Genomic DNA, 60,948 nt, shown 5'->3' with positions numbered 1-60,948 from the left:
AAATAGACTTGGGCAAGTTAACCAGTATCATCGGTTGTTAAGGCAACCAGCGTCTAATGCAATGGTTAGTATATGTCCCTATTTATTAAATTGCTGCAGAAACTATCTGTTTCTATCTACCAATAATCAAAGACATAACTTGTCCCTTGTGTGTCATATAGATTATGTTCTTATCAATAGATAGATAAGAACAAATTACTCATCAGTCCCTATTTACTAGTTTATTGGGGCAAATAGATACAGGTGCAGATGTAAAAAGTTATGTCCATTTATTTGAAAAATAATAATTTATTCCACTCATGCCACAAAAACACTACAAAATAAGTTTATCAAATAAATAAAATTAGATTTGATTTTAAGTTACAATTAATTTTAAACTTCTATTGTATGTAATATTATATAATTGTATTAAAACAGCTTCAAGATTATATTCCTCAACAAATTTAAATACAAGGATGCATAAAATACAAATAAAACTATTTTTCTTTATAAACGTACATTTATAATATCAAAACAATACAAAATTTATTCCAAAAAATATAACTAAATCAGTATAATTTAGTATGAAAATATTTAATATAACTTAAAAAAATATCAAAATGGAGACCGTTCGACTATATAATTTTAATTTTAATAATACAAATGATATAAATCGAAAATGTTTAATAAGTCTGAAGGCATTTTAGGACAAAAGTCTCGAGCAAAATTTCTTAGAAAAATATGTTTTAAAAATAACAAACATGTATACATAATAAAATAACTGATTAACAATGATAGACAATGTGAAGTTTAAAAATCAGTCTTGTGCAACCTATTTATTATATAAAATGTAAAACAAAAATCAAGATCAACATTAATAGTGCTAATAGTGTTAACATTTTTTTATATAAAACGACATAAAATACACCTGAACACGATTATATGATTAATATGTATGTATATATAAAAAATATTTTATTACTCAACAATAGACATTTATAATATATAAACTTGTAAATTAAGGGAAGCAAATATCGATGGACAACATTGAATATATAAAATCTAACATCTAAATGTAAAAATTGTGAATATCGTTTTTAAGCTTTAAACATCAATAAGTGTAGTTGTAAATATTATTCATAAGCCGATCTTAACAAATAAGCACAACACATTTTTTTAAATATTTTATAATTGAGTTGTTTTTAAAAAATAATAATCATAAGCTAATTTTTTCACAAACCATTTCAGATCACCTAAAAAACTTAATGTAAACTATTTAATGATAATTAACGCTAAATCTATTTACGTATAAAAATATTTTGGTGTTTTAGTAATTTGGTGTAAAAAATATAAAAGATATTCAAAATATATACCAATACAAAAACACATCTAATTATGCAGATGATTTAGGAAGAGATATTGAAAAAATAAATACACAAATTCAAAGGAAGACGATTTTCCTTCGGAAGTAGCAAAAACTAGATTATTGCAATAGTGGTTCAACTTCATATAAATATTAAATGCGCCACTAATGCTCTGCAATGAATATTGGACCCAAATATAGAGCAGGAACAAAATATTCAGACATTTATCTTATCATAATCATATTAGAATAGCATCTAAGTTTACAAAAAATATATCAAATGCATTAATTAAAAAAGAGTATTCAATGATGGGTTTAGGTTAAAAACATTGGACCTTTCCATATCGTTTCCTGAACCCGTAGTATTTTTTGCATCTCATCACTCGTTTAAAGCTTGCATCTCAACTCCCGGTGCAGACTCGGCCTTAGCTGCCTTATCCTTGCGAGGTGGCGGATCTCCGAAGGAAGCCAACCCCGATTCGTTCCAGCGACCCTCTGCTCCATTTAATTTGCGATCTTCGCACACACATATAAACAGTGTATCCACGACCATTTCATAGAGCGACAGAATGCAATGTGAGATGAAGAAAGCGAAGATGCATATCAGAAGAGTCGGAGCTGCGTAGAAATGCAATTCAGTATTACGCTTCAGCATAATCAGGCCAAGACTTCCAGTTACCGCTGTCACCGTGCATTTTCCGAGGAACAATATAAAGTCACCGACGCTGTTGATCGTTATCACTTGTAAAGCGTTACTCACTAAAGTGGTGAATGCCTAAAAAAAAACGAGTATTTTAATTATTAAAAATATAATTGAGTCAAGCTCCCAAATACAGTGTTACCTCAGTTCTCGTCAATAATCTGTCTGAAAAAAATCGTTGAAATCCGAAACCGACGAAAACATATGCAATTATTTGTAGTATGTATTACCATTACAACGCATGTAATTGTAGTATGTATTAACACTTGCAATCAATAAAAAAAGCACAAAAACACTAACACTGGAAAGCAATGGAATTGTTTGGCTAGACGGGCGGACTAGACACTCACACGAGAAACAACGTAGCACTGCGCATCGCGTGGGTCGCATACGCGGACGAAATCCGAGGCAACCGACGAAAATCGAGACGATTTTTTCGCAGGAAAAAATCGACGATAACCGAAGTCAACAAAAATCGAGGTACCACTGTATCTTGAAGGATTTAAATGCCAATAGATTGTGGATTAAAAATATATATAAATAAAATTGGCAAATAGTATAGGAGACAGAACCACAAACGGAGCGAAGGTTTATGGTTCAGATACAAAGAAATCTTGATTCATATTTTTTAACACACTATGCTAAAAATTTTTTTTTTTAGAAGACAAATTCAATGATCAATATATAAAATCATAGTTCCATAAAACGAATTGTTTGTGCATTACTGATGGACAGATTAGGTGCGAGCAAGCGGTAGCGAGATAGCATTGGTCAGAAAAGTGAACACCCCATGAATAACTCTCTGCAACGATTCCTTTTTCAAAGATTTACTTTACATAAATGCACAAAGAATTCGTTTTATGGAACCAAGTATTTACTTAAATGCATATATATTTTTAAATAATTCCACATTAAATCACAACCATTTTTTTATAACATAATAATAATAAAATTGAACAATAGAAATAATGATTCATAAAACATAATTTCATCTAATGCATATTTTGTTTTAAATTCTGAGAAATAAAACAAAATACGCATTAGAATAATAAAATATTACTAAACACAAAGGAAAAAAAATCCTGCACATGTGCGGGACCCATCTATAACCCTTTCACCGCGGATGGCATCTATAGAAGTAATCAAGAAAACTGCATTAGGCACCTAAAGGTGCCATCAACATTTGAGCCTAATATGGTTATTTAGTATAATTTAAGGCTATAAATCACTAGAATTTATATAACTAGTATGGCACATTAAGTGTCAATAATAATCTATTGTAATAATCAAATAATCTAATCTTTATGATATAAAAAAAACTACAAAATTGTTGTCCAGTATTATCAAAAATATTGAATGCAAAGAAGTCCCTGAAAATAGATAGCACTGCACAACACATTTTGCCACAAAGATACGATAAGCTAATGCATAATTCATAAATAGTGTTAAACCATTATAACAAAACAAAATACGAATTTATCCCCAGGAACTGTATTTCTTACCTTCAAGAAAGCTATATAATCTTAAAAAGTAGGTGCCACATGAAATATTAAAGGAGTTATTTTTTAACGATAATGGGAATTAAACACAAATTTATACTGATCCATTTGACGAAATATTTTTTTTATACATCATACGTACAGTTTTAGCAGCTTTGCAAAAATGAACACTCTCAATTGCAATTATTGTGTAAGCGTTGTGGTTCAGGTAAGCGATGAACTTTTCGAGACAATAGAAGCAACATATTCCGCACTTCAATCCACATTTAGCACAATCTGATCCCTTATCTGAATGAGACTTAAGCCTAAAAAATATAATCCATTTGAAGTTAGAAAGTATTAACAAAAATCGATTAAATCACCATATATTACTTTGTATGAATATAAGTCAAAATCAACCGAATCACTTTAAAAATCGTGATCAAAAGTGATCCTTTGGCAACCGATCCAATGTGGTATTTCAACAATTTCTTTATAGAGTACAAAACTGGAGTTGTCTCAGCGTGTGGACCTCTAAAATAAAAATACAAATATTATATTATGTTAATACATAAAAAAAATTATAACACGTCTTAAAATTAACATACCTAAAATACCAATGCGATACAGCACCAGCGATAGTCATCTGTTGGCAGGCCAATATGAATTCGCTAGTCCAGATTAAACCGATGAAATAGAACCACCACATTCCTTTAACCCACGATGCGTCAATAAAGTCGATTAGTTCTAAAAAAATATGCATAAATTAAACACTACTGTCTTTATCTATATATTTCAATCAAAACTATATATACCAGCGATATTAGTTCCATTCTTAGTAGTAGCATCACTCATATCAGATAAATTAACCTTATGAATAGCTGGATATGTAGCCGTATACAAGCATGCCTAAAAAATGTAATTATGTTACAAAAATTCATTAAAAGCAACGGGTCAATGAGTATATAGTAAACGTACAACAACAGCAATCCAATATATGAAGAATATCAATAAGAAAAAGAATGTTACGATCGGTTGTAAGAACAATCCGGGTATAGATCCAAGGCATGACGCAGTCTCTTTAAACAATGCAGCCAAAAAGGCGACCCTTTTTCTCATAACGAATACCAAAAGAAGTATAATTACCTAGAGAAACATTTATTATTAATAATTATTTCATTGCATTATAATATTGAATATCATTGTACATACTGTGATTACAGTAGCTATGATCGAGTACCACAAAAATGCAGTTTCATTCCTCAGAGATTCCTAAAATAAAAATTAAATAAGCACAAACAATAATAGTACTAAAGTCATAAAGTTCGAAAAAATATTACAATTAATAACATATTTTCTGGTATGTCTCTCAATCCATGCTTGATTTCATAGTAAGTATACCATAATAATACTGTTCCGAGAACACATGAGATCGACACTACGATCATAAATATCCAAGATACAAACGATGCTAACAAATGTAGAATACAGACCATTATCATCGATACAACTGAAATGATATAAAAATATTAATAAAACTGGAAATTGGTTAGTCTTGAAACAGAAATTATATAAATAAGTTACAAAAGAAATGCTATTAAATCACAAAAACTTTTGAAACAAGTCTTTATTATAATAAAAGCAAAAGAAATTAGGTCAGCAGAATCTTCCTGGTATGTTTTGAAAATAAAATGGAAAAATGTCTTGAAATTCATCAACAATATTTTTGTCTATACATTTATTTTACAGCTGCAATGAAACAATGAGTAGTTGAGTGATTTATTAAAGGGTTCTTACATTGCTGGTAGAGCTTTCTATCTAGAGAGGGCTGGGAAGGCGGACATAATTTAGGGACGTGCTGAACAATTTGTATTGCATCTTTTATCAATCTATATCTTGCACAAAACATGTTAAAAATTTCAAAAGAAGCCCAAAGAACTTATTGATTAAATGTATATTACAGGAGCGTATGGAATTTTTTCACATCGTTATCTCAAAATATATGTTATGTTAAGTTTTTGTGTAATTGTTTTGAAACGCGAGATGGTGCAAGCGTGAAGCCCTAACTTTATTTTATAATTGTGTTCCTCAAACAAACCAGTTTTTCAACTTTCATCCCTGAACACTACTCTTAAATTTTAACAAAAAAAAACGTGTTAATATATATACTATACCTAATGCCACAAAAGAGAATATAAGCAACTCTTTCCAAGATGAATACAAATCGCCTACAATGTGTTCCATAGTATCCCATTTGTTCAACAATCCATAAAAATTAGTAAAAACCTGCTCGGCAATCTCTTTAGCAGGTTTTGGGAAGCATCTGTGCAGTATGGGAATGCTTTCGTAAATCGGCAGTTTGGGACAAGGTCCCGAAAGCGTGTTCAAGCTCTCGTCTTGAGATCCAGACTTAACTTTGCTAATATCAAAGTCATAATTGCAAAATTTTGTATCCTTCTCCTTGTAATAAGCGTTTATATCGTCCATGGATTTTAACGTCCTCTTAGGACACTCTTTGACGCAAATCTTCAACGATTTCCTCAAATGTTTGATGTCAAAGAACAGCAAGTAACGCTTGTCGATGTTGTTAACTCCGGAATGAACGTCGCTTGAGAGTTTCTTGTTGTTGACTCCGCAAATATTACCGTAGGAGTCGTATCCATTGATGACCTTCAAAGGATTACCGTAGGTGAATGCAAAAATGGCGATTGCGATCTGAAATTGTAAATTTTTCACTTAAAGTTACGTCATCGATCAGTCTTACGAACAATATAAGATTAGCATCTGTGAAGTAAAATGCAAAGTGTGAATAAATTACATTTCACACATTCTTTTTTGTGTACTGTACAAAGAATAAAATAATACATTGAAAAGAATTATATTAAAATAAAAATTAAATACATATAATAAAAGTTTGAGAAAGGAAAAGGAAAAGCAAAAACATAACATTTATCGACTACATACAACATAACGCGTTATTTATAATCCATTTGAATTAAAAACCATTTAGATATTTAAGTTTGTTTTTTTTAATTTTGAACAAAAACGTGACAGAAATAATGATTTGGTCGAAACACCGGAAATAACGGTGATGTCACAGTGCCTGATTAATTCCGGGATTATGTCATTTGACTTAATTAAAAATGGGCGTGGGCTACAACAAGAGCGCGTACCATCACGATCCAAAAAAGAACGAAAATGATGAGCCACAGGACATCGGTGCATCGCTCCGTGGCCCCCGGTTGGCGATCCCGGGGGCGTTCTTCGACTTCATCTTCACCGCAGCAGCCCATTGTTGCCGGCAGCCGCTTCTCGCACAACACAACAAACTAACTATGGCAACACCGTCGGCCTGTGTGATGCATCTTTATATTTGCACTTGTATATATGTACCTATATAGCTAAGTTTATCATATTTATGAAACTTAATACCGAGACAGCCAAAAAAAGTCATTTCTGAAACCTTTAGGATAGGATGGGGAGAGCAAAAAAATTAAAGGTTGTCACGGAAAATTTTGTTCATTTTGTGACACTGAGATGTGCTAGGTTGGATGACAGTATGCTAGGAGAACTAAAAAAATGTCATCTCGGAAATTTAAGTCCGGTAAAACCGAGACCGATATGTGCGCAACCGAAACCAATGGTGTAAAACCGAGACAATCAATATATTGTAAATAGCAATTCTTTCTATTTCTTATTAATGTACTGATCCTAAAATATTAAGTCATATAAATTAGAAAGTTATTACGATTTCGCAAAGATATTTATTTATTTATTTACTAATTATGAAATGCCCACTTTAGAACCTTTTACAGCAGTCGTTCCTATCGATTACTTTTTCGTACAGTTCTGGCGGTATTTCGACTATAACTTGCCTGATGTTTCTTTTTAGGTGCTCAAACGTTTCGGGTTTATCGGCGTAGTCACGACTCTTAGCGTAATCCCACAAAAAATCCAACGACGTTAATAAATCGCATGGTCTCGACGGCAAGTTGACGTCACCAAAACGTGTAGTAATGAACCTGGGAACTTTCCATGTAAAACATCAAATTTTGAACCCGATGTGTGGCAAGAGTCACCGTCTTGTTAGAATCACATGTCTCCCACATTAATACATTTGATTTTGTGTCAAAAATAATCGATTATCATGCGCCTATAGTGTCAACGTTGACTATTACAGTCCGACATTCATCGTTTTCAAAAAAGTAAGGCCCAATGATGCACACTTTTTGCGCATATAATAGTTTTATGGGGGCCAATATAGATTTGTTATGGCCAAAACTGGTCGGCGCAGAAATAGCGGTGTTGTGACGGCTCCCTCTCTTCCGGCAAGCTTGTAAGGGTTCGGACGCGTGCCGTCGCGCGTCCGCCCCATTCTAACCATGTAAACACCGTAAACCGTTAAATAAATATTACTGCAGCGGCTCAATCTGTGTCTCATTGCCACCCGCCATCATCACCACCCCTAAACTGGTAACCTGCGACGTGATCCTGAGCACGTACATGGAGTCAGATTCAAAATGGCAGACACAGACGCCGCTGCAGTACAAAAGCCGAGCCGCTGCTGAGCTGTTTGCTGCCATCCCGCCGGTGCTTCCCTGGACCCGGACTCGAGCTGGCGGACCACCAAGACGATGGGCCTGCGCCCCCGACCATGTGCCGCCATCGTCAGCCACCGTCGCCACTGACAGACGCCGCCACCGACCACGTGACCCAGGAAGCACCCGGCGCCGCCACGCGCCTTCAGCGGGAAGCCACCGAAGTGCTGCCGTAGACCAGGCTCGAGTGGACCACGCGTGACCCGTCACGCACCCGTAGGGCTACGCCCCCGCGACTCCGAGCTCGAACCACATGTTCGGGGCCCGTCACGCGCGCGCCCTGTGTAGCTGCACCGACGCACCACAGGGCCCCGAAAGGTGCTCCCGGACATGCCCGTTCTTCTCGCGCCCCCTGGAGCCCTACGCGCCGCCCGGGTCTACGCGTGTTCCACTCGGCTTGGAGCGAAGCACGCCGCGCGTCACTGGAGGCCGCGCCGCCACACCATACGTCACGACTTTGCTACTTTTGCGCCGCCAGCATTTAATCAACAGCAGCGCCAAGGCCCCCATACCTCCCCCTGGTTATAGTTCGCAATTGTAAATTGCTAGGGCCGGAGCCGTATGGGGGCCAATATAGATTTGTTATGGCCAAAACTGGTCGGCGCAGAAATAGCGGTGTTGTGACGGCTCCCTCTCTTCCGGCAAGCTTGTAAGGGTTCGGACGCGTGCCGTCGCGCGTCCGCCCCATTCTAACCATGTAAACACCGTAAACCGTTAAATAAATATTACTGCAGCGGCTCAATCTGTGTCTCATTGCCACCCGCCATCATCACCACCCCTAAAGTTTGTTAGGAATCACATGAGGATTTTCCTCGCCCCATATGCGGCTATTTTTTTATTTACATACCCAGAGAGGTAGAAATATACCTCTTAAAAGAAGATTTTTTTAAAAAATCAACGTGGGGCTGGGGCCTTCTACTCTATCACACGCACGTGTCAGTACATTTAATATGAACAACAAATAAATTTAAATCTTAAATAGTAGATTCAGTTTAAAAATTGTTAATTACTATTTGGTTGCGGGATGGTGACGGGTGGAAATTAGACACAGTTTGAGCCGCTGTAGTAATATGAAGTTGTTTAGATAGTAGAATATAATATACGGGGCGCGCGCGAGCAGGGCGAGAATTGCCAGGCGAGAGATTCCGTCACGCCAGTGTTATCGAGTGCCGCCAAGTTTTGGCCATAATAAAAATCTATATGAAAATATAAATAGACCGCTATCTCTAAACTGGACGAGCTGACGTGCAATATCGGAAAGATAGTACCGGCCGTCTAGGAGAGGGCTGGGGAGAGGATTTTAGTCAGTAGGTCGCTGCTAGCAGCGGAATCCGGCACAATCACCAGCAACCTGGAGGCTGGTGAAGTCTTTCGAAGATTCCCTCTCCTCGTAACAAAAAAAGTTCTATGAGCATGCCTGACTACAAAGCAAATATAAATTGAAGATATATAAAACAGATATTCTTTACGACATCGCGTAAATTTACAGTTCTTTTGGATGTAGGTACACTCCTTTTTTTAGAGAACATAATTAGCGATAATTATAAACTAGGGTTCTTTTAATTGCAATTCAAGCAGCGGGAATTCTCACATTACATATTTTGTTGCATTGGGAACTTAAAAGTATCATGAACCTTTGAGTCTTGTAATATGTTTTTTGTATAATTTAATGTTGAAAACACTTTAATTTATTTAATTAATATTTAAATAACTTTTAGCGTAAATAGGTGCTCCCCACATATTAACAAATTTCCAAATGCCACTAAAAATATGAGCTGCGGTAAAAGGGTTAAAGGGTAGTTATCGGACATCACGACCGTGCTCCGCAGTTAGATCAGGCTCGGGAGTTTTAGCCCATGGGCAATTGAGATCCAACCCAGCCTGGCTTTCGCTCCGAAGTACTGCGCACTCCGGTGCTAGGCCATACCACCTTCCTTGGTCGTCGCGATTGACGACCGTGGACGGGTCTACCGTCGCAAAATATTATTAATGGTCTCTGGCATCAGTAATCGATTGGAAATGGACGATGAAAGGGTTAAAAACATATGGTTTCTTGCGAGGTCTTTCCTTTGTACAGAAATGGCTCTACGAATTATTTCTGTTAGAATATTGAAAAATTTACGCCGTAATATGAAGTATAACATATTATCTTTTTTATATTGTATATAAAAATATATATTTTTAGTGAATAGTAGTCAAAATTAGGTACAGATAGAAAATGATTATATTAAATAAATTTTAGTTGAAAGAAATCTGTTCAGTATTACCCCAAAGATAAAAAATGATTTTTTACTAAAATACAAATTAAGTTAAAAGGATTTTCAAGTTTATTGAAATAATTAATTTATATGAATATTTACACAGTATTATAAAGATAATATGAGAACAATTATTAGAAAATATTTTTTTTTATATATTGTAATATAATCGGGCATTGTGGCCGCACCCGAAACGTCAAACTGTCCATTACTAATCTTCGTTCGTGGCTTACTTGATAGAACGTTCTGACGGCGGTGGAAGAACGTTCTATATTTTCGCTCTCCGTCCGTTTGATGTCACAATTTTGATCTCGCATTCTCCGCACAAATCGTAAGATGGCCAGTGGAACGCTGCAGAAAGCGATCGACCTTGTGACCAAAGCCACCGAGGAGGACAGGAAGAAGAACTACGAAGAAGCTCGAAGATTGTACGAGCACGGAGTGGAGTACTTTCTTCACGCGCTCAAGTATGAAGCTCAAGGCGAGAGGGCCAAGGAGAGCATCAGAGCCAAGTGCCTTCAGTACTTGGACAGAGCCGAGAAGCTCAAAGAGTACCTGAAAAAGGATCAGAAGAAACCCATCAAGGAAGGCGGCGGCGATCACAAGAAGAGCGACAGCGACAGCGACTCGGACGACCCCGAGAAGAAAAAGTTGCAAAGCAAGCTCGAAGGAGCTATTGTCGTTTTAAAACCGGACGTCAAATGGAGCGATGTCGCCGGATTGGAAGGCGCTAAAGAGGCTCTCAAAGAAGCTGTGATTCTACCCATCAAATTCCCACATTTATTCACGGGAAAGCGAATCCCGTGGAAAGGAATCCTTCTGTTCGGACCGCCGGGTACTGGTAAATCTTACTTGGCCAAAGCCGTCGCTACGGAAGCTAACAATTCGACGTTCTTCTCCGTCTCTTCGTCCGATCTGGTATCGAAATGGTTGGGCGAATCGGAAAAACTGGTAAAGAACTTATTCGAACTAGCCCGACAACACAAACCGAGCATCATATTCATCGACGAAGTGGATTCGCTGTGCTCGTCTCGATCCGATAACGAATCCGAATCCGCGAGGCGTATCAAAACAGAGTTCTTAGTCCAAATGCAAGGCGTCGGAAACGATAACGACGGCATACTAGTATTAGGCGCTACCAATATTCCTTGGGTATTGGACGCCGCCATCCGGCGAAGATTCGAAAAACGCATCTATATACCTCTACCGGAAGAACACGCCAGGCTGATCATGTTCAAACTGCACCTCGGAAACACTTCTCATCAGCTATCGGAGCAAGATTTAAAGATACTGGCAGCAAAATCGGTAGGCTATTCCGGAGCCGACATAAGCATAGTCGTCCGAGACGCTCTGATGCAACCGGTGCGCAAAGTCCAGACGGCGACTCATTTCAAACGCATCAGAGGACCCAGTCCGACCGATCACAACGTCATCGTCGACGATCTGCTGACGCCTTGCTCTCCCGGCGAATCCGAAGCGATCGAGATGACGTGGAACGACGTCCCAGGCGATAAACTGTACGAACCTCCCGTCACCATGTCCGATATGATAAAATCTCTTGCCACTTCCAAACCGACAGTGAACGACGAAGATATGGTCAAGTTAGACAAGTTCAAGGAAGACTTCGGTCAAGAAGGATAATTCACCGAGAGTCGCAGCGTTTCATAGTCTACAATATTGAAAATGAATTTGATCAACTTAACGTTTTGTACATATAATATCTTACATTGTGCTATTATCGTTTATATTTTCCCCAACATCAACATACATACAATCGTTCACGTTACGTGTGCCTTAGTTTGTGCAGTATATTCTCGTTGTATATAATAGTATACATAGACTATACAAAAATTGTAAACATCTTTGATTTGTAATAAAGTTGATATTGCAGTTTCAAATTCTAGCTTGTTTTTTTATACTATACGTATTTTAATTATATTTATTTTATAATAAAAAAAGCTTTTAGTGATAATTTTCAACTTGAAAATAATATAAATCTTGTAGCATTAAAGCTTTTGACGATTGTTTTTTGACTCACTTATTTGTATATGTTTATATTATACGCTTTTTATCTGAACTCATCCCAATTTATGAACAATCTCTTTCAATAATGTGTGATATCTATTCGAAAATAAGCGATAATGCTACAGTTTGACGTTTATTTTTATAAATTGCGCTGTTTAATTATTAATACGATAAGTTAATATATAATTTGTAATACAAAATGATCGGGTAAAGTGTTGTATTTTATTTTTAAAATATTAAATTTAAGTAATATGTTATGTATTATATTCTGAAATTACACATATATTTTTACAATCAATATACCATAATAATAAAAAAATACATTTATGCTGTACAATTGATGTAGTTGTGTATGTTAATAAAAATATTAAATAATATCACTTAGTTTTATCTTAAATAAACATACAGTAGAACTTCTCAGTTCTCTGTTGCTACATGGCATCAGAGAGTTGGGATTATAGAGATTAAAAAATCACGAAACAAACTTTTCAAAAGACCGTTAGTGAGTTCCAGTAATAGTAATGCAGATCTTACTGATGCGGCTAATATAGAAGACATCACAAATTTCAATTGTAGCGAATGCGACAAATAATATGTCATGGAGTGGTTAAATTGTGATGCAAACGATCCTGGATTCCAAATTTTGAATGAAGAGGAAATAATTAATGAAATATTTGATATACCCTCAGAAGAAGAAGACAACGAGGAGGAGGAAAATAATGAACTTAAGCATTCTGAAGCTTTTCAGTGTTTATTGGGAAGTGCGCCACTTTTATGTAAGGAGCACATCGATGCACCAACAATATTTAAAATCCAGTAACCTTATTCGTGTTGCAACATCACCTAAGCGTGTCTATACATATGCGAGTACAACAGTTAGCCGTTGGAGTTTGACGAGGATGGGTGTATTTTTAGCGCAGCCAACTAAAAAATTACGTAGTATGTAAAAGTGTTCCAATGTGGTTTTACGTTGTTTAATTAAGATTTTAAAATACCAAAGATAGATTATTCCATTCAGTAATCAGGATTAAACGTGATTTTTAATTAAGTTCAGTGGTTTTATTAATAATTGTTAGTTTTATGAAAATGTTCGTTGGGGTACTTTAATACCAGGGCTGTGGAGTCGGAGTCGTGAAAAATGAGCGACCCCGAACATTTTTTATATAAAATGCATTTTTTTAAATTATGAAATTTATGAAATTGAATTGCGTAATGATGAATGTGTATAGCGTATGAATATAAAACGCGTAGAAGAACATCAAAAATACCTGATAAAATTAAACTTTTTTGAGTCGGAGTCAGAGTCGGAGTGGAGTCGTGTTATTGGTAAATATCGGAATCGGAGTCGGAGTCGGAGTCGTGTTTTTTTTAAACGACTCCACAGCCCTGTTTAATACACTAAGACACGGGGCACATTGATATATGTATCACAGTACCCCAATAAAAAGTTTGCATGAAATCTCTAAAATTATTATTCTATTTTCCAAAAAATGGGATAAGACTGATAGAGGAAGTATCGATAAGGAGAACGTAAAGTCTGCTATATCCGAAGTTATATCGAAAAGATTGTCTATACCAGTGCTTCCCACGGCGGGGCATACACCCCACCGGTGGGGCATCACGCCTTAGAGGTGGGGCACCACGCTTCAGAGATGGGACACATTGGCAATTATCAACTATTCCACATATAAATCATTAGAAAGCACCACTACCTCCAAAGATATATTTAATAAGCTAAAAGAATATTTAGATGTTAAAAATATAATATCTTGTGCTGGAGATGGTGCCCCCAATATGATGGGCAAGAAAAATGGCTGCTTAAAATTAATAAAAGACGAGAATTCAAAAATTACTGTTATGCATTGTGTTATTCACAGGAAAAACTTGGTGGCTAAATATATTTCACCTGTTCTAAATGAGGTACTAAATTCCGTAATAAAGTGTATCAATACGATTAAAACTAGTGCCAAATGTGAGCGTCTCTTCAAGTTATTTTGCGAAGAACAAAATGCGGACCACGTTAGACTGTTACTTCACACTGAAGTAAGATGTCTTTCAAAAGGAAATTCCTTAAAAAGATTTATGGAATTATTCGATATCCTTAGTGATTTTTTAAGCAACCGACCTGATATGAAGTTTTTGACGACGGTCGACGGTAAAGCATTTGTAAGCTATTTTTCTGATATATTTGTAAAGCTAAATATTTTGAAAAGCCAACTTCAAGGATCAAAGAAAACACTTGTTGATGCAAAAGCAAAGATATTTGCATTCACTACATTTATTGAATTATCTAAAAAAAAAAGTATTTTTAACAACAATTTTGAAAAATTTTACTGAATCCAAAAATGTGAAGTGACTGATAATGATAAACTTGTTATTTTCGACCATCTGCAATCTTTATTAACTGATTTTAAAGAACGATTTGCTGATTTAAAAGAAATAAATTTTCCAGCTTGGTTGACACAACCAATGCTGGTAGATATTTCAAATGAACAACTGTATCAAGAAGAACTTTCGGAAATGCAAAATGATGATTCGATACCTAATTTATTTAATATAAAAATGTCAATCAATTTATGAGAAAAAAGAAATATATAAAAGTTTTATTAAACCATAAAAAATAGTAGGGAAAATTATTCAATACATTTTTATTTGTAGCTTTCATAGTCTTAGCTATCGGTATTTATAATTTCTCTTATTTTATTTATTTAAAAATAATTGCGCAATGGTCACTGAATGTTGTGTTAAGGTTAACTCGACTAGCTGTCGCTGGTGACAGTTGCCCATTGGGGGCGTAGGATGCCCGCTGCCAGCGTTGGTGTCAACGTGCGAGCGGGGCAGGTGTACCTGGGGGTTCGACAGGCGCCCCAACTGTGCCACCCCGCGCTGCTGCCCTTGCGGAGCATTTCGCTACGTCGCCTGCAACAGCTGCAGGCACAGGCGCTGCCAAATTTTGCACAGTTACCTCGCCGCACCTAGAAACGCACCATCATGGCGTACGCTCTCTTCATCACCGAGGTGGTGTCAGCCTTCGTCTTGGCCGCCTGCCTACTGTATCGCTACGGCGACTGCTACCGGAACCATATTGTCGTCACCTTCGCAGTTCTGACTGCTTGGTATTTCTCGTTCCTCATCATATTCATCTTGCCGCTGGACGTTAGCTCCGTGAGTATTTTCACTCCATCCATTCTAAGAGTATATATTTGAATCGACGATGGATTTTTTAGACGGTGTATAGAACGTGCTTGCAAAATCTGACGGTGGTAGAATTAAACGCACAATTGAGCAACGCGTCTACCACTCCGGCGACCCCTACATGCTTAAAGCCATGGAGCATGGTTCCCGATGAAGTATTTCCAAATTTGTGGAGGGTCGTGTACTGGACTTCACAATGCTTGACTTGGTAAGAACTCGGGGATTTCACGTGATAAAAGAACCGTTAACTGCTACTGATTAATATTAGTCACGTTCATTTTACTGACATCAGCTATTTTATTCATAAAACATGTCAGTTTATAGCTCATTAAAAACATTTGTTTACCATACAATATATAGTATATCTTCGGCAGTTGAGCAAAGTTTCACTACTACTTTTATCATAGATGATTTGTATAGGTCAATATTGTAATTATAACGTGATATTTTAGCTACATTATGTCTGGTTTCAAACTGTACTTGTTACCAATATTGTCACGATCCATGCTATATAACTAATTTTGATTCTTTAGGAACATACAATGTTTAAGTTTTTTCTGGCATAAACCCAAACTCCGAAGAATAGACTTTTCTTGTCATTCTCTTATTTTTTATCGTCCCAATGTAGGTCAGATCTTTTTATTTTAAGTTCCCAAATGTATACCAATCGCCTGTTGTGATATTTCAATTTGTATGAGCAAATGAAATTTGGGTTTTTACTTTTTTTATTTGAATTCTTATTGTTATAAAATTTGTAATTAAATATTATATTTTTAGAAATTTCCTTAAAAAATAAGAAATCAAATATTTCAGTTCTTCTTGATAATATTTCTACTTACCGATATGTGTAAAACAAATTAACTCATGATTTATATTATGTTTAATTTCAGGTTAATCATGCCAATGATGCAGTCGTACAGCAAATCGGGCGACTTTACAATAAAAGGCAAACTAAAATCTGCTTTGATCGACAATGCCATATACTACGGCTCTTATTTATTGATTTGCGGCATCTTACTCATCTACCTCGCCCTTAAACCCGAAGTGCATTTAGACGGACCCAAAATAAAAACCATAGCATCTTCAGCTAGTAACACATGGGGCTTATTCTTATTGATTCTTCTGTTGGGATACGCGCTCGTAGAAGTACCTCGGAGTCTATGGAACAACTCCACTAAGAATTACAAATTGACTTATTCCTATTTCAAGGCAGCTAAATTGAGCTCTGAAAAGATCGAAGCCGAAGAATCTGTCGACGATACGCTGGAGGTGATTTGTGGACTTTAATATAGTTATTTGAAATGTGAATAATATTTTTATTTTTATTAGTCTTTACAAGCTATTCATTTAGCGGTGACGCTTAATCATCCGTTGCGTAAAAATGTCGATACTATTTTACAAAGAGTTCCAACTGAATTGAGAGGAAGAATGGAAAGAAGGCCAGGATCCGCTGCTCCAACGGTGCCTTCGCTTAAAGCTTTAGTTCGATTACATCGAATGGTATTATAATTTAAGTTGTTTATTCATTATAATGATAATTTTGTATAATATGCGGAACGAACTCGATTAGGTTATTAAATCGCTGCACACATTACAACGTACAGAGACTCAATGGAACATGTTGATTGAGCAAATCTTTCATTTGGAAGACGTGGCAGCTAACTTAAGATCGGGGGATCATAGATTTAAAGCTACTTTCCTAAAGCTGAGGAGTCCATTCGGTCGAATATTTTATGGACCTATAATAGGTATGTTTCATCATCATTTTCATATTTTATCCAAGTTTCTGATTGCGTATTACTTTTTAGAATGGTACTGGGAGTGCTTTTTTAAGAGTTACTTCCTCAAGCTTCTCGCCGGTATAACGGCCATATTATCATTTACTGTCGTTTGGTCAGAGGTGACGTTTTTCCTTAAACAACCAGTGCTGTCAATATTTGCCATAATCGTGAACGTTGCCAAAGTCGAATATGATTATTTTACAATAGAGGTATCTATAATATGTGCATTATAAACTGTGCGAATACAATGCTAATTTGTGATTTTTATAGGTCTTTTCTACAATTATTATAGCATATCTATGCTATTGTGCGTATTCGACAGTTTTGAAGATAAGGGTGTTGAATTTGTACTATCTAGCTCCGCATCATCAGACCAACGAGTACAGTTTGATCTTTTCTGGAATGATGGCGTGCAGATTGACGCCGCCCATGTGCTTAAACTTCCTCGGACTGATTCAAATGGATTCGCACATCATCCAAAAGAGAATTTATGAGACTTACTACACGCAGGTGAGCTCAGATCAGAAGCTTTTCAAATATGTTTTAGTATGATTTATTTTTATAAATATTGGGTTAATACAGGGGTTCCCAAACAGTGCTACAGGGGTGCCGTGAAAATTTTCCTTTACAAAATATTATTTACTTTATAAAATATTACTTGGGCCAATGTAAATTTGATCGGCATTTTACGTTCATGTAGGCTGCGCTGGAGTGAACAATTTGGCAACAGCGCTTCCCATATCTCATCTTGCCTAGACCCCAGTATAACCAGTAGTCCAACTTGGCGAATTTTGTGGTCGGGTCTGAGTGACCTCGAACCAAAATAAGCCGTTACGAAAAATTTAGTATGGAAACGCGGCGTCAGCACAGTTGCGAGTCGGATATTCATTCATTCGCTGTCACCGTTTGTCATAAATAAGTGTTATCAGTATGAATTTAAAACAGAATTATTGCACTTGTATTTCGAAAATATCGTAAATATGATGACAGTTATTTGGATTTTGGCTCTACATCAACAAATGACAATGATAAAGAGAGACCATAGTGTGTATTGTGTATGAAAGCTTTGGCACCAGAGTGTATGTTTCCAAGTAAGTTAAAACGACATTTAGAAACCAACCATTAAAACTTGATTGGTAAACCTCGCAACTTTTTTACTAGAAAGTTAAATAAATTAAAACAGCGAAAAGGCACCATTTATAAACATGCGTCAATACCAAATAATGCTTTGCTAGCTAAGTTGCTAAGTGTAAAAAACCCCATACCATCGCAGAGCAACTCATTCTACCGGCTGCTGTAGATTTAGTGAACATTATGATTGGCGAGTCGGCAGGGAAACTGCTTTCAAACGTGCCTTTGTCTAACAATACCATTAGTTGCAGAATTCAGCATATGGCGGAAAATCTCAATACACAATTAATTGAAAAATTAAAAAGAAGTAAATATGGATTGCAGCCAATGAGGCCACAGACAATAATAAGAATGCACACTTGACTTGTTACGTACGGTTCTTAGATGGCAATTCAATCGTGGAGGACCTTCTCTTTTGTAAAAGTATTACTGGAGGTACAAAGGCTCAGGACTTGTTCGAGATCCTGAATATATTTATGTTTGAAAATAATTTAGAATGGACAAAGTGTATTGGTGTTTGTACTGACGGTGGTCGTTCGATGTCCGGCTCTTATGGAGGATTGCAGGCGCTTATTCAAAACAGCTCCAGATTCAGTTTGGACCCATTGCATCATTCACAGAGAAGCACTTGCATCAAAGTACATGAGTCCTCCACTAAATATTGTTTTAGAATGTGTGGTAAATATAGTAAACTATATAAAAACTCAGTCACTAAAAGCAAGATTTTAATAAAAATTGTGTGAGGATATGGGAGCTGAATACGCATCTTTTTGTATTACTGCCACTCACGGTGGCCCTCTTGTGGGAGTGTATTGTCTCGTACGTTCCAACTACAGCAATAAATATCACTTAAAGAAGAAAAACACGAGTATGCCAAACACTTTGTCGAAACGAATTTTTTGATTAAATTCGCATACCTATGTGATATTTTTGAAAAGTTGAATGGGTCGAATCTCTCCCGTAATATGCACATTTTAAAATTAACAGAAAAGATTTAAGCTTTCAGAAAAAAATTACAGCTATGGAAAAGAAAAATTAATGAAGATGGTATCAATGATTGTTTTCCCTAATCTCCAATGAAGTTGATTTGTCTTGCAATATTAAATCTATTTTTGAAGATCAACTATAACAGCTTATCAAATGGTTCGAAAAATACTTTCAAGCAGATAATATTGACAAATTCACATGGATTCAAGACCCATTTAGAGCCAAATCACCATCCGAATTTACTTCTTTAGAAGAATAATCTCTTGAGTTGTCTTGCGATAATACATTGAAGTCAAAATTTGGTAGCATGGAACTTTCTGATTTTTGGATATCAGTAAAAGAAGAATATCCACTGCTTAGTGGTAAAGCTCTATGAATATTAATTCCATTTGCAACGTCCTATTTGTGCGAAGCTGGGTTTTCGGCGGTTACGGTAATAAAAAGTAAATATCCTTCGAAAATTAACGTGGAACAGGAAATGAGGATTGTCATATACAGATTTATTCTGAGATTTGAGAAGTTGTGTAGTGAACAAGCCCATCCACATCATTAATTATTTTAATAATGTCTGTTCAATAAATTGTGTTGTAAACGTGTTTAATTTATTTTTAACTAACCTAACTACATTAAATGTGTACTTCAACTGCATGTCGTGGCCGTATTGAATGCGTTCGGACACGGACACAGCCGCTGCAACCAGTGGCGTAGCTAGGGTATGTGCCGCCCAGGGCGATCCTTAAAATTGCCGCCCCCCATACATTTTTTGCAGGGTCATAAAATCAGCATTTTTAAAATAATAAATTGGTTATTATTAATCTCTTGTTATTCGTGGATTTATATATGTTTTACTGCATTCAGAGTTAAGAACCACACTAGACGATCCCATCGCGAATATGCCACCCCCAAGCAAGTGCCGCCCGGGGCGGCCCGCCCCCTCCGGCCCCCCATAGCTACGCCACTGGCTGCAACCAAGATCCTGGTGGCTGTCCAGTCTCAATATAGACTTTACCGAGATAGCTGAAATTGTGTATTTTACATTATTGCAAAGAAAATAATATTCGCTTTTAAATTTTCGCCATTAAGTGCGTAATAACTTTTTAAAAAGTAAGTTTTTCAATTTCACAAGAAAGTCGGGAGTTTGCTCAGTGATAGACTTATGTTTTGACTTGGGGCGCCGCGGAAAAATTCTGATATTTTAAAAACGTCGGAAACCCCTGGGTTAATACGAAAGTTTTGGTGTATTTTTTTAATGAAATAATTTAGTTTTATTTTATATGTACCCTATGGGCTCTAGAGCCGGACCTTTTTTATTCACTCTCTGAGACTTTTCTATCATTAAATTTTGTTACTTTTTTTTTTACATATTTGGCTTTTGTGGAATTTTTTAAATACTCAATATTTTTTGTTATGTTCGTTAATCTCAAAGGGTTAAAACAATCTTTGGTCATAAAATACATTTTCGGGAACCCTTTATGGCAATATAGTTTTTTATGGTGATTTCCTAAGCATGTTCCTTACCTTACTTTTATGTTTATTATGGATTAATCCTTGCGAAAAACTTATGCATTAACTATTAATTATTTAAAAACTATTTTTTATTATTATTTGATTAGATCATGGGGCACATGGATGTTTTGAGCATCATATCCGACGGATTCAATATCTATTTTCCAATGCTGGTGGTGCTGTTTTGTATCGCCACGTATTTCTCGCTAGGCAGCAGATTATTATCCATGTGCGGCTTTCAACAGTTTGTCGGAGATGCAGAATTGACGACCGAACTCGTTGATGAAGGACGCGATATCGTTAAAAGAGGTAATGTATTCCACACACTTAAAATATATGAATTGAAAACCAACGTTTCACTGCTCATTTAATAGAGAAACGAAAAAGACAAAGAGCCGAAGAGTCGATGATAAGAAGGAGAGACTTCCACGGGAGATTCGACGGATACAATACCAATTCTGCAGATGGAGGTACGTTTCTGAACATCTAAAATAACATTAGGGTCAGGTGGTAGTCTAATAATTATTAATTTTATCATTTTTTTCTCTTCAAAGCTATATTATGAAGATTTATGGTTCTTGATCACTATTCTGTTTTATTTCTTTAACTTCATCTTTTAATTCTGTAGCGGTAGAAATGTTTTATATAAATGTAATCTATATAATTTTATTGATTTCTATCTTGTAAATAACCCTTGCACTGTGTAACCCACAGCCCGAGCCGGGCTGCTTAACACGTCTGAACAAACAGACTATTATGTGACACCTGCTTATTCAGACAACCCGGCGTCGACCAACGTCACTGTCGATCCGACGTCTCGCCTGCCATCCAGCAGGAGCGTTAGCTATCAGAGAGACGAAGACTTGTTCGCGCCGTCTCTGAGTCTCGAGGACGAGATTAACGAGAGATTCGGCGTTAGCACTCGTGTGAACGCGCCGAACATCAGATCTGAGACTGGCAGAACGAGTATACCATCGGGGAATATATTCGACGATGTTTAGCTAATTAAATATGCTCTAAAATGAGCACAATGTCGAATAATATAAATCAGTATGTATTAAAACCTTCATAGTATGACAGAAATTGTTTTCAAGGAAACGTACAGATGTAGTCTTTTATATTTTTTTCGACTTTGGTTTTAATTGGGGTATAAAATTTAAAAAAATATTATAACCATGCAATACAAAGCTTTTGTATATTTCATTTAACTGAATATTTAATAGTCAATAGTGATAGATATATAATTAGATGTATATATGTAATGGATTTTTAGAAGTCAGGACATTTAAATTATCAAATAACTATTTTAGATCAATTATTATTGTAAGAGGCAACAAAACAAGAATATACAACCTTCCTCGCACTAATTTATGACAAAGTTGTTTTTTTAGGAAACATACATATGTTGCATTTTATATATATATAAGAGAGAAAATTGATGTTTTTGTCATATGTGATCAGTCAATTATGACGTTGATCATTATATATGTAGTTAGTACTTTATTTTGAAGATTTATAAATTGTTTTTTATATTATAGATTGTTAAATAATTTATTTCTAATGCACATATTTTAATATAATTTGTAAGTTGGTTTTAACTAACATATATTTTTTAGTCAACAAGAGCTATAGATGATTAGAGATTATGTATTTATATAATGGAAATTTTAGAATTCAATATACTTTCAAAATTAAAATATCAATTATTATGAAATGAGCTAATATATAAATCCATCAAATATAAATATACAAGCTTAATAGACGATTTGTCATATTTTATGTAGATTTGTATCAAAATGTATTTTTATGTAATTTATAATTTATTTTTTTAACAGGGTAATTTAAAATATATTTTATTTGATGTTGTGAATCATGACAGGTTTTTACACAGATTAAAATCAAAAACAATAGCAACATAAACCAATAAAAATAAAATAAATACACGTCGATCTCGATTGATTTTAAAACATTCCAAAATTATTTATTTATAATTAAAATAGGTTTTGTAGTAAGAGTGAATATTAATTTTAGTTGCCATTTTGAGCTGTAATTATGATATATAATTTTTAAATAACACTTATTTAGGATAGACCGAATGTGTGATATTTGTTATTTATTCCTGATGTTTTACGATTAACAAAACCTACTGTAGTTATAGGATAAAGGGGAAATATTTACAAAAACTAGATGTATAAATTAACACGTATATGCAATAAACAAGATTTTAAAATGCTTTCAATCAATCTTATATCTTTATAAAATGAAACATAGCTGTTATTATTTTTTTAACTAAAAATTTGCTGTTATAAAAATGTATTTGTGATCTATGTACATTTGTATGATTTTCATTGAAATAAATCGAATGCACATCATAAAATATTTATTTTAAATACTAAGTACACGGATTATATTGTATCAAATGTGTATTAACTTGTATTCTACCGTAACTATATTGGCAACGTAAGCACCATCAGACGTAATGAGTAGTAAACAACGTAAAAATAACCCTGTTATTATTTTTGCACTTAACGAGATCACTTCTCTTGGAACATCGCCTTGACGTTGACCAATCTAGATCTGATCTCGGGAGCGTGATCGCCGGAGAGTTCCGTCTCGTATTTAGAATAGAGATCCTTCAGTTTTAAAAACTCTTGGTTTTTGGTGTCTGAAACATTTTTTTATATACAATAATAAAATAATAATTACAGCCTCCATATAATATTTGATGACAGTACCTTTTAATTGTTTTCCGAAAGTATACATAATGTTCAGAGCCTCTTTTCGTAACCTAGTGTGTTTCGCTATGCCGAATGAGTAATCCAGCACTAAGACTATGTGAGTTGTGATGTATGTCAAGTCCTCTAAATTAGCATTATTGACTGTTTCGACTTCCATATTTTCAACATTACTGTCTTTTTGCGTAGTATCTTCTATTGTTAGATTGACATTCTTCAATAGAATCAACTTTTCGACGTAAAACTTCAACGCAATCAGAATTGCGACTTGGACCGTTCTGGTGTTACTTCCGATGCATTCGGAGCAATGTGAAGCAAACACCTTTTGGTATTTCTCTATATAAACAAACAATAATAATAAACATACTGATCTACATAAATATATAAAAAAATTATATTACGTTGTGTTTCAATGTTATCTGGCCAAGCCTTTCCCATAGTTTCGTAAGCCACTTCTTTCAATAGTATGTATTGCTCTTTCCTTTTGAGTATATCTTCAGGTGCAGTTTCTTCGTCGTCCGAATCTTTTCCAACACTACCGACATCCTAAGAATTTAATATATTATTATACTCCTCTATACTAAATAAATATATTATTAAAATAATATACAACCTTATTCAATGTAACGTGCAATATATTATAAACTTCTTCGAAATGATCGACTTTCAAAACTTCTAATATATCGCCTAAAGCCGATAGACTGTGTCTCTTATAGATCAAGTCTTTCCTTTTGCATTCTTTCATTACGTTGTCGATCACTTGTTGTAGCATTTCATCGGATAGTTTGTCTTCACCGGCACTGCAACTGTATCAATTATTTAATATAAAGATGATCAATTATTCAATTAAAGAAATGATGTATTCATACCGGCAAAGACTCGCAAGAGCATGGAGCAGCTTCTCTTTTCCTTCCCAAATTCTACCTTTCAGCGCTCCCAATAGCATCGTTACTAACTCCTGCCTTTGATCTCCAAGACCGGATTTCATCTCGAGGGCAACGGTTGCGATTGCATTTGCTGTCTATTATTTAATATCCAATATTAGCTTCAAATTGTTTGTGATATGATTATATTACATACCTGAGTCTTCATGGACCAGCTCGGCGAATTTATAGTCTCTTTCAAGCAGTTGCAAATTGGCAACAGGTGCATCCTTATACCCTGTTCCTTTCCTGGACTTATATCCATCCAGACTTCCTCATATAATTCGACAGTCGTCTTAGTTTCTACACAACAAAATAAAAATATAATTCATACAAAAAATATTTTATTATTAAACATAAATAAATTTTACCGTGTGTTTTTTCAGCGTGCATAGCCAAGAACAACATTGGCATTATAGCGTTTGACTTTTCCTTCAATAGCTCACCGTGCTTATTTGAAATCGCTTGAAGAGTCAGAGCTATTGAATTTCGCACTGATTCTTCGTCTCTTTCATTGTACCATGTGCACAGTTTTTGTAATAATTTATCAATGGAAGATTCCTGAAACAATTTATCGATTGAAGATTAAGTCAACTTTTAGTTAAAAATGTATGTAACTGAAATACCTTGGCGCATCCAACGAGACTTCCTATAGTATCCGAACAATGCTTCCTGACAGCCGCATTTCTATCCAGCAGTCCGTTGACCAGAGAGAACATAATTTTGCTAGCAACTGGCATGATTTCTTTGTTGAGCTGATGAATGACACACGTGAAGAGATGCGTGCAAACAATTTTGGTTCCCAACTGAGGCGACTTCATCAGTTCTAACACACTGGGCAACATTGCCTCAAATGTGGCAATGTCGATGAACGGAACGCACTAAAAACATGAACCGTGCTTGAAAAATCTTATATTGGATTATCTATATTATCTTTGTTTTTGTATTAGTCATAATATAAAATTTTAATATTATTTTGAATACTCACTTTAGTGACAGTTTCTGTGGTGTAATGAGATTTTGCAGATTGAGCTCTGAAGTTATCGACCATCTCTTGGGACTGTTGTTTTTCTCCAAGAACGACACTCAAATGTGATAATTTTGTGGATTCCAAATCACCAGTCGCTTGCAATAAAGCAGGAATCAATTGCGGCAAAAATGGCTTTAGTGATTCTCCAGCAGATGTTACCATCTTTGATACTGTCTGTAAGCTGAAAAATCAATAAATAAATGTGTTTTATACAAGTGTGTTCAACACAGATGTATCCTATGTATGGTTTTCAATTATTCCTAGTTTTCAACTATTTGAATATTGAATAAAAACTGGATGAAGTATTAGAATATTCGAATAAATTTGCAATTTTTATCTCGGTATTTACAGATTTTAATAACAAATTAGTGAAAAAAATCAATTAATTGTCTGTAAAATTTCATTAAATTTTTTTATTGGTTAATAATAAATATTTGAATTAATCATTAATTATTTTCATAATCGTTAAACTGTATGAATTTTATGAAATATGCATAACACAATGATGTACAAATAACTGATCAGTAAGGGAGGAGAAAATGCTTAATTTATTATTACATACTTTTGAAATAAAATCTTTGCGCCTTGAAACAATAAATACAAAAACATATTAGGAACTTCACAAAAATTTGTGTCACACACCTGTTTTTGAGATAAGCGTTAAACGATAATAAATGGTAGGCCTTTTCAACATTCTGTTTCGTTCAACGAATGAATTCTGCGAATTTCGGCCATAGTAGATACAACTGATAAATATTCTATTCACAAAGCGTGAGGGATTTTTTTGAGGCAAGTCAATAGATGAAATAAAAAATGACCCGAATAAGACGTGGAAAACAATAAAAAAATAATTATTCCTATTCAGGGAAATGGCATAATAAATATGGAGATTGATGGAAATATACATAAAGATCCTTATATGATAGCAGAAGAAATGAATATATACTACATTGAGAGTGTAGAAGAGATTGTGAACATTTATTGTAAAATTTTGAGAATTTAAATCAGTACTTTAATAATACATTATTTAAAGTAAATAAAGCACTATGTAGGAGAAATATCTGATATTTGAAGATTGCTATTGATAGTAAAAATGTTGAGGAAATAAGACCAATTAACATGTTGCCTTGTATAGGAAAAGTAATGGGAGAACTAGTAATAAAACAATTTAAAGATTTCATAATTCTCAAAACATTATATGTGAACGATCGGGATTCAGAAAAAATCATTCTACTGAGACTGCATTATAAGTAGTTACAAATAATTGGTTGTTGGCCAAGGATATGATTAAAATCATTGGAGCAGTTTTCTTTGATTTCAAGAGAGCTTTTGAAAAAATAGACAATAATAATGTTGAAGATATTATAGATTAGAGGTATAAGTAAATTAGCTTTAAGATATAAAGAAAATGTGATTTGAAAAAAAAACATACCTTATTCGTCTTACTTCTGCTACCGTATTTGTTATACCGGTGCTTAAAAGAATCGGTAGTATTATGCCGAGCACTTCTTTACCCGATTTACCTTGACTTACGTCAGTGATTCGAATACAGTACTAAAATCATATTATATGTTATAGAATATATGCATTTTCTAAAGTATTAATAAGATTATTCAAATTACTTTAGACAATACTAAAGCCGTATTCTCGGCAGCGTTCCTAGTTCCTTCGTGAACGTCGTCCATAACTCGGAACAATTGAGCCCAAAGTTCTTGTAAACGAGATACGTCATTATTCAAACCCCTCGTCACTCTAAAATATAACAACTAAATTAGCAATCAAAGTATTACATCACTAAAACATTAAGAGAAATATAAAACCTCAAAATATCAGTAACGGCCAAACAGCACGACATTCTGATCCGCCATTGATTTGCAGTCAGATTGGCGATAAGATCGTTTAAAATTTCGGACTGATACTTTTCCACCTGAAGAGATTACAATTTCAATTAGTATTTTTATATTACAATAGTATCATCATAAACTATTGATTTACAGTTTTTTGTGTTTCAGGAACTAGAGCGTGCCATATGCTAGACATTGAATTTTGTATCTTGGGTGTTGGATCAAATCGATATCTGTATAGTCTAGGCACAATCTTCGGCAAATGCTCTGAAAGCTGAGATCCAGCCTGTTTTGCAATCGAGTGGAAACCGAAAGCGGCGCCTTTTTTAGAATTCCATACAGAGTTGTGATTGGCAAGATGCATGAATTTGTAGATGAGATCCGGCTGGTTTAAATCAGATGCGAATGCACACAGTTCTTTATATGTAGTAAGATTAGATCTACAAAAATAGTCATATTTAATATAAAGATATATTTATTAAAAAAAATTATTATTACCCAGTCGGTGTTTTTCCGAGTTGTCCTTCTTCAAATATCTTTGTATCTTGTGTGACTTGCGTAACTTGTCTCTTTCCGCCGGCTAGTTGATCAACAAGTTTATCCACCATCTGCTTCTTATCGGCTTCGGTGGAACATTGGTAAACTAAACTTAGGCCTTTAGAGGCCACGTCTTGAACAATGTCTATAAAAGAAAAACTGTTTTAGAAAATTCATCCACTTTACTAATATATAATATGGGCATTACCGCTGTTTTCCGATAAAAATTCCATGAAAGCATCTTGCATCACAGGAAGTCTAGAAGAAATCGGAGTTCTTTTAGAGCAGTTTTTCAGTAAGGCCAGAAGCCAAGCACATGCGGCCTATAAAGATTAAAATATAACAGATTAAATAAATATATTTTTTGATACAACAAAATATAAAATACCTGTCTAGAATTTGGATGAGGTACTTTCACAAAGCTCAACAGTTCGATTAAGAGCCATTCGAGATTTTCATCGTTCTCTGTCTGCGCTTGATTATCTCGAATGCAATTCTCCGAATCGGGTAATGGTTCGGACCACAAATCTCTATTATCCGGCGAATTTACACCGTCGACGCAAAACACCAGTGCCTCTCCAATCTGGAGATGGATTTCAAAGTCTTTCGTCTCCTTAGCCATTTGCAAGAAGCCTTTGATGATGTTTTTAGCGAAGGGAAACTTTTCTCCAAGCGTGATATATCCCAAGGCGATCGTCGCACGTTCTTTAGTCTTCGATGTGAACTTAGTGTTGTTCATGATGCAGAATATTTTATTAATCAATCCCAGTTTTGTATTGACTTCAACTTTCTTCGACTTGGTATCGGATTCTTTATCAATTTCTGCAAATTTAATCTCAGTTTTTAGATTGTCAACGTCGTCGTCCGAGCGATCGGTCAGGGGTAGCGCATAACACTTTCCGAGAAGTGATATATTCTTACACGCTGTGTTTACGACAATATTTTGATTGCTGGATAAAGAGTTAACTAGAAGAACTACTCCATCTACATAAGGCTTCCATTGCACAATCGAAACTTTGTCTTTTGTCGGATCCTTCTTCAGTTGTGTGATGAACCTCTCCAGCATATTAGAATATGCACCCATGAGTCCGCACTGAGACTCCAGGCTTTTGATGCCCTTACAGGTCTCGATTATCTGGGTGATATCACTCTCCAGAGCGTCTCTGTCTGAAGTGTTAGACTGTATGATGGCATATAAAACGGCAGAGACTTCGCGCACATCTTCTCGCATGTTGTTAGTAAATTGGTTTTTGAAAAATGGAAGAAGATCGACAAACTTAGACGAGATTGATGGAGCGCATCCGACAATATCCAACAAGCATGTAAACGGGATCACCTCTAGAATAATAAAAGTAAGTTATAGATACTTTTTGTAGTAGATATTAATTTTTATTTTATACCTGGGTTAGACGGAAGCACCAACTTTATCATATTTATATAGCATTCAAGAGGTTCAGTATTCAATAAAGTTGTGTTTAAATAATTTGACAAAGTCGGAGAGGACACACTTGGGTGTGGTATTCCATTCTTGATTCCCGAATCTCTGTTCAGGCACATACGTATATATCTCAGGATCTATCAAATGTACAAGTAAATATAACACAACTTACATCGGCAATCTTAAATTGAAACTAACCTCGAAATAAATCACAGGCGGATAAGGCAAGACTTGATTGCCGACAACGAATCTGTGCTTCAAATTGCTACTCTTTTTGCGCTTCAAGATTTTATCCCAGATGAAAGTGACAATCTGAGCAAAAGAAGGACCCGTAATATTCTTGTTGGCGTCAAATCGCTTTTCTGTTTTAGTATCATCTTTGCTATCATTTGTAGCGTCGTCGTTCGTAATAGTTACGTTCTGTACTATATCTTCGATTTCGGCAGTGCGAGATGTTCCGTATAAAGTTTTTAAAGCATCCATCTTAACGTCGTCTTTACTATAAATAAAATAAATGATAAACATAAATTTATAAATCAAAAGTATTCTATACTTATTTATCCACGGAAAATTTAATTTAATAATAAAACAAAATTAACTAAACTCATTTGTTTAAATCTGTGTGAGAATAATATTGTTGTATTTTTTGAAATCCAACAATATTAGGTCGTAGCATAAATCTGCGATTTTTTTTCTTACATTTGAAAAATGAATACCATTTTTTAATTAATTATAATTTCACTATTCCTTCAGTGTTTGTTAACAGTAGTCGTATCAATGATGCTATTTAGTGATGGGATATTTTTTTTTTGATATTTTCAACCCTAAATCAATAATGGCAGTAAAGATTAAATAATCTCAGTTAAGGCAATAGCAGTTAAAAACATGTGTAATGCAATGGGCGAGGATGTCATTAAATTTAGGAAGTGTCAAATGTGGTTCTAAAAATTTCGTTCTAGTAATTTTGACACTGAATATCTCATTTGGGGTTGTTAGTGAGGATTTTAGGGCTGTTATCAAAGCAGGTCCAAGATACAGAAGCTAGCACAAAAGTGTTGTCTACATCTGTTCACGGACATTTAAAAAATTAGGAAAGGTGTTAATCTGCAGAATATGGGTATATCATAAATTGTCTGAGGAAAACCATGCGCAGCGAATCTCAATATAAATCTCAATTACATCCCAAAAAGATAATGATATGTATTTGGTGGGATATGAAGAGCATAATTCATTATGAGTTATTGGATTATAAGCACCGCAGCAGTTGACATCACAACAGCAATACTGCGCAAACACAGTACTGCTGCTGCGGTCGTGCATCATGGAAGTGTTAACAGATGAACAAGTTGAAAATCTGATCAATTTAGTGTTTCAGCATCATACTCTATTTGATTGCAAGAATGCAAATTATAAGGAGCAATTATTAAAAAATAATGTTTGGAAACAAATCGCTGAAAAATTAAATAAAACCAGTAAGATCATTGCAAATTAAAGAAAGCACCAAATTAAATTGTTCTTTATTTAATTGACAATAATTTCAGAATTTCTCGTCGTTATCATTCAAGTCTTTTTATTAAAGATTTATAAGAGCCTTCCTAGATTCTGTTACTGTACATTGGTAGTATTGGTTTTCTGCTTTTTAAGTAGTAATGGTACAATAATAAATCTTCTAATAAAATTTTCATAATTTAAGAAAAACACTATCACCAATGCTGCGATGTAACTGTTGCTGCTGCAGAGATCGGAAACAATCACAACCACATTTGACGGGCAGCAGCAATTGCAGCTACCGCTGATCGGTATTGTACCTTAAGTATTACAAATTTTAATTTTTAACTCATATAACTCGCATCTTTATAAACGCAAAGACTTATGGAACAACCTGATATATTATCATTTATAGATATGCTAACAAAATATATTTTTTAACATATATGTAAACATTTTACTTTTATATTAATATCAATAAAAAAATCTTACTTATCGCCACTAGCCAACAGCAATAAATATCTCGATGGAATGTGTTCGTTTGAGAACAAAACTGATGCATAACGAGTAGCGACGAATCTCACCATTGGATCATCATTGTCCATGTGTCTAAAAAATATTTATAAATATAAAATAAGGTTATGATAGACGTTTCGGATGGAATATGTACTGACTTTTCCAAAAGTGCAATCATGATGTCTTGCTGAACTCGATCTAATTTTGGACAATGATTTTTATTAACATCTTCTTCTTGTTTTTGTTGTTTCTTAACAGGTGATGTATCCATTGCTTCTATTTCGTTTTCTGTAAAGATTCAAGCTAGTAATAACGGCTAGAACAGGAAAATTTACCATAATTATGTGTAGTTATTACGAGAGTAATCTGAAAGTCATAGCCTTAAATAAAACAAGTACTAGCCATTTGCAACTAACTATTGTTATTAATAAATTAAATCGTTTTATTGCTACTGCCAATGTCTGACTAAGAACATTGTGAAAATAATAATAAAAAGTTTTTTTTTATGTTTACAAACGATCATTTCACATCAGTTATGAAGCAGTATTTTAAGACTTTGATGAATCAATGTTCAGTTATCCCACGATTTACACGGTTAATTTTTTTTTTTAAATACTCGAAGCCAAACATATTTGGTTCCACACGTGTAGTGCGAAGATGTACAAACGCATGGGTTATTGACATACTCCTGCTTCTTGCACATGACCTACATCTGGAACATCTCCAACTGCTCATGCAGTATGTCCTGAGTTGCTTTTTGGAGTGCACGCGTTTCGCTCAAGACTTTGCTTGTTTACTTTATAAGTAAGAAACGTTGAAAAACACACCTGAATAATATTCAATCGTTTTATTACAATGTAATTTTATGCCTCGATTTATGCGATACTTCTTGAAACGTATCTATCGCGTAATAAAATTCAAAGTATGTTACATATTCATTGATCTATATCAAATATTGCATAGTTATTCTTTAGGACCCTGCTTATTACATATTTTAAATTCAAACAAAATATTTTTGTCTCTTGTTACTTTGTTATTTCCCATTGTTTCTAAAAAGAGTACTTGTAAAAAATTCAGATCGCTTAAATGTTGAGTGTGGTTACATTTGCAAACTCTTTCTGAAGAATCGCTTTTCGATCTATGAATGGAAAAATATCTAAATCTCGAGCATAACCAGATACAGATAGCTGAGATATAAAAATTGTAGCATCATTGAAAAGAAAATGCATTTGCAACCATACTTGTCACTATTTTTTTAGCCTACTCTCGTATATGAAACAAAGAGTTTCTCTTTACCTTCAGTCGATTTGAAAGCATTAGCCAAAGCCAGTAGAGCCTCTCTGATGGACATCCGAAGTTCCGGTGTAGCATTTGGCATTTTATTAAATAAGTTTTCAATGGTTTTGAAGTTATCAGTCAACGATATCGATACTTTAGAAGCGACTTGGCCTAAAATTATATTATTGGCATGTATTATCAATATATATTAATTTTGATCTTGATTTTAATATAGTTTATATGTACCGATGCATGTAAACGCTTGAGAATGATGAGCTTGCTCTTCTTCTATTTCGGTGATCTTCACAAGCTCATTTAAGACTAAAGGTCCATATTTATTCAAAGCTGGAGCGTCTTTGCTATAAATAATAATTAAAATCATGTAATAATTTGCAATTTTTCCAGATATTTCAAATTTTTGTAATATCATACCTGCTTATGATGTTAATTGAAAAATTGAGAGCTAAAGTTTTCAATCTTGGATTGGTGTTTGCCGATGTTAACGATGAGACAACAATCTGAAATATTATATAAATATTTACATAATAAAAATATACATATATATAATCTATATTCAAATTACATTAACGGCATATGGAAATACGATTCCATCCCCTGAAGCCTTAGCCAAGTACTGTAAAAGCTTCAGTCGTATGCGAGTGCACGCTGGGGTTGTTTTTTGATCGTTTGGAAGACTCTCGGAAGTGTTTCCCAAAAATAATTGGTAAAGAGGTAAGCAAATTTCTTTAGTAAACCAATCTACAGAGCTAAACATTACAAAAAAATATTAATAACAATAATTTTTGGCTCATTTTAATGCATTCGAGTATTACTCCACGAACCTAGACACTTTACCGAGACCAGCTGATGCTATATTGGCCACACTGAATCTAGAATCTGCAGCTGCAATAATCAGGCTGAGTAGAGCATCTTTATCATCCAACGGATCATGCGTTAAAAAGTTAACGATTGACTGCTTCGTCTGTAGTGAAATTTGTATTTAAAATAAAAGTATATTCCAATAGTTATTTAATTTATATTATTTATACCTTTTCAAGTTCATCCGCCGATTTAATGCCTTTATCGGTGACTTGTTTATACGAATATAATGACATACCAGGTGGTAATTGAATCTCACTTCCAACATTGCTATTTCCAGGTACTGCCCTAAATTTTAAAAATATATTTTAGGATCAAGGACATACTTATCTGATCCATTTAAGACATTCATATTAATTATTAATAATTACCAATATGGTAGGAGTAGAATATCTTTCATGAGTCGCAAGAGAACTTTGGTCTGTGCGGGCCTGTCTTTTAAATTCAAATTAGAAGCTTTATGTCCCAAGCTTCCCAAAGCCGGCATCAGCATGAGCAATATACTAAAAAATAATAGAAATCAATTATCAAGTAATAATTAAATCAAATCGATAATAGTAAAATTAACGTTTACTTGTGTTGATGAGCTAACGAACTCGTTGATATTGCCGTGAGTATAGCCGGAATGAGTTCGGTTTGACGTTGTGACGTAAGTCGCGGAAAGCCCATCGTTAAATAAATAATTGAAAAATTCTAAAAATAAAGCATTTATCAATAAAATTTTCATAATATATTATAGTCGGTTTGAAAGAAGACTATCACAACTCAAAATTAATCGTTTTTAGAATGTATATATGAAATAAGTGTGACGTTACCAGTAGGGTTCTCAATTATTCGTAGTTTTTAACTATTCGAATATTGAATAAAAACGGATTAATAAGTATTATTTAATAAGTATTTTTCACATAGGTCAGATTAATGGTTTTTATGTGACAAGATATAGCATCATCGGCTTTTCAAATCAAAGTAGCAGGTAAATGTACATGCTGACACCAGGGCCGGTACAAGGGTGAGGCGAGCGAGGCACTTGACTCAGGTGAACGATGGAATAGGCGCCGAATTGATTGAACAATTAAAAAAATTGATTTTTTGTAAGTTTATCAATTTTATTTTCATAACAAAAATTACAAGGCCTTTCAAATTTTTTTACATGTGGGCCAAAATGTAATGGTTATGTATCGGCTATTTTTTGTGAGTGCGCTTAGCAACATGTTTTGAGTAGCAGGTCGCAAAAGATGTCGAGTGTCTTCTGAACTGCAATTCATACAAGCCGCTAAGAGTATCGTAAATTAAAAAACAATGGCTTTGAACCCATTTGTCTATCGTATTTTTTCGTGAATTCAACTCAATTCAATATTTTCATTTGAAAATTATTTGAATACACATATATTTTAAAATCTAAAAGCTAAAATGATGTCCCTGATTCTAAACTGGAAATTTTCTGGCTATCCCTAAAAAAATCTAAAAAAGAGTCTTGAATCTATTCCGAAAATATTTTTTTGAAATATGTCATTTCAGTGAAATCATATTGGAATACATTTTCACCCACGATTTTTACAACTATTGTACTATTACTGTGTTCTATGATTTTTTTTATAATATAATTAGCAATAAATCTATTCTGTTTCCAAATTTGTGTAATAACTTATTTTTGGTTAATATTATAATTAACGGAAGCAAAAAAAAACTATATAGGGGCTCACATTTGTCCTTTAGCCTCAGATGAGAAAATGTCTAGTCCCGGCCCTGGCTGACACTATTCGTTTTATTATCTCGCATCATTAGTGCTCATTACCAAGGTATAAGAAGCTATTAACACTTTGGTAAGTGTACTCATTTATTTTTATGTTCTTACACTTTAATGATCAGTCTAGTTTTGTTGGTGATAAGATTTATTTCAGTGGCGGCAGTAGTTAGCATAATAAAAATGGTAATCACTACTTTACCTAGTTTTGAGTTGTAAAGCGGTGATTACCTTCAAACTATGTCAACAAACTTTCTACACTATGGGCTGTCTTAATTACATATTATTTGGTATGAAACCTCTTTGTAACTCATTATTTCCATCTGAAACCACTTTAGCTGTGTTGACGCCCGTTTCGCCTTTTGTATGCGTTCGCGAACGACGACATACAGCGTTCGGAAATGCCCCCGAATTTGACAACAGTCAAAAGCGATCGGACCACGCCGAGCTCAATAAAGCTTTTACACAAGCACACGTGTTTTTGGATTCAGACCTAAGAACTAACCAGCACGCGTATCCCTACACGCAACATATTGATGATACATTTAAATTATCAAGCAATTGGTTTTGTTTCCAAAATAACTCGACGACTTTAAATTTTCTGGCAGTTATTCATGATATTTAAGAGCTTGAAAGTCCATCTGGGACTCCTGACTTTGAGCAATATTTTTACATTTAGATGATAGTTTACACTATAAGTCTAAAATATAATATATAATTAATGCATTTTTAAATGCTTTTTCTGAAAATATATCACGTTTTTGTCGCGATGTTTTGTTTCAAGTCGAAATATATATAACGTTTAAATAAATGAAAGATAATTACAAGAACGAAAGACGTGGCTCTCGGATCTTGGTATTGTTGAATTAGAGCGTCCATCGGTAATTGAATTTCGGGCCGTGGACGCACCCTCTTGTTTATGTGGAGCAGCAGCTCCATAACTTTCGTTCTCACCTAGGTTTTAATGTTGAATTATATATAAAACTGCAATGTTATAATGATTGTAAAAATTACCTGCTCGTGAGGCGACGCCAGTTTTAGAAGTACGGGCGTTAAAAACTTTCCAACGCATGTTTGAAGCTGCTCGTCCGTGTCGGCACTGCCTAGACGTAAAAACACACGCTCCAGAAGGACTGAAATTGAAAAAGTTGCATATGTCAATATTTGTGCAAGTTGGAATTTTTATGATTTATGAATTAAATTAGCGATATTATCAAACACAATGGTTATAGTGTATGCGGATTGATACTTTATACGAAGAATATGGCAGTGAATAATATGTCAATAGACTAGATGATTAGGCATTAAAAACATAGCATAAATGACGACTATCTGATGCGTTTTTATAAAAGAAATTCTACATAAATGTGTAACAATATAATATTAATTGTGCAATAGTTAGTTGAGTATGCTTAATGCAGTATTTATCGAATAACCTAAATCGTTAGCCGGATTGGTGACAACAGACTCATCCATCGCCGCCATTGTTCGTCGAATGTTTGGTCTAAGCGCTTGTTTTATTAACCATGGATGAATATAATGACAGGTGATTATTTACATAATTAAAATTTATTTAAACATAGATAAATTAAATTAATATACAGCAAAACTTTAAAAATAATAATCAAATAATTTAAATATAGTTTAAAAATTTTAATGTATTAAAAATATTATATTATTTCAAGCCAAATTATGGATTTAGAAACGTGCGACATAACATCAATATATAAAAATTATATATTTTAAAACCGTAATGTAAACTTCACATAAGAAGCCAATGCGCCATTGTCACGCCAGTTGCTGGCATGCCAGTGGCGCATTGCCTTCTTCAGTGACTGGTGTTAAGCGTTTACACGGTGCTAGTCACTGGCATCCAGATGACACTTATGACAGATGACACAGTCATCAATAACATCTTAAGTATGTATTGGGCACCTAAAGGTATCATGAACCGTTGAGCCTTGTAATATATTTATTTTTTGTATAACTTAGGATCAAAACACCATAATTTGTTGAAATAATTTTTAAATAATTTATGGCATAATTAGGTGCTCCCCCACATATTAGCAAATTTTGAAATGGCGCACAAAAATATCAGCCGCGGTGAAAGGGTTAGGCATTCATTTACTATATAAAACAACTGCATATAAGTTTTACAGCAATAAATAGGAACCACATAGCAAACCCGCAATAAAAAAAGTTGTACGACAAAAAATATGTGCAATATTTAGAATAAACAAACGTCCAGTAGTTGCTTTTTTAACAACACATCATGACTAAATTTTTATTTTTCGCCCAAGATTTAAAGAGAAGATTCTTAGTTATTGGAAAAAAGAATGTATTTATAGTTGATTTTATCAACACAGCTATTTTAATTATAAGCAATATTTTTCAATATAAATTTTAGGATTCTGCCAGATTTTATCTCAAAAATATTAAAGTAATCTTAGTAATCTAATTAGCATAGAGTTCCAAATTTATATAACATTTTACTTAAAATTTAATGTCTAGTAAAGTTAAAACACAATTTATTTTTACAACACAAGTGAATTATATAAGTTTACTATGTCAACATTAAGATAAATTATATTATTTTATTTTATTCAGAAATTTTTTTTTACTTAATAAATAAACATATATAAAGCGATAACGCTTTCTAAATTCACTCTAATAAATCGCACGTGTGAAAATTCCAGTTGATATTATAACATTTTTTCCAAGAAAAATGTCAATAAACACGTTCCTGTTCTGTAGAATTCAAACACAAGAGAGTGTGAAAGTGCGACTTTTTCACATATACTATTTGTTAAAGTCAAACCGTTACTGCGGAAAATGTGTACACTTCACCTATCGTTGTAAAACTCATATATGCGTTTATATTTCCTGGAGTTTTAGAAAAACATGTTTTTCGATTATTAGTCGTTCTATTTATCATTCTAAAGGTAACGCAGTATTTTCACGCATTTTAATAATTATAAGTCGGAAGTTAGAAATTGCTTTAAGGAAATAGAATCGAGAACAATCTTTCTGGCTACATCCAAAGCATTTGTGTGAATGTGTTTTAAGTGTAACAGCTGTACTTATTCCGTCTCTATGGACACACAGCCATTGATGGGTCATCCCTTATTTTTGCCGGCTCGTCGCTTAGTATTACTTTATCAGTGTTTTGAGCCACTGGAGTTATATTGTTTTTTATGTTCGTGTGACACATGTCAGCCGCCACATAATAAATAATAAAATATAATAGTATGTGAAAAACACTAGTATAGAAAATGAACTAATCTTGAAACGGTAACATAAAAAGGTTATCCGAAATTGTTTTGCAGTTTTTAATACTATTATTTACATAAAATAAAACTCTTCTGTAAATGGTATAAATATTAAAAATAAAATAAAATTATTAAGCCGCTAACACAAAGGTAAGTTGCCTGCAAGTCTGGCCACTCCTGTTATTTAACAATGGCAATGTAGAACGGCCGATAGTTTCCCGACAGTAAATGGATTGATCATAGGCAGTATTATATTTTCGCAAAGCTGTTCACAATGGATTTCGCCGTGTGGAAAAACACGAAACTGAATTGACCACGTGTCGGTGGACACGTTTGCGACATGTTCCTGTGCTTAATTTACAAAGGCATATCGTTGTTGAATATGACATACAAAGGCCTGTCGAATAAATAAATGAAGCGTCTAATGTTCTATGTTGGCAATTATTATTAATGTGGACTTAAAAAATAATATAGAAAAAAGTTGAGAATATGGCATTGACAATCATAATATATATGTGGAATCTCGTCAGGTGTATATTCACCTCAGTAGAGATAGGGCGTCATTTCAGCTTTTTCAATGGGAAGGGGGGGGGGGTTAAATTTGGCCAGTCAGTGGTCGTTTTTTTAATATTTAGATTTCATTTGGATTCATAGTATTTAAAATGGCAAGTTTTGTAAGTCGAAAAGTCTTCGCTGGCATGTCAAGTTGTACTATTGTCGGCTGTGATTACGATAGAGCGGCTAGGATTGCGCTGATGTGTTCTTGCGATGTTCTCTGGACCATTCGTTGATGTCTCTTTTTTAATGCGGTATCTGCTGCTGTGACTCCGTGGCATTTCTCCTCGTCTGTCTTCTGCGTCTCCAAGGAAGTCAATTAAGCTTTTTCCAGTAAGCTTCGCCCCAGACACAAGCGCGCCTTCATAACCGCGCAGCATCATATGCACGCTGACATAATCGCGTGGTGTCATTTGCGCGAATTAAAAAAAAATGTAGAAATAGAAAAAGGAAAAACAGATTTTCTATTAAAAAAAAAAAAAAAAGGGTGTACCTATCGATTAGAGGGCTAATGGTGGAGAAGTGTAGAACGGGATCTCAACTATATTTGTTATTAATTCGTTTTAAAATCTTTAGCTGCTTCTAATCTGCTGCAGAAGAACCTTTCTTTATAGATTTTAATACATGTAATTAATAAATTTATTGGTTATTTTGAATTTATAATATAGACTATAAAAAGTTATATTTTTAACATTTCAAGTTATGTAGTCATATTATGAATACGTTACATATTTAATTAATTGTTAATTACTATTAAATAAGTATTAAATGTTAAACACTGTTGTTGCATACTATTAAAAGCTTAAATTTCTTAAAAATATATTTTTATTTGATATGATATTAATTTTTATTTAAGGATTTAATTTAATATAGAAAAATAGACGCAAACAAGAATATGCATTTTCTTTGTTTTATGTACCTTCATATTGAACTAACTTAAACTTATTTCTACATATTTAAATTCCAGAATCCATATAAAAACTTTTAAAAAAAATACGTTTCTGATATTTGAATTTAATTTGTAAAATCTTAAATTTTATTTGTAATCTTGAATGTGGAGTGTAAAACCCGTATGTATGTAAATACATATAAATATGGTATATTATTTTTTTATAGTTACATTTGGCTTTGCGTTCCTGTTTTTTATACTCTCGATATTTTGCTGAAGATGTCCTTCAGAATTTTAAAAACACAGTAATCAAATGCAATCGTATCTCCTCTTTGCCCCTCGGTATATTTCATTTTTTTTATCAGAATTACAAATATGTTTGAAGATATGCAATATTTATAGAATAAAAAATATATTAATTTTGTTGAGTGAAAAAATAGTCATAAATTATAATATTTTAATTTTAAGATTGGACTGTCCAATACATACATTTTTGAATTAATGTATTATACGTAATATGCAATATTATAAATGAAAAATTGATTGAAAAACTAAACACAGTTTGAATTATAAATTTTAGAGTAGTTAAGGCTTACAAAAATATTTAATAAAAACCTAATTTAAAAATGATGTTGAATAATAAAGTGTTAATTCAGATATTTATAAATATTGTCTAATTTGTTCTAATTTATAACAAATGTGCGTAGACGTATTTTTTTTTACATATTAATACATTTTCCGAAGATAAAATTTCGGTTCGGTGATCATTACTCACAGGAAGATTGGTCACAAAGCAACTTGCTCACATGAAAATTGGTTACAAACCGATTGCTCATACGAATATTGCTTACACGTAACATCGAAAGGTAAGTTTTTTGAGGAAATGTGGGGGTTTTTATTGAAACTCGCGCACCAAATCACCGTAAACAAGGTAATTATAAGAATGAATGTGACAAAATACTGTAACTGAGTGTACCACCACAATAGCCGTCGTTATGCCTAAGGGGATAAATGAACATTTAAACACATTGTAAATACCCTCCATGCAAAGAAAAAATATTTTTTGGTTGCGTAATGGGTGCGGAAACAGTACACCACCGACGACAAAAAGCACAGTTTAGTCACATTTAAAACATTGCACAATTTGACATTCGAAAGATATCCATCAAGCAAATGTCAATTTCTAGAGGCGTTGACATATTTCGTTGGTCGAATAAACGAGTGCAACAATTGGCCGAATGGTCGCTGCATGATTATGATTCGTAAAAAAGCTTTCCGAGCCTATGATACTTGGCCGTTCTCCAAGACAGCAGACGGAAGAGGGTCAGAGATTGCCAGAGGAGTGAGAGAGGAACTAACATCGATGGACAGCAAGAGAAACGTGTCACACAAAGAGGAACATCGCCAGACTACGAGACCTTAGAAGACCATTCACTGGACATCATCCCACCGCCAGATTCTTCACCAGCGCTTCCAGAGAAAAAAACGATACTTGCCCACAATTGTTTGTTGCAATATACCGTTACAAGTTTCTACTGTCATTTAATTTCAATATTAACAAAATATAAAGTAAAACATCAATTGATTGAAATAAGATATTATTAAATAATCATACACTATTTTTTAAATATATCTATCCGGTTTTACAAAAAAAAAAAAATTTAAAATTAAATTAAATAATGATTTGGCAATTAGGTATCTTGATTTAAAAATTGCAAGCACATGGATAATTTTAATTATAAAAACGTTACGAAAGCTGCTGATTTGTTAAACTAAATATATCAATGAACAGTGATAGATACAAATATAATTATATAATAGCTGATCGTTAAAAAATAAAATAAAAGCAAATTAATGCAATATGTTTAATTATTATATAGTAGATATGTTTTTTTAACTCCCGCCATTGTACAAAATTCACAACTACTCTGAAAAGTGTTCTATTTGCAATGTTCAAATACGTAAGTAAATAAATAATTTCCCCAAATTTATAAATAAATAAATGAACAACAAAGCAAACGTTTTAATATCTTGCAAATAAAAAAATGTAAATATGTTTTAAATTAATTAAAAATAAAATACATATTACTTTATACATAAAACATTTATAGACATACATATAAAATCCAAAATATTTCAAATAGATATTAAAATAATATTATATAACCATCCTATTTAATAATTATGAATTATTTTATTCGTACATATTGAAATTCGGGAAGATTGAATATCTTCCTGAATTGTAGGATTAACTAAATAATTTGTACGCAATGAACGTGTATTGAAATTGAATAACTTTCCATAAAAAACTTACCTTTCTTTACAGTGTGAGTGATGTTCCGTTGTGAGCGATCGCCTTGTGAGCAATCGATTTGTAATCAATTTTCGTGTGAGCAGTTTTCTTCTAACTACGTTTATTTAAATTATATAAATAATTTTACAGACATACTAATAATATATTATATACATGTTACTGGTTTATAACCATTTACATGTTTCCAATTAGTTATCGGGGGCCTTTTGCTAGAACTGAACACCACCTAGTAAATCTTATGGTTATTATTATTTCAGTAAAAATCTTTTTTTTTTTAGAGAAAACATAATATTTGTACCATATAAAAAATCCCTGAATATGAAATAAAAGAGCCAGGATTTTTAAAAATATGGGGTATAGTAACACAACGGTTAGAAACAACTTAAGTAATAAGACGAAGACTCTGATTTCATTTTCTCAATTTTATCACAAAACAAAAAAATAATATTATTCAAAGTAAATTTTATTATTTGAATTAAATTACATTATTTGAATTAAATTATATTATTTGAATTAAATTATATTATTTGAACTATTGATTACATTTATTTTTTGAGATAACGAGGCACACTCACTTACAAAAAAATAAGAGAGTGTAACTCACGGGGAAAATGCCGATTCGAAGCCGGAAAAGCTCGTTCTCGACGGAAAACGTTTCGAAAATGGCGGTCCGCGTTCTGAGGGGTCGCGAGGGCGGGCGAGAGATGAGGGCGAGAGAGAGAGAGAGACGAGAGCGGCACCCGCGGCTATCTTCAGTCGGCGCGTAGCGAGCGCCGCCTCCCGGCCGCAGGTCCGCGGCGCGCGCCCCGCGCCCCCCGACGGCGCCCCCGTGGGCCTCCGCCCCCCAGGAATGCGCCACGGTCGAGAAACGCGCTCCGACACGCCGACGCCCCCGCGCATTGTCGACGCCATCTTGCCGACCACTTGTTACTGACGCGAGCAACAGCCCGGTCTCATGTTTTGAAGCCTGCACGTGCGCAGCACCACCATCATGATCGGGTGAGTTTCCACCGTCGTTTTCAATTTGTATCTACTACCTAGTACGTGTTGGCCACGTACACGTGTTGAATATAGTCGTACGTTACACACACCTGTTTTGTGTTGTGAATATGAATCTGTCGTTATTTAATCGACAACTTTTCTTTTGTGACCCAATTTTTTCAACTACCTATCAACTGGGAGTAAAATTATACTAACAAAAATATTTATTTAAAATAAAATATACAGGTAGAACGGAGGTCGACAAAGTGCAGATCTCCAGAAGTATTGAATGTGAAAATAGTTTATATATTTACTTTTGAGTAAACAAATATTATTTATAATGAGTTCTTATCTCATTTGGCCGCGCAATTTTATTTATTTTTAAGCTATACAGGTGGATCAGAGGTCAACAAAGTGCGGAATGTTTGAATAGCCACACGCGGCTCTTGAGGGTACGCGCGTGTGGCTATTCAAACCTCAATACAGGCGGTTCTCGACTTTCGTACCTAATTGGTTCCTGAATTGAACCATAAGTTGAAATGTACGAAGGCATATAGCGATGTAAGAAGTCATTTTTTTTAATATTAATCTTACAGTGGAGTGTTTTAGTATATCAATAAATAATATTCTATTGATTAATTCTGGTAGTTTCTTTATAAATTTACCACAAGATAGTGAAGTTGTGTTTGTCTTTTCTTTACTTAAAAAAAAGTAATGCAACATACTGTGTATTTTTCTATTGCCCTTCGTACTGATATAAGTATATTCTCCACTAGGCTCACATTTTTCCATAATAGTAAAAAATTAGCAAAATGCAGCAAGTCTAAATCTTATTAAGGAGTTCATTACCAGCTTCTTCTTTATTTAATGCGTGCAGCTAATTGACAAGAATGGAATAGCGTTGTCCGTAACGTCTCAAATTAGTAACTTTGAAGTTGCAGGTTCGAGCTCCAGCAGCGCTACTCGGATTTTTATTTTAATGAAAATGCACAATTACTTAAAACCAGCCCCAGCTGCAGTGACATATATTGATTATTAATTATATTACTCATAATAATTTTTAATTATTAATATACATAGATGTCACCGATTTCCAGACTTTCAGTTTGGTGGTTAATGCTTACTTGTAGGTAGGGTTTTTTTTAAACAAAAAAGGTGCTGGAACTCACTTCTTGTCAAGATTTTTACTAAAAAAATTATATTAAAATAGCATTTAAATTTAAAGCAGCTTTTCCTATACAACGAAGCGCATAAAAAATAAAATCAAATTTATCATATAGGCAAATCTAAAGTTAAACGAACAAATACAAGTATACAACTAGAGACTTAATGTAAAATAAAATTGTATTTGAATAAAAGTTTATAGTGATTTCCAAAGTCTTGTCAAATTCTCGTCTGACAAATCGTCTCGATTAATTTTTTTAGTGTTGCTGTTTATGGCGTAATGAAAACTAAAAACAACAGATCAACGTATTTTAAAGGATCAAAAAGTATCAAAGGTGGTCCGAGGAGTTTGATGAACAAAAGTGCCGAAACTGTATTGGTCTTGAACGAAGCTCTTATTGGGGTAATAATTAGATTCATTTGCGAAAACCCGCGTTCACGTTCACTTGAAAAAATGGGAATAGAATTCAGAGCATATATCAAACACAATATTTTTTAAGGATGTCCTTTTGAAAATGTATTAGCAAAATCCACATTTAATTTCTTTCATTTAGTTGTAGTCTGACTGACATGTTTCTAATTTCCATCTTACCAAATGTGAACTACACATCAATATCTTCAAGTCAATATATTTGGTCAAATACGAGAGTCCAAAGTGCAAACTAAACATTTTTGCTATTTAGCATCATTTTTTCAATTGAGTAGTGGGTTAATTTATATATATTTGTTTATTTCTCAAGCTCTTTAAAGCTTGCGGTGGAAAGTCACCGAATTTGACGGGTTGTCGACACCGCCACTTGACAACTTTAAAAACTGCTTCATTGAGTATAGGCTACGCCGTATAAGTTGATGACTAACTTTCTAAAGACCGGGGTTTGAATATCATATGAACTCGATTGTTTTTCTACTTTTATCGTGTCTAGCAGATCAGAAGCAGTGTTTATTATATAATTATGATCGATCAACACATATGACGTTTTTATAGATTTTATTGTTCTCACAGATATATGTATATCGTGATGATTAACTAAAGTCAGACTAAGTCGTACTTATTTTGTAGTAAATTATAGACTAAAAATTTATAGCGAATAGATAATATAATATAGGCATAAAATAAAGGTAATTACAACTGAGAGTTATTGTCAAGAAATCGACAAAATACATAAAAAACTGCGTTGATATATTAAAATAATTATAATAATATGAATCAATCAGTTGCATAGCTATGGGGAGGGCGGGGCGCCCCGGGCGGCACTTGCATGGGGGCGGCATATTCGCGATGAGATCGTCTAGTGTAGTTCTTAACCCTATATGCACTAAAATATATAGTATATATATATATATCCACGAATAGCACGAGGTTAACAATGATTAATTTATTATTTTAAGAAATGCTGATATTATGACACCTGCAAAAAATGTTTGGGAATCAATATTTTTTTTAAAGTTGGCTATAAATTCTTGTAGATATACATATTTAAATTGAATTGCGGTATTAATTTATTATTATGATAAAAATATATTTAATGACTGCATTTTTAGTTTACACTATTTTATATAATATACATATGTATATAAATATAGAACCACAATTTTATTTGTTAATTCTCAAGGGAAGCACGACACGAAAGGGATTTCCCCACTTCAAAAATAAAACGTCAAGCCTAATCCATAATACCAAAAATAGACTTATGAGATTTGCATATTTTAACAAGTGAGAACCAACTTTGATAATATAATCTTTGTACTGTACAACAATTATTCTTAAAATAAATTTACACAGATAAAAATTGTATAGCATATTTATATATTGTCGCCCAACAGAGAAATATTTAGTAAGTAATGTAAACAGATATTGTCATTTCCGTTCTCCGTCCATAAAGTAATATTAGTTTATTGGGAAGCTGACTTTATATTTTTCGGGCTATTAAAAATACGATGTCACTGAAAAACTCAACGATTGGTATGAAATTAAACCGGGGCACTTGGAGAGTTTATGACGTCACATACGAGCAAGTTTGCACATTTTGTAAAACGTTTTCAATTAGGCAAATTAAAAATTGTCAAAACATCGAAGCGAAGTGAACCAGAGTGGAAGAGAAACAGAAACGTCGCTCGCGCCAACTCACCTTTGGCAACTTGGGAATTATCGCTCTTAAGATGGTACCAAACCGCAAGACTGACGAGCCCCAATGTTTCGCCTTTGGGGGGAAACTGAAGGATTCCACGGGGAGATTCCCCGACGTCAAAATCACTGTTCTGTGACTAATTTGTGGTCCGGGTTTGCGCAATATTCGAACACTTTGCGAATTAAGAAGTTGCCGGTGTGTGCGCGAGGAGAGCAGCGCACGCTTGATCTCTAATCTTTTAATCGCTTGCCAATGTGGGAAGAAAGGAAAGTTAACTCATTATTAAAATGGAATATTTTTATAAGTGAGCTTCGTCGCGTAGTAGGTACATATATACATAGTAGGTACGTATATATGTATATAATAAAGGGTGTTTTATTAGAGGTATAGAACTTTAAAATTAAATAAAACACATAAAAATCGTGGCAATGGTCATGATATTGGTTTTATTACAAAGATAATTTTATACTATTAGTGTTTAAATATGATTTCTGGTCAAGCGGCACGAGCTGGATCTTGTAAGTTCGTAAACCAAGATATTTTTGCAAAATCTTCCATGAAGTGAATGGACACAGCTACAATTACTGTGCACGATGGTGAATCGACTCATTCGGGTCCTCGTCAATACTACGCTTTACAGCAGAAACAACTTCTTCGATGCGCACTGTACGACGTCTCTGCGGATTTGTATTAAAAATTAGTAAAAGTTGGTAGCTAATACTTGAAAGACTTGTATTTGAATCCCATATGAACCCTATTGTTTTCTAATTTCTATCATGTCTATGAGATAGATATCAGTGACTTAAATATAATTCCGATTTGTCATCACAGATTAGGATTTTTTAGATTTTGATGAATGATTTAAATAAAATGGGCTAGGTCGTGCATAATAGCATTTATTGATGTAAATTGTTTTATTTATTTAATTAATTAATTTGCATTCAATTACGATCATAGTGATCTAACAACTTACTCCAGCGCGTCAGGAAGGTTCAATAAATAGACAATACATTGCATAATACATAGTAAGAAAAAAACGACTGGTCTATGGTTCTTCGTGCACAATCTGTCAACCTTTTTCACAAGGGCTACTTTTGTCCATTTCCAAAGATCAGGAAATGATATTGTCTTGAGAATCAGATCAAAAATACGTTTTAGAGGAACAGAGAGACTGACTTCGCAACCCTTTAAAATTAAATTGGGAACCAAATTAGGCCCAGAAGAACGCCCCCGTCTTCAACCTATTAAAATATGAGTCAGTACAAGAAGAAAGAAGCAATTGAGCTGAAGGCAAAGAGAATATTGCGCGTAACCGTTCGCAATAGTCTTTAATTTTTAATATAGCTGATTTATAGACTTTGATTTCAGTCTGATGTCCTCAATACTTTCTTACCCCATTGTGACGCATTGGGTATTACATAACAACGTAACAACGGAAGATTTAGATTTTAAATTATTGAAAATGTTTTTTTTTATTATAGTATACAGTTTATGTAAATTCAAGAAGATTATCAACTGGGGTCATAATCTGAATATGTGTAGTTAAGGGCGGAGCCCCAGCCTCGCCGATGCGGAACACCTGATTTTAACCGGGCGCATGCCGATAATTACTACAATAATGTATGCAAGCTAGTGTGAAGGGCTTAAAACGGAATTGTGGAGACTGTTTGATAGGCCCAAGCGTTCCAGGCATAATCCATATTCAATTTCCTGCCTGTTTAATAATTAACATTAAAGCTAAAAGCCTCAAGCCATGAGTGGAGATGAAGCGGTGTTAGCAAATTAGAACCGCTCGCATAAATGTGCAATGATATTAATTTGAGCCATCGGCCCGTTGCCGATAATAGTTCTATTGCAATTCTACATACTTACCTATTTATAACTAGGATTTAATCAAAGCCTAGGTTAATTAAAATCAAAATCGATTGTATTGAAACATATTTACTGTAGTTTAGTTATGACGCGAATTCAAATAAAATTGAATATAGGTTCTTAATTAATTACTGAACAGATTTTAAAGCTGTGAACTATATTGCAAAAATGTAGTTAAAAGTGTATTGTTTGGTTTAGAATAAAATCTCAGCGTCAGGAGAAGCAAAAAACGTGTCTTATCGCAGATGATGAAAGAGGCTTATGTATGGTAAAATATGAAAATCTTTTTGTGCTTGTAAACGTATTATATATTATATCTTGTATTTTTAATACGAAGCGTAACTATTACACATTAATACATGGTTGTACATTCTTGACTCTTTGATCAGAATATAATAGACTGAAACCGCTTTATTGTATTGCGGGATAAAGCAAATCTTGCTGAATTAAATTATAAACCGCTTCTCTGTTTTTGCACACTGCATATAAGCCATGAATAATATTAAACGCGTATGAATATTGTTTAGCTGGTTAAACTTTCATCTGAGAGTATTTTTTATATTATAGTCAAAGAATGTTTATAGTGATGTATGAAAGGTTAAAAAATAAATTACTGTAAGAAACCAAAGTTTATTTTTATAAATTTATTTATTTTTTAATCACAATAGTTTTGAAATTAGCCGTACAATTTGTTCAATAATGAATAAATGTACCGGTGCGCAATATTGCGTCACGTAAGCTTCAAGCTATCTCGTAGATCGGGTTGAACTCTTAAGATTTCGGTGATTGCTTAGCTGTAACTGGGTGCAACTTCAGCAAAACGTTTGTTTATTCCAGTTGGAAACGAAGTGATTGTTTTGGACGAAGTAGCTGATTTAAGCTTCTGAATAAAATGGATCGGTGTTACACAAATCTTAATTAGATCTGCCTATTATTTGACACAAATTCGTAAAAATATATCACATTTAAAACCTTTATTGCTATACTAAAATCAATTAGGAATAATTACAAAAAAATAAAAAATATATTTTTAATAAATTCAGGCAACTTTAATAAAATAAAATTAGGTTGATAAATAATACATATATTTGTTAGTTTTGTTTTCATTTTACTGTAATTCTTATTTTTTTTTTAATTAACTAATAAATATTTTAATAGTATTTATTATATTTTTCTAAATGTATACGTATTATATTTATAATTTTAATGTATCAAATTGTAACTGCAGAATGAGTTATTTCTAATTCATACGTTAATAAAAAATAAAAAAATTAAGGGAATGTCTCACGCTTCTTTCAGTTTTTAATCGTCTGATCAATCTCGATTAATCGGGGCGTAAATGTTTTTTTTATTATCGTCTACTAAATGTATTGTTAGACTTTTATTAGATTTAAAATCGGTATAATTTGCCAACTGCTTTTGAAACTGTTAATGGATACTGTCTTATAGATAGCCACCACGGATAGCATTTGTATTTGTATAACATCGACACACATAAATTATTCCGTCGCAACAATTTGGGGTGGTCCAGACAAAACTATTTACGATACAATTTATCAACATATTTTAATTGTATAATAGGTATTTAATTGTCGATCTTTCACTGTTTTGAGGTACCCCAGATAGTTATATATTTACTTATAATATATTTGTAATATATACATATATAACTAAAGATATAAAAAACATTACATTATTAAAATATTTATTTTTAAATTTAAATTTTTGTGAATGATTTCTATACAAAATAACACCAATAAATTAAAGAGTACAAAACTAATATAACAAAAAATATTTAATATTAATTTTTTTAATATTGAATGTCTCTGTATTAATATGAAAAAATCCACAAAATCCAAATAATATATAATAAATATGTAAAATAAATAAACCAAATTTAATAATAGAAAAGTGTTAAAGGAAATATATTTAAACATAATTAATAAAATTCAAAATAGCTCCGTTAATGAATTCTCTTGTTGTCGACCAATGAAAAGTAAGCATTCGAATACAAAACAAGATGGCCGACAGTAACGTGACAACAGTTGTAAATAATTTTGCTACGCGACAATAATTTTTATTATTTTGGCATGTGCGTTGTTCGATTTGACTGAATATAAATAATCGGATTGCAAATTAACTAGGTATGTTATAATTATAAAAATTAAATATATATACGTGTGTAAGGATTATAAGAATACATTGATTAAACTAGATAACAACCATACAACAATCTTCGTAATGAAATCTTCAAATTTTGAATTCCCGTCGACGGACTCCGAGGCCAAAAGGTGAGTTTGTCCTTTTACAATACATAAAAATAATCATTGCTTCTGATTTATTGCACATATTTGTTAGATTTGACAATTTTAAATTAACCAGGTACATTTTAAACGTTAACGTGTAATATATCCTTAGTATGTATGAGGATTGAAAGTTAATGTCGATCAAATCGGCGCTGTCGCAGTGGGAAAGCTATATATTATATATCAGCCAATGGACAGCTTATAAATGTGTAGTTTCTTCTATGTTATCTAATAGACGACATATTACAAAAATTATAAATATATTATTGCATACCTAGAATAATCGACAGCCAAAATATCTACGAGTTTATTTTTATTTATTTTTAATCCGATGTGGCAATTTTTTTTCTGTGCAATCATTTCTCTTTTGGAATAGCCAAATGCAGGATATTCAGTTACATCAGACATAATTTTTTTTTAAATTTATTTTTTTGTATTAAAGCAAATCGTAAAAATATATATATTTAATTTCTATTTTTATTGAAAATTTTCGGGGTTTTTTTTATAAATTTTATATTTTTATATAAATATTATATCATTTATTCATAAGCGTATGTAGCTTAAATAAATGTATGTAAGGATTTATACCTAAATTTGGCAGTATTAAATTTATTTGAAGGGAAAAAATAGTGAAAATATTATGCCTTCGTCATCGTATTTGAAAACCGCATTAAAATTTACATCTCGTATAAATAATAACGAATATCAAAGTAGTGGGATCCTCGTCCTGAAATTCCAGTATTTTTTATTATTCTGTTCCGCGTATTTCACGAGCATTTTTGATTCAGTAAACACTATTGCATATTTAATGAAGCGTCCAGCGGAAATGAAAGCAGTGTAGCGAAGGGAAATTTTCCGGAATATTTATAAACAGAGTCCCTTCCGTTGTTACTCACCTTCAAACATGTTTGAACTTTCACAATATGAATAAAATAACAATAATGAATATTCTTTAATCCCGTGTGCATACATATGTATGTAGTATATATGTATGTAAAGACCTACGCTCACAGACGTAAGGTTATCCGTGGGTTTTATTTATTCTGGCATTAAGGGTGAAAAGGGAAGATAAATATTTTTTTTTCCTTATCGCTGAAAAGTCGTAAGAGACGAAAAATTCTTTTGGTTTCGAATATTTTTAGGGAGATCGAAGAAGTCATCGCGGAAAGTTTCCAGCTTTTCTTGCTCGATGTCCGTTCACGTTCGAGTCTGGCACAGAAATTCCTTTTCGCCCTCAGCAGACCTCAGGGGGTTGGTTTTAATTAATTTGCACCGTGTCACTACCCCCGGGGGTGAAGCATTAGGCGAATCGCGACCCTTTGACGCGGGTTCGAGGGGAGACAACTCAATATGTCGACCGGGAGAGCGCTTCGTATTATAAAGGCTCTATTAAAATGCCTAGCATATTTTTTTTATCAGCCGCTTGTTATACCATTACTTTTTTGGAACGTTAGAATTAGTCATAGAGTACTCAGACCGTTTCCAATCATACAACTTGACAATAAATATATATTTGAAACTATGTAAAATACTACAAAGTTATTATTCTACATACAGCGAACATTGGTTTATGATCGTTTGAGTTATGCATAAATAATTTTGTGGATGTAATAATGAAATTTGATATTCATTTACAATATTTACGAATGCTATATTAATTTATTATTTGTATAAAAGTACGAAAATAATAGATAAATTGAATATGATGTAATTCAAAGTGCGATTCCATTATCGATGTGCTTTAAATTTTGCATTTTAGCAACAAACTAAAGCTACTTATTAAAATATTAATAAATACGAAAGATAAACTACGAATTATCATTATAATAAAGCTCATATTTTGTAGAAAATTGCAATGTTCTCCATTGTTTTTATTTATTATATTATAATTTTGTAGTGTTTAACCAAATTATTGTGGGTAATGTATAAAAGCAAATTACATTCAACATAAAGTATTATTTGTAGTAGTTCGCGTGTCTATTGTGCTCGACGGTATTCGGCATCATTGTTATAATTGCGGAAAACGATCCTCGCTTCAGGTTAAGCGCAAAATCAGGCTCATAAAGGGTTTCTAAGACGTGAGATATAATCTCATTAGAGTATTACGTTTGTTGCAGAAGTGCTGCTCTTGACGTGTTTGAAATATGACGTCGAAATGATTACGTGAAACGCTGACTGCAGTTTGATGAAAATTCGATAACGTGTACGTGCTTATGTTTAATGTTTATGTTCTTATTGTGTTACTTTAAATTTTATCACATACATAGAATATCATTTTTTGTTTGAATAAAGTACGTATGCTATATATAAATGCGTTAATCTATAGCTTGTACTGATTGAATTTTGGATGGGGAAATTCAAGGGTTAACGCAACTAACCACGGGTTAACATGCAAAATAACTACTTTGCCTGTTTCGGTCAGGATGATGAAGCAATTTTATTGCCAGAAATCCTATGTACATATTAGGATATACTAATATATGTATGTATGTATGTGACTTGTTCATTTTTGCACCAGTGAATTTTCATTAAGTAAATTTATTTATTCTATATGAGACCCATTTATTATTTAATTTATTATAAATTATATAAAAGTATATTTAAATATTTATACATTTATTATTGATATATTTCTATATATTCATGCTTAAAAATCCGGTTAATTGATTATGTTGCATTGGAACTATTTTGTTATATTTTAAAACGTCAGATAAGATAAACTTAAATTATGTAGGAATGGTACTGAGGAATGTAACATAAATGGTAAATAAATGTAGCAATTAGTGTAACTTAAAAATTAATTGGAAAACAACTAGTAGTCCAAAGTTTTTAACCTTTCATAAATCTGTGCCTTTTCATGCTTTTTCATAGAAGAAAAAGTATTGGTAAATTTTTTGTGTATAAGAAATAACCTTCGTATTAACAATTAAAAGTATTAAAAGTCAGTTTACTGTAAAACCATTGATAATATGTTATTCGTCTAAGCTTATAAAATTAAACATTAATTCTTAACTATTAAAAAGTATCAATGAATGACTTTTATATCCATAAATAATATTTTTAGATCGGTGATAATTACTTATGTTTAATTCCTAGGCATTCCAATATCTTTCAGCGCTTTAGTCCTAATACTTATCCGAGTAGTCGTGATCTTCTGAGTGGTCTGCTAAAATTCGTTTTCTGTCTTTTTGATTCTTCGAACCATCGACACATATTTATTATTATAATGCTCAATAATTTTTAATTTTTTGATTCCTAATTTATGTCGTCATTTCTAAACATAATTCTACTCCAGCTTTCAGGAAAAAGCCAGTGCTTTAGATATTCAAATTATATGTGCATTGTCAGCATAATACATTAATCTTCTCAAGGATTTATATTATCTTTTTCATTAATAATTTTAGAGCGATCTTTAACAACAATTGGCAATAAGGCATCCCTTTGTAGCTCTTCTGTTAAAATTATCAAATTGTTTGAATATTCGCCTTGGACTCTAGAACTTTGCTAATCGATTAGCGTACATCCATACATATATCCTTACAAGATTAACGATCTTTTGTGGTGTACCCATCTCTAGCACTGTATACCACAATCGATATTGTTGACAGAACAACAATGTTATAGATTATAGCCATATTCTAAGATGATCTTACAATCCAGGTCCTAGAGTGTTGTCCCTTTTTAAATGTCCAGAAAAAATCCCATCTTTGTTTTTCACTATCTACTGACTCACATATTAGCATCATAGACAAAGTGACAAAGTATTTAGTTCAAATTAGGACCATTAGTGTTTATAAAATATATTAATGATTTAATAAATTATATAGAAACATGTAAAATACATACTGCAGGCGATAAAGATATTTTAGTTAATTTTATAATAGAAATATTAAATAATATAGACATTGAAAAATAATTTAGTCAATATTCTAAGTATATAATAAAAAATAAATAGTAGAAAAATATGTATAATATCAAGGATAAAAAATGTGTTAAGTAACAATATCTAAAAAAAACTACAATAGTATTATATTGCTATACTTCATCCTCAGTGTAAATATACTTAGCCTATCTAATGGTTAAGACAATATTGAAAAAAATACTAAATAGTACAATAAAAGTAGTTTTAAATAAAAAGAGATTTAATAGTTTGAGGAATTGATTTAAATAGTTGGATGTTTATCATAAAAAGTATTTAATAAAAAACAATTTTCGTTTGCGCATTAATCCGCTCACCATTTTTAATACTTTCTTTAAAGACGTTAGCCCAATTTGTTATAAAGGGGTAAACACAATAAAAAGCTACCAACTAAGTAATAGAACACCATATTTTAATTTATTTTAGATAATTTATTGTCAATATTTACGATATCAATTATTAAAATTATTGTAAATCTTTAAATTCGTTTTAACGAAGTAAACAAAATTACCAATTTACAATTCAGTTGGACATTAGTCTGTGAATTAGCGACATATATTATGTTAATTAAAAATTATTATCACAGTTTTCAATTAGTATATGCCAATATACACAACCTGACTTGATTATATTTTAAATATTCATCTGTGAGATTTTTAAAAAAAATAGAAAAACCTAATGAAATTAGAGTTGATATTTATATATTTTTTTCTAATTTGAAATTATCTGTTAATCAGATAAAAATATTTTTAAAACAGTGTACAATATTAAAACGGTTTTTTATTTACATAGTTTCAAAACTGTTTTTATTTATTGATTATGGTCGCTTACTTGCCTCGATAAAGCAAATATAATAATAAGTCCGTAAGGGTATTAGTCACCGACTTATACCATTGGTTTATCGTGCATGTATTGTTGCTATACAAAAAAATAATAGAGTTTTTGATTAAAAAAATATATCAATATTTTTCATACAAAGCTGGCAAATAAAAGCATTATTAATGATAGAAGGGCATTATTGAAAGTTTGATTTTTCTTTTAATAAATATATGATTCTTAATTTAAATAGGGTTTAAAAGTATTATACAATAGGATGATAAATTGAATTTCTAACCATATCACAAGAGTAGCTTAGGAATAATTATTTTATATTAAATCATATGATTTTCTTTAAGTGGAATTAAATAAAATATATCTTGCAGAATTAAAAATAATAATATCCTGCAATTTCAAAAGCAGCAATGATTATTCATAATTCCCTTTGAACAAGAGCATTTATTTTACTGGAAGTAAAAAATATACATAAGCTCTGTCTCTTAAACAAATAATTAAAAGTAAATTTTGTGAAATAGAATTACAAACATTACACTGAATATTAATTTATATTGTAAAATTATGCAATCACATATATTTAATTAAATTATTTTTGTGAGCTTTTAAGTTTCACTACTAAAATTTTTTTCAATATATACTATTATTATCACATATGTTTTTCAACGAGCTATCTTAAAACGTGACTGCTTTAAGTTGACAGGGTACATTTAAACCTAAAGTGTTCTACATTACTCATTTAAGGACAGTAGTACACATTGGGAAGACGCAAAATTAAAGGTGGGAACATTTAAGGGAGGTTGGGATTTAAGAGGGGGGGTAGGTAGCGGAATTGTGTTGACGCACGTCGGATCCCTTTATATTTGTTTTCGATTAGAAGTAAATAGGTAGGGCTTACTTGCGAGTTTTTCCGTGTAACGGCGTATAACGGCGAGCAACAACCGTTACCGGCACACCAGCCCATGGGATACATTATTTGATGGCTACGTTTGCACATTCTACTACTACCACCACCACTACCACCACCCAGGACCCTCCTTCGGTCCAACGATTGATTTTCCACGTTCATACATGCCTATGCCGTACGTGCGTATGTATGGAGTATGTACGTACATATGTATGTACGTACCTGAGAGTTTATTCCGTACGAAAACATTACTTAAGACCGAATATACCTAACGGACCCACCCGACGCACTCACACTATCGATAATATGGATTGTGTGTATGTGTAAAAATAACTTTTGAAAAGTGTTGGTCGTATGACACTGGGATGGGTAAAAAACAAATCAACTGAAGCTTAAGTAAGCGCCAAACAAAAGGATGAATCTCTTTAATATTTATATTTTATTTATAATGCAATTTTATATACTTCTTATTTCAAATATTTTTTTAAGTTTCACCGACACAGTAATTTTAATTTAATTTATAGAAAAAGTTTCAAAGAAACTTTTAACAGGCGAGCTTTAAAAAATCCAAGAACTGAATTTTTGGTAAAATATTTGCGAATGGATTTGGATTGCTTTAAAATCTAATAAGACTGCAAATAAACTGCAGAGATTTGTGACCTATTTGTCAGAGTGCTTATTTTTATATATTGTAAAGCTAATTAGTAACAGATTATTTTTAGTGTATAACAATTTTATGATACGTATAGTTTGTGTAATTACTATAAATACACAATGTCTTTTTTGCGTCTGTAAAATTCAGTCGTCTTCAAAGGTTGATTTGAAATCTGAATGTTGGACGCTGTAGCTGGACAAGTGTTTAAGCATAGAGGGAAGCGGCTGCTTTCTTGAGTCGATGCTTGGTGTAGCTCTCCTCGATGAGAGTTCGGATAAATTCTCATATGTCCCATGTCGGAGGTATTGATGAAGGTTATTGTTGGAAGTAAATTCGGAATGTACATTAGTGTATGATATGTGCAATGTATGAGCTTATATACACTTGGTCGAGATGGAGGAGGTTCTTTACTTACCTATTCTCAGCGCGACGACCAATTATGAAGATTTAGAAATGTTATTAGAATTGTATATTTTTATTATCCTTCTTAAATAATTGTAGCACGACCGTTGTTGTTAAACAGGTGGAGATTCGACAACACCGTTAGCACGTTCCACGGCCAGTCGGTACATGTCAATGTCAAACACTATTTTATGTTGAATCTAATCCTTACAATTATTATGCTAACAAGCGGTTCAAAACCACTTGTTAGCAAACCTTGTTAGGCGGCCCTCTACTTTCGTACATAATTAGTTCTTAAAAAAATCCATCAAAAATTGTATTTTAAAATATTTATTAATAATATATAAAAAATATTTATTTATCAATATAACTAATTGAATTAACGAGGTGTGTTTAAGTGCTTTTAGGTGTTTTTTTTTATAAACTTGTCAAGAGTTAGTTGAATACAATCTTTTCTTGATATAAAGCTCTATAACATTCTGCGTCTTCACGAAAACTAAAATTTTACCTATTCTACCAAAATATGAACTAATAATAGTAACCAAAAAAAATGCGATAAGGAAAATCGATTATAAATTCTAAATCTGCTAGTGATTTACGCATCCATCGAGCATTTTCTGTTAAGTTTGGCACAAATTCTTTAAATTATATGCAATAATTGCAAATAAATTAAAAAATATTTTTTCAGTTAATTCATGCAACTTTAATCAAATAAAATAAAGTTAATTAAAAATACATATATCATATCATTATAAAATTGTTATTTTGGTTTTTCTTTAACATGCTTCTTATTTTTCTTATATCTTAAGTTCACTCATTATATTTTTATAAATGTATATGTATCAAATTTATAATATTCAGTGTATCTAATTGTAACCGCAGAATGAGTTATTTCTTACTTTTGCGAAATTACATAAATGAATAAAAAAAGTAACGAATTGCCACATCAAAAATAACTTTATTTTACTCCATGTTAGCTCGACACAATTTTCTATTTTTTTTTTAAGATTGAAAGAATAAAATAATAAATAGGTATTATTATTTTTATTTTTAGTCCAGGAAATGGTTTCTTTATTTACACTGTTATTGTTTTAGATATTAAATTATATCTTTTTGAGAATCCTTGGCAATTTCACAGTTCAATTTCTGTAATAAATCGTTTAATGTCAAAAATGTACTTATTTTATTTTTGACAGACAAGGTCAAATATTTCAATTTTTGTTATTTATCATTTATGGTGAAAGTATTAATATTTTTGCCCTGAAGGGACAGATAAAGATCATTCAATTTCGTGAATCCGCCAAATAAGCTATTTAAAAATGTAAATGAACTGATACGGAATATTCAATTAAAAATATAAATTTTACAAAGCTCCTGTCGTTATTTTTTTTTTATGCAAGAACCATCTAATTCAAGTGAGAAATAACCAATATGTATCTTTACTAACCATTGTTAGTATTGAATAGCAAAATTTTAAATAGGTTTGCTTATAATGGTGAAGTTTTTTACTTCTTGATTAAAAATACATTTTATTAATAAAGAAATGTTTTTGATAAACCAATCCAGTGATTAGTAATTTTAATTGATGTTACTGCTTATTTTACATACCCTATCATTAATTCATACTGGTAATATATTTCTCTTATCAAAAATTTTAATTGATAAATTTATATATCATTTCTTATGTTACAGGTAGTTAAATAGTAGATACTCCAAAATCAATAAAATTAAATGGTTTGGATCCTCTATTATCTGATCCAAATATAAATATAGTATAAAAGCTATATAATAATTTGTCTTAATAATTTTTAATTTTAATAATTCTTCATTATGATGTTTAGATGTAGTAGTTTAGTTTTATTCCTGTGAAAAATACGCAAATCGCTTTATTGACCTTATCCATGTTAGTTTGATGTTTTTTTATGGAAATTAGTAAAAAACTATCTAGTTTTATTTTTAGAAAGCATTTATGCTGTTTTATACGTTAAAGCACTATCCATATTATAACTAAAATAGTTCATTTTATTATTGGTATATTTTATTGTGATATGGATTGTAATTATATTTAAATTAAAACTAACACAACATGGTTTATAAACAAAACCTAGATCAGAATTTTTAATATAGTACGAGTCATATTAGGTAACTTTTATGCTTCTCTATCGCACCTTTAATTTTTTTTATTGATTTTCTAACTTATTTGTCTTTAGAAAGTTCGTAAAGTAGAAATATCTCCAATAATTAAAAAAATATCTAAGGCTCTTTAGTCATAAATTAAATAATTGAAAAAGAGCTATAAATATAGCTATTTTTATAATATGTACTATTTATATTTTCGTTGATATTTTTATAAACGTCATAAAAATACTTCAAAAGTTATGTATTACCCCATTAGATAGCCACTTGACACATTGTATAATAAATCTCTTCTATAACGTTTATTTATCCATTTCCTTTACATTTTATCATAATTTTCACACTTTTATGAATTATGTCCGAATCTAATCGAGTTCTAATAATTAAAATAATTTTGGATTTTTCATATAATAATTAATTTCATATCTCGATAGCTATACGAATTTTAAAAGGGAAAAAAATACTGGAGAAAGTCGATTTTATCTTTTCTCTGCAAAGTGCAAGAGCTTTTGTGGTGACGTGACGTAGTCACATTATAGGGGAGGCGAGGGTGGTGACTCCGAGTCATTGAAATTCAAATATCACGTTTTGAGGGTGACTGTCGGATGTGGCAATTTCCCGAGAAGCCTACAGCGCTACGGAAACTGTTAGCGTCGACTGACCGACGCCTTTTGAGCCAGACGTCCTTTAATTTCTTTCCCTAGCGACTAATAAATCGCAAAAAATATATATTTATGAACTTACGTACGTATCGGTTTGGTACAGTTTATACCGAGTGATGCAAAAGTAAATTTCCAATTTTATAAATACGAAAGCAGCGATACATTGAGAAATTGTCACAATTTATCTTCGTCTATCATTTAAAGTATCAAACTTTTAAATCTAAGAGAAGTACTGCTTGTTGTTTGAGAGAATTTAGAGTAAAGTTCTAAGTTATTAACTTATTATTAATCGTTCATTAACCTTCAGCTACGGAGAGAGTTCCCTAAAGAATAGCTTGACTGGGTCTATTTGACACGAGCGATTCAGTTTCTTTAGTGAACTGAACATGCAACGCCTTTTGTAAAAAAAACGGTGAGAAAACGCATTCCTTAATACAGTTAATTTTAATAAGGATTTAGAAAAGTTAAACTTTTTTAAACTCCATATATACTATTAGAAATAAGTAGCCGGTTGAAATCAAATGTAATAAATCCCGGTATTAGT

At 32.8% G+C, this 60,948-nt stretch overlaps 4 protein-coding genes across 6 annotated transcripts; 2 read left to right on the top strand and 2 right to left on the bottom strand.

Moving 5' to 3' along the window:
- Positions 1 to 479: 479 nt before the first annotated feature.
- Ctl1 (choline transporter-like protein 1) lies at positions 480 to 6,857 on the bottom strand. The gene is made up of 10 exons (XM_088202458.1): positions 6,694 to 6,857; positions 5,695 to 6,235; positions 4,861 to 5,030; positions 4,733 to 4,792; positions 4,499 to 4,666; positions 4,336 to 4,429; positions 4,129 to 4,267; positions 3,914 to 4,054; positions 3,684 to 3,846; positions 480 to 2,117 (listed from the first exon to the last, which is right to left on the bottom strand). Exons 1-10 carry the CDS (start codon positions 6,811 to 6,813, stop codon positions 1,722 to 1,724), a joined length of 1,992 nt encoding a protein of 663 aa, XP_088058584.1. The 5' UTR covers positions 6,814 to 6,857; the 3' UTR covers positions 480 to 1,721.
- Positions 6,858 to 10,535: 3,678 nt separating this feature from the next.
- On the top strand, positions 10,536 to 12,274 carry Vps4 (vacuolar protein sorting 4). Its single transcript, XM_088201784.1, has one exon. It carries the CDS (start codon positions 10,713 to 10,715, stop codon positions 12,015 to 12,017), a length of 1,305 nt encoding a protein of 434 aa, XP_088057910.1. The 5' UTR covers positions 10,536 to 10,712; the 3' UTR covers positions 12,018 to 12,274.
- A 2,873-nt stretch (positions 12,275 to 15,147) lies between these two features.
- Positions 15,148 to 23,378, top strand: LOC148227633 (LMBR1 domain-containing protein 2 homolog). Of its 3 annotated transcripts, none has more exons than XM_088202678.1 (10): positions 15,148 to 15,566; positions 15,629 to 15,804; positions 16,487 to 16,865; positions 16,926 to 17,096; positions 17,167 to 17,344; positions 17,405 to 17,586; positions 17,648 to 17,887; positions 21,109 to 21,310; positions 21,376 to 21,471; positions 21,779 to 23,378. In XM_088202678.1, the coding sequence occupies exons 1-10, from the start codon at positions 15,393 to 15,395 to the stop codon at positions 22,000 to 22,002; spliced, it is 2,022 nt and encodes a 673-aa protein (XP_088058804.1). In that variant the 5' UTR covers positions 15,148 to 15,392; the 3' UTR covers positions 22,003 to 23,378. The 3 variants fall into 3 exon arrangements, with proteins under 3 accessions (XP_088058804.1, XP_088058803.1, XP_088058801.1); XM_088202677.1 differs by having other exon boundaries at positions 21,752 to 23,378; XM_088202675.1 differs by having other exon boundaries at positions 21,716 to 23,378.
- On the bottom strand, positions 23,365 to 36,914 carry LOC148227632 (proteasome-associated protein ECM29 homolog). The gene is made up of 31 exons (XM_088202674.1): positions 36,850 to 36,914; positions 36,428 to 36,546; positions 36,239 to 36,367; positions 34,244 to 34,362; positions 34,041 to 34,172; positions 33,840 to 33,957; positions 33,633 to 33,772; positions 33,374 to 33,557; positions 33,223 to 33,308; positions 33,037 to 33,149; positions 32,809 to 32,961; positions 31,671 to 31,800; positions 31,489 to 31,605; positions 29,707 to 30,007; positions 29,471 to 29,645; positions 28,459 to 29,408; positions 28,279 to 28,393; positions 28,032 to 28,215; positions 27,685 to 27,973; positions 27,510 to 27,616; positions 27,312 to 27,441; positions 27,122 to 27,243; positions 25,648 to 25,870; positions 25,286 to 25,540; positions 25,031 to 25,220; positions 24,817 to 24,962; positions 24,606 to 24,757; positions 24,350 to 24,542; positions 24,138 to 24,282; positions 23,737 to 24,072; positions 23,365 to 23,666 (listed from the first exon to the last, which is right to left on the bottom strand). The coding sequence occupies exons 1-31, from the start codon at positions 36,896 to 36,898 to the stop codon at positions 23,536 to 23,538; spliced, it is 5,733 nt and encodes a 1,910-aa protein (XP_088058800.1). The 5' UTR covers positions 36,899 to 36,914; the 3' UTR covers positions 23,365 to 23,535.
- Between the last annotated feature and the right edge of the window lie 24,034 nt (positions 36,915 to 60,948).

The sequence above is a fragment of the Plectrocnemia conspersa genome, unplaced genomic scaffold (assembly GCF_051122295.1).
Source record: "Plectrocnemia conspersa isolate PC_06_02 unplaced genomic scaffold, ASM5112229v1 ptg000013l, whole genome shotgun sequence".
Taxonomy (NCBI): Eukaryota; Metazoa; Arthropoda; class Insecta; order Trichoptera; family Polycentropodidae; genus Plectrocnemia; species Plectrocnemia conspersa.
This window is presented reverse-complemented; position numbering and strand designations above follow the sequence as displayed.

What these genes read in the sequence shown, in the direction of transcription:
- Ctl1 (XM_088202458.1), bottom strand. Translation starts at nt 6,813, where the DNA reads ATGGGCTGCTGCGGTGAAGATGAAGTCGAAGAACGCCCCCGGGATCGC. An exon ending in TTCTTTTTTGGATCGTGATG is followed by an intron (nt 6,236 to 6,693) that starts GTACGCGCTCTT and finishes TTACAATTTCAG; the next exon opens with ATCGCAATCGCCATTTTTGC. An exon ending in GAATGGAACTAATATCGCTG is followed by an intron (nt 4,268 to 4,335) that starts GTATATATAGTT and finishes ATATTTTTTTAG; the next exon opens with AACTAATCGACTTTATTGAC.
- LOC148227632 (XM_088202674.1), bottom strand. Translation starts at nt 36,898, where the DNA reads ATGGCGGCGATGGATGAGTCTGTTGTCACCAATCCGGCTAACGATTTA. An exon ending in ATGATTGCACTTTTGGAAAA is followed by an intron (nt 31,606 to 31,670) that starts GTCAGTACATAT and finishes AATATTTTTTAG; the next exon opens with ACACATGGACAATGATGATC. An exon ending in CGCCTGTGATTTATTTCGAG is followed by an intron (nt 29,646 to 29,706) that starts GTTAGTTTCAAT and finishes TACATTTGATAG; the next exon opens with ATCCTGAGATATATACGTAT.
- LOC148227633 (XM_088202675.1), top strand. Translation starts at nt 15,393, where the DNA reads ATGGCGTACGCTCTCTTCATCACCGAGGTGGTGTCAGCCTTCGTCTTG. An exon ending in ACGCGATATCGTTAAAAGAG is followed by an intron (nt 21,311 to 21,375) that starts GTAATGTATTCC and finishes CTCATTTAATAG; the next exon opens with AGAAACGAAAAAGACAAAGA. An exon ending in TACCAATTCTGCAGATGGAG is followed by an intron (nt 21,472 to 21,715) that starts GTACGTTTCTGA and finishes TGTAACCCACAG; the next exon opens with CCCGAGCCGGGCTGCTTAAC.
- Vps4 (XM_088201784.1), top strand. Translation starts at nt 10,713, where the DNA reads ATGGCCAGTGGAACGCTGCAGAAAGCGATCGACCTTGTGACCAAAGCC.